The sequence below is a fragment of the Mobula birostris genome, chromosome 6 (genome assembly GCF_030028105.1).
Source record: "Mobula birostris isolate sMobBir1 chromosome 6, sMobBir1.hap1, whole genome shotgun sequence".
NCBI lineage: Eukaryota > Metazoa > Chordata > Chondrichthyes > Myliobatiformes > Myliobatidae > Mobula > Mobula birostris.
Genome location: NC_092375.1, coordinates 19,103,430 through 19,175,518, shown reverse-complemented (window position 1 = coordinate 19,175,518; position 72,089 = coordinate 19,103,430). Strand labels below are relative to the sequence as shown.

The window sequence follows — 72,089 nt, the reverse complement described above, 5'->3', positions numbered from 1 at the left end:
GTATAAAGAAAAAGGAAATTTTATTATCAAAGCAAAACACAGAAAATGCTGGAGCAACTCAGCAGGCCAGGCAGTGTCCATGGAAAATAGCAAACAGTTAACGTTTTGGGCCTCGGCCCTTCATCAGGACTGGAAAGGAAGGGGGTAGGGGAGGAAGAAGTACAAGATGGTAAGTGATAGGTGAAACCAGGAGTGCGGAGGGGTGAGATAAAAAGCTGGGAAATTGATTGAGGGAGAGGTAAAGTGCTAGGGAAGGGGGAATCTGATAGGAGAGGACAGAGGACCATGAAGGAAAGGAAAGGGGGAGAGGAGAGGAGCACCAGAGAGAGGTGATGGCAAGTAAGGAGATACGGTGAAAGAGAGAAATGGAAATGCAGAATGGTGAAGGAGAGAAGTGGGGGCAATTAGTGGAAGTTCGGGAATCAATGTTCATGCTATCAGGTTGAAGGCTACCCAGAAAGAATATAAGGAGATGCCTGACTGTGGCCTCAGTAGAGGAGGCCATGGACTGGCATGTTGGAATGGGAATGGGAAGTAGAATTGAAATGAGTGGCCACCGGAAAACACACAGAAGATGCAGAGGGGGATCACAAAGTCGAGGAAAGAGGACCGGGTCGAGACAACAGAGACTTATGGAAAAGAGGAGTTTGGTGGGTAATAAAATGGACGAGTCCACGGTGCTAGCCAGGCGTCAGAGAACATTTTGGGAGTGCAGTGTTATGTGTTTCACTGGAACGGGGCTGCACAAGGACATACCCGATCAAAACTTTTCCATGGACGGCTTCCAAACCATTCGGGCTGACTGGAAGTGCACTGAGAGTGGTAAGTGTAAAGGAGTTGGGTGCTTACTGTTCTGGTTAACAATGGATGGTGCAATCCAGGTCATATTACGATCGAGGAACGTGTTTGTAGACCGGATAGTGAACTTTTTGCTGTTGGACTCCGGCCATATTCCACCGAGATACAACACTGGACATCACGGGAGGTTGTTCCTGCCTGTGGCCATCAAACTTTGCAGCTCCTCCCGTGGAGGGTCAGACACCCTGAGCCAATAGGCTGGTCCTGGACTTATTTTCCATCTGGCATAGTTTGTATTTTGTTGTTTGATTGTTTGTGGTTTTTGTATTGCTATATTTATGCTCTATTCTTGGTTGGTGCGGCAGTAATGAAATCCAATTTCCCTCGGGATCAATAAAGTATATCTATCTATCTATCTATCATAGGGAAATCCTGCTTTTTGTGGCAGGTGGAGCAGAGGTGCTTGTCTCCCAATCTATGTCAAGTCGATGCGATATACGGGAGGCCACATCAGGAGCACGGGTGCAGTAGGTGACCTCAGCAGACTCACGGGTGAAGTATTACCTTACCTGGAAGGACTGTTTTGGGGCCCTGAATGGTAGTGAGGGTGGCGGTATAGGGGCAGGTGTGGCACTTGTTCCACCTGCAAGGATGAGCCAGGTGGGAGTTCAGTGGGGAGGTTGAGTGGAGAAGGGAGTCGCGTAGGGAGATATCCCTGTGAAAAGCAGAAAGTGGGGGGGGGTGGGGAGAGGGAAAGATGTGCTTGGTGGTGGGATCCTGTTGGAGATGGCAGAAGTTAAGGAGAATTATGTGTCTAATGCAGAGGCTAGTGGGTTGGTAGGTGAGGATATGAGGAACCTTATCCCTGGTGTGGCAGTGGGAGGATGGACTGAGAGCCAATGTGCTCGAAATGGAAGAGATGCGGGTGAGGACAGCATTGGTGGTGGAAGAAGGAGGACATCTCAGTTGTTCTGGAATGAAAATTCTTATCCTGAGAGCAGATGTGTTGTGGACGGAGGAACTGAGAGAAGGGAATGGCATTTTTAAAGAGACAGATTTCCTCTGCCTCCACCACATCTGCTCTCTTCCTCCCCTCACTGCAATTTCTTAGTCTGACTCCTTTCCCATATCTTTCCAGTCCTAAAGAAGGGTCTCGGCCTGAAACGTTGACTGCTCTTTTCCATAGATGCTGCCTGACCATCTGAGTTCCTCCAGAAATTTGTGTGTGTTGTTCTGGATTTCCAGTATCTGCAGATTTTCTCATGTTTGTTTATTTACAAAGTACATATATATCAACACATACAACCCCAAGATCCATTTTCTTGCGGGCATACTCAGCAAACCTATAGAATAGTGACTATAACAGGATCAACCAGAGTGCAGAAGACAACAAACTGTGCAAATGCAAATTTAAATAAATGGCAATAAATAATGAGGTCATGAGTGAGATAATTGGTTGTGAGAATATCTCAGTGGATGGGCATCTGAGTGTAGTTATTCCCTTTTTGTTCAAGAGCCTTATAATTGTGGGATAGTAACTGTTCCTGAACCTGGTGTTGCGAGTCCTGGGGCCCTTGTACCTTCTATCTGATGGCAGCTATGAAAAAACAGCAAGGCTTAGGAGGTGGCGATCTCTAATGTTTGGATGGGCATTTTGACCGGTATTGGCCAGTTGGGCCAAAGTGTATGTTTCTGTGCTGTATGACCGGGACACTAAAAGGTTTTCGGCGGCTGCGCAATTTACAGTTACCACTGAAGGTGCTCAATCACCTCTCAGGAAGTCAGTCAACAGCATATCCCAGTAAAGAATTCTACTGACTCTGTTCCACAACTGGTTTAGAGTGGAAATGTCCTCTCCAAGTTAAGCCATTACAATTGGAAATGGCATCATGCAATAATGATGCCATTAAATAAATGAGTGACGTGGATAACATTACGCTCACTAAATGAAGCTGGCCTGTCTAATTTCACATAGGCTGCAGTTCTGTCCACAAAACAAATGGCCATTACGTGATCCATTTTCTAGGCTCAAAGTTCAAAGTAAATTTATTAACAAAGTATATATATCGTCTACAGCCCTGAGATTCGGTTTCTTACAGGCAGCCACCAAAAAAAAAAAGAAATACAATAGAATCCTTAATAAAAAGATTGAAAAAGAAAGAAAGATAATAGAATGCATGAAAAACACATATAACGAAGATGATCAACATCTAATGTGCAAAAAGAGGAGAAATTGTGCAAAACAAAAGTAATCAAGTAACATTGAGAATATGGGCTGCAGAGTCCCCAAAAATTAGTCCACAGGATGCAGTCAGTTCAGCACTGAGGGAACTGAAGGCAGTTTGTTCATTTAAAGTGTCTCCCATAAATCTCTAGGCAATATTGCCATCTAGTGGCAAAATAGAGAGATTGTTCAATTGCAAACAACAGGAATTCTGCAGATGCTGGAAATTCAAGCAACACACATCAAAGTTGCTGGTGAACGCAGCAGGCCAGGCAGCATCTCTAGGAAGAGGTGCAGTTGACGTTTCAGGCCGAGACCCTTCATCAGGACTAACTGAAGGAAGAGTGAGTAAGGGATTTGAAAGTTGGAGGGGGAGGGGGAGATCCAAAATGATAGGAGAAGACAGGAGGGGGAGGGATGGAGCCAAGAGCTGGACAGGTGATAGGCAAAAGGGGATACGAGAGGATCATGGGACAGGAGGTCTGGGAAGAAAGACGGTGGGGGGGGGACCCAGAGGATGGGCAAGAGGTATATTCAGAGGGACAGAGGGAGAAAAAGGAGAGTGAGAGGAAGAATGTGTGCATAAAAATAAGTAACAGATGGGGTACGAGGGGGAGGTGGGGGCTAGCGGAAGTTAGAGAAGTCGATGTTCATGCCATCAGGTTGGAGGCTACCCAGACGGAATATAAGGTGTTGTTCCTCCAACCTGAATGTGGCTTCATCTTTACAGTAGAGGAGGCCGTGGATAGACATGTCAGAATAGGAATGGGATGTGGAATTAAAATGTGTGACATGTCAGAATGGGAATGGGATGTGGAATTAGACATGTCAGAATGGGAATGGGATGTGGAATTAGACATTTTAATTACACATTTTAATTCCACATCCCATTCCCATTCTGACATGTCTATCCACGGCCTCCTCTACTGTAAAGATGAAGCCACACTCAGGTTGGAGGAACAACACCTTATATTCCGTCTGGGTAGCCTCCAACCTGATGGCATGAACATCGACTTCTCTAACTTCCGCTAGGCCCCACCTCCCCCTCGTACCCCATCTGTTACTTATTTTTATGCACACATTCTTCCTCTCACTCTCCTTTTTCTCCCTCTGTCCCTCTGAATATACCTCTTGCCCATCCTCTGGGTCCCCCCCCCACCGTCTTTCTTCCCAGACCTCCTGTCCCATGATCCTCTCGTATCCCCTTTTGCCTATCACCTGTCCAGCTCTTGGCTCCATCCCTCCCCCTCCTGTCTTCTCCTATCATTTTGGATCTCCCCCTCCCCCTCCAACTTTCAAATCCCTTACTCACTCTTCCTTCAGTTAGTCCTGATGAAGGGTCTCGGCCTGAAACGTCAACTGCACCTCTTCCTAGAGATGCTGCCTGGCCTGCTGCGTTCACCAGCAACTTTGAGAGATTGTTCAATGCTGCCTTGTTAATCACACCAGTTACTGAGCTTCGGAAAGCTAGTTTACAAAACAACGTGCACTGCAATGGTTTTGTTGGGTGCTGACAAAAATAAGTACAAAATTCTACCACTAAACATACCTCCTTGTCCACTTGTCCCTCCCCAGTAATCTCCCTCTTGGCACTTATCTCTGCAACCGGCCTAAATGTTACACCTGCCCATAAACCTCCTCCATTCAGGACCCCAACAGTTCTTCCAGGTGAGGCAATACTTCACCTGCGAATCTGCTGGGGTCACCTATTGTGTCCAATGCTCCCGATTCGGCCTCCTCTACATTGGTGAGGCCCATCGTAAATTGGGAGACTGCTTTGACAAGCTCCTCCGCTCTGTCTGCCACAAGTGGAACTACCCAGTGGGCAAATATTGTAATTCCCTTTCCGATGTGTCAGTCCATGGCCTCTTCCTGTGCCAAGATGAGGCTGCTCTCAGGGTTGGGGAGCAACACCTTGTATTCTGTCTGGGTAGCCTCCAACCTGATGGCATGAATATCGATTTCTCCTTCCAGTTAACAAATTTCACCCCCACCCTCCTCTATTCCCCACTCTGACCTTTTACTTCTTCTCATCTGCTTATTAGCTCCCCCTGGGTCCCCTCCTCCTTCCCTTTCTCCTATGTTCCCGTCTCCTCTCCTATCAGGTTCCTTCTTCTCCAGACCTTTACTTTTTCCACCCACCTGGCTTCACCTTTCACCTTCCAGTCGGCCTCCTCCACCTCCCCTACCTTTTTATCCTGCCATCTTCCCCCTTCCTTCTCAGTCCTGAAGGAGGCTCTCAGCCCGAAACGTTGACTCTTTATTCATTTCCATGGATTCTGTCCGACCTGCCGGGTTCCACCAGCATTTTGCTTTGTATTTCAGGCATCTTGTGTGTATAAGATTTAAGCAAGAAGTTTGAAAATCCCTTGAGATGGAAAATTTCAAAGGAAACTTTATCCTTTGCTATTTCTGTAACATGAAAAGTCAAGTCGGATGAATTAAGTAAAAAATGTAACTGCTGTGAATTGTGAAGAGAAATGAACTGTAGAGAACGGAAGGAAGAGGACAGCGCTGCAGCGATTTAAATAAATATGCATTCATCTGTTGTCTTGTGAGGTGGATGCTATCATTTTTTCCCAGTAAATCAGTATCAAAGGCGTCAGTGTGAAGGCACATCAATTACAAAGGGGAAATAAGGAAATGCAGCTGTGTGGAATTAGAGACTCAGAAAATGAGAGTGAAAGCTAAATCTAAATGATAAAGACATGCAAGTGATTTTTCTTCACCAATCCTGCCTGCAGTTGAGCACCATGCCTTTTAAGATCATAAGACATAGGAGAAGTAGGCCATTCAGCCTAGTGAATCTGCTCCACCATTTCAACATGCCTGATTTATTATCCCTCTCAACCCCATTCTCCTGCCTTCTTCCCATAAACTTTGATACCCCAACTAAGAACCTATCAACCTCTGCTTTAAATGTACTCAATGTATTGGCATCCAAGCTGTCCGTGGCAAAGAATTCCACAAATTCACCACCATCTGGCTATAGAAACTCCTTCTCATCTCTTTTCTAACTGGACATCCCTCTATTCCAAGGCTGGGCCCTTTGGTCCTAGACTCCCATACTATAGGAAACATCCTCTCCATGTACACTCTTTCTAGGCCTTTCAGTATTCGACAGGTTTCAATAAATTCCCCCTCATTCTTCTAAACTCCAGCGAGTACAGGCCAAGAGCCATCAAATGCTCCTCATACTTCAATCCTTTCATTCCTGGAATCATTCTAATAAACCTCATCTGGACCCTCTCCAATGCCAGCACATTTCTTCTTAGATAAGGGGCCCAAAACTGCTCACAATACTTCAAGTACAATCTGGTGATGCCTTATAAAACCACAGCATCACATTCTTGCTCTTTTACTCTAATCTTCTCAAAATGAATGCTAACATTGCATTTGCCTTCCTTACCACCAACACAACCCATAAGTTAACCTTTAGGAAATCGTGAACAAGGACTCCCAAGTCCCTTTGCTTTTGAGTTTTCTTCCCATTTAGAATATAGTATACGCCGTTATTCCTTTTACTAAAGTGCATGACCATACACTTCCCTACATGATATTCCATCTGTCATTGCTTTGCCCATTCTCCCAATCTAGCCAAGTCTTCCTGCAGACTCCCTGCTTCCTCAACACTACCTGCCCCTCCACCCATCTTTGTATAGTCTGCAAACTTGACCACAAAGCCATTAATTTTGTCATCCAAATCATTAACATGTAACGTGAAAAGAAGCAACCCCTGTGGAACACCACTTGTCACTGAAAGCCAACCAGAATAGGCTCCCTTTATTCCCACTCTTACCAATTAGCCAATCTTCTATCCATGTTAGTACCTTTCGTGTAATACCATGGGCTCTTACCTTGCTCAGTAGCCTCATGTGCAGCACCTTGTCAAAGACCTTCTGAAAATCCAAGTAAACAACATCCATTGACTCTCCCTTGTCGATCCTGCCTGTTGTTTCCTTAAAGAAATCCAACAGATTTGTCAGGCGAGATTTCCCTCTAAGGAAATCATGCTGACTTTGGCCTACTTTATCATGTGCCTGCAAGTACCCCAAAACCTCATCCTTAATAATAGATGCCAACATCTTCCCAACCTCTGAAGTCAGGCTGAAGAAATTCCATTCTTCTGCTCCCTCCCTTGTTAAAGAGTGGAGTGATTAATTATAATTTTCCATCCTCTGGAACCATTCCAGGATCCAGTGAATCTTGAAAGATCATTACTAATGCCTCCACAATCTCCTCAGTTACTTCTTTCTGAACCCTGGAGTGCAGTCCGTCTGATCCAAGTGAGTTATCTACCTTCAAACCTTTCAGCTTCCCAAGCACCTTCTACTTAGTAATAGCAACTACACTCACCTCGGCCCCCTAACACTCAATCCTCTAATTTGCTTCTAGTTTTTGCAATATTATATGCTTGCTCTTTTGCTTTTATGCTGCCTTTGACTTCTATTGTCACCCATGGTTGCCTCATCCTCCCTTTAGAATACCTCTTCATCTTTGGAATCTATCTATCTTTTGCCTTCCGAATTGCCCCCAGAACCTCTTGCCATTGCTGTTTTGCCATCATCCCTGCTAGTGACCCTTCTAATCAACTTTGACCAGCTCCTCTCACATGCCTCTGTAATTCCCTTTACTCCACTGTAATATTGATTCATCCGATTTCTCTTCTCCCTGTCAAACTACAGAGTGAATTCTATCACATTATGATGACTGACTCCTAAGAGTTCCTTTATCTTAAGCTCCCAGATCAAATCTGGTTTATTACGCAACACCTAAGCCTGAAATGCCTTTCTCCTGGTGGGCTCAACCACAAGCTATTCTTAAAAAGCCATCTCATCGGCATACTACACATTCCCTCTCTTGGGATCCAGCACCAAACTGATTTTTTCAATCTACTGCATATTGAATTCCATCATGACTATTGTAACATTGCCCTTATTACATGCCTTTTCTATTTCTCATTGAAACTTATCCCATATCCCTGCCACTGTTCAGAGTCCTATATATAATGTCCTCAGGGTATCTTTACCCTTGCAGATTCTTAATTCTACCCACACAGATTCTACATCTTCTGATCCTATACAATTCCTTAACCTTATCCAAGGATACTGCATCTTCCAATCCTATTATCCCTCTCAACCCTTTCATCCATTTTAAGCTTTTTGTTTTGCCCATTATTCAGCATTTTTCCACAACAGAGGTTAATTCCTTCCAGGTTTCTCCCCAGTGCTGTTGTCAAAACAGGATTAATAAAGATACATAGAAGTGTAAGGTTGAACTAATTTCTTTCAGATAAGCACGTTGAATTACAGTAGTGTGAGATTGTTTGCTAATGTCCAGCATATGCATATGAAGGAACAAGAAACAGATGTTTAAGAGCTGATATTGTTATTTACATCTAAATTACTAAGAAATGAAAGATTAAACATGCAAACCCACAAGTTAACTATATGTTGCCAGCTGTTAAGAATACATGATCTTGATTTGTTACATTGCAACAGATGCCTACAGCTCTTTAAAATTGCATGTCAGGGAAATTTTCAGATTTAGGGTTTGAGACTGACCTTGAGTTGCTCTGTGCCATTTCAGATGTTGACACATATGTGCCAGATCCTTCAGATAACCCCTGAGGAAGAAAATAGCATGAGCTGAGATCAGGTAATTAAGGAACCAATTTGGGCTTTGTGCTTTGAGAGAAAAGATGTGGTGGTCTCCAAGGAAATTCTCTGGAATCTGCCTGGGCGGAAACCACAACACTGTGAGCGTAGACTACAATCCCATCATCTTGATGGGCAATAGTGTCAAAAGCTCGCTCCTCCCAACATCTTTTGAAGTGCCATAAGGTTTAGTTTATAGCTTTCAACACCAGGCATTTTTCAAGGCACCTTGTGGATGTTATTCACATTCACTTCTCATTGTATGAAACTTGGATGACTACTTTGGCCTTTGTGACCATGCCAGCTCCTTCCCAATAGGGGTATCTGATTGTTAGGTGTTAAATATATGCTTAAACAAAATGAGGTGATGGTTTCAGCCTTATTTATTAGACCTAAGCATATAACCTATACTAATAATGACCTTCAGCTGTGAAGTTAGTCAAAGGACAGGTGTACATTTTTGGGTGATTATTGGATACACTACTCTTGCTATTATGTACATCTTCAACATTGGATCTACCATCATAACCATGTTCTGAAACAGCTAATGGCAGGATTCATAACAGTGTGGAGGAACAGAGGGATCTTGGAGTTCACATCACTAGATCCATCAATGTTGCTGCACGTTGATAGGACGGTTAAGAAGGTGTATAGTGTGTTATGTGAGGGACTGAGTTCAAGAGCCGTGAGGTAATGCTGCAACTCTGTAAAACCCCAGGTAGACCATACTTGGAATATTGTGCTCGTTTCTGGTTGCCTCATTGTAGTGAGGATGTGGAACTTTAGCGAGGGGCAGAGGAGATTTACCAGGATGCTGCCTGGACTAGAGAGCATGTTTTATGAGGATAGGTTGAGCGAGCTAGGGCTTTTCTCTTTGAAGTGTAGTGGGATGAGAAGTGACTTGATAATGGTGATAAAACGCATGTATCAAGTGGATAGCCAGGGACTTCTGTTCCCAAAGCAGAAATGGCTAAAATGAGGGGACATAATTTTAAGGTGATTGAAGGAAAGCATATGGGGGTGTCAGAGGTAAGCTTTTTACACACAGAGTGGTGGGTGTGTTATTATGTTTCTACATAATAAAGAACTGCAATTCCCAGTGGGCAATGCAGGTGGTTCACCTGGAACGGGGAGTGATGTTGGTGAACCGGTTGCATGCATTGGTGTAGAGCTGGAAGCCATGAATAGAGTGCTCCTAATAAAGATGCACGAGTTTTACCCACACTAAATTTGGTTTGCCTTTTTTCAAGAACAAACACAATATAGTATCAGAAGTTGGCATGAGGTCTAAATATGGAGAATAAGCGAATACCACAAGTGACTAAGAAAGAGATACCAGTTCCAATGGGGGAAAAAAGACTGCGCTAGGAGCAAGTGAGGTCAGCCAGCGTAGTGACATAGCACATCATTCCAGAAGTTCACCAAGAGATGAAGTGAGAGATGCCAAAAATTCTACAATGGATAACCGAAGTCTTCCTGCACCTATACAGATTACCATTAACCTAACAGATAATTATAAATGCTTCAAACAGCCTCAAATGAGACAGCCCTTACATTGGACCCTGGTGACAAAATTTGAGGAGTCCGGAAGACACGGTACATCATTAAAGACCCCTCACACCCTCTCTATGAACTGTTTGTTCTTCTGCCATCAGGCAAACGTTGCAGGAGCATCAAAACTAAAACCACAAGGCTACTAAACAGCTTCCTCCCACAGGCAGTCAGACTGCTAAATAGCTGCTCTACCTGACTCTGCTTTGGACACTGTTAACTTGCACTGGACACTTAAAACTTGACTTTAACTGACATGTGGCTGTTGTGTTTTACTATCTATTGTTATGTTTATTATTTAGTGTTGCATTTGTTATGTTATGATTGCACTGCTCCTGGGAAACGCTGTCTCATTCTGCCCCGCAGAACTGATGTACGGTTAGAATGACAATAAAGTTTTTTCAATCTTGAATCTTGAATTTTGTCCCAAGTAAAAAACGTCATGTTTGAAAGATACAAGTTCTTTTCCTGTGACCAGAAACAAGGTGTTAGCTTTGACCAACACTTAGCTGAGCTTCACACACTGAGTAAGTCTTGTGAGTTAGGAGATTTGAACAAATCACTAGTTAGAGATAAAATAGTTTGCGGAACTTCAAATAATGAGATCAGAGAAAGATTGCTCCGTGATAAAATTGAAACACTAGAAAAGTCTGTGGATGTGTGTAGGGCAACAGACACCACACAATTGCAATCAAAGGAGCTGCAAAGGGCAGAAACGACAGTGCATGCTGTGAAAACAGAGGGGCTGTGGAGGTTGGCACTTTCCAAAGACATCTCCTGCTTATGGAAAGTCCTGCAATAAGTGTGGGAAGAGGAATTATTTTGCAAAGTGCTGCAAAGCTACCAAGAGAAAGATGCACATGGTTGCTGAGGAAATTGAGGAAATTTTTGTAGATTTTCTACAGATTGCTGGTGGTGGTAAAACAGAATGCATTCTTCCAGTGAGTACGAATGAGGCAGTAACTCCATTGAAGCTTGACACTGGAGCCCAGGTGAATCTGCTTTCCATGGATGATTACAAGACTCTCAAAGTAAAGAATAGGATGTATCTACTGAAATTGAAAGTGACAGGCTATACTGGAGAGAATGTTTTGGTAAAAGGGGGCTGTGTAGTGACTTTCAAGCACCAGGGACAGTACCTAAAGGCACAGATACTGACTATAGGAAAGTGAGTACAGACAATATTAGGTCTGATTGCGTGTAAAATACTTTATCTGGTGAAATAAGCTTTTGTAGTGGCTTCACAGACCAAAGGTGACCAGAAAACACTTAAGGAAGTCTGCACAGATGTCTTCGGGGGGCTCAGATGCTTACCTGATGCAACTCAAGAAACTCATAACTGCATCCACGAGAGCTCCAGAGAGGTCATGCCAATGAAACACAAGAACTCCACCTTCCATAGACATCCATACCAGCCATACCAGCATGACAGTCAGGATGCCAGTGCTGAACAGAGTGATCATGATGAAAAAATCGCCAGACTTGCTTCCACATCATGCAGCATTAGTTCGAAATCTGTCTCTCATCGACTTCCAGTAAAGACTGGAAATCAAAAATATCTCCATGATCCTCTTTGAAGTTGAAGAAGAAAAATAAAAAGGAAGATGGACCAAACACGCAGTCAAAACTCAGAACAACAGCACCAGTTCAACACAAACCAACAGGAGGAGTTCCTATCTATGATACACAGCCAACTAAGGGAGCTCTGTGGATTGAGACAGAATCAAATGGAACTTGTGCAAAGACTGACTGATCACATGGATGTAGCCCAGGGCTCCATTATGAGGCACATGGAGTGAATTATGATCATACAGCAAAAATAAGAACGGAGACAAACAGATAGGATCTTGGCAGGAGGATGTGAAAGAAAGGAACATGTTGATTAGAATTCTCAGAAAGATAGTAATATTGACATAGCAAGTGAAGCAATATATCTGTGGAAAGAAACAGCAGACCAAAAAGGATCATCAAACTACCTCAGTGACTGATTGAGAGTTGCTGAGTAAATAAGGGACTGTATTTGCTCAATACAATTGTAGTTCATGTAAATATCTTTGTTGGAAAGCATTATTGTTACTTGCAGGTTTATGAGGACATAGTATTGTATTTGTCTTTATTTAAAGGGGAAGATATGTTATTATGTAAGTGCATAACAAAGAACTGCAGTTCCCAGTGGCCAACTTCACTCGGAATCAGTGGTGATGTTGGTGAACTGGTTGCACATTCTGGTGTAGAGCTGGAAGCCAAGACTAGAGTTTCCTGAATATAGATGCGTTAGCTTTATTCATGCTAAGTTTGTCTTTTATCAAGAACAAACATAAGAGTAGGTGCATGGAACATTAGTGGCATTAGGAGAATGGATAATAGAAAAAATAAGGGCTATTAAGGAGGGAAGAGTTAGATTGATCTTAGAGTAAGTTAAAAGGTCAGCACAACCTTGTGGGCTGAAGGGCTTTACTGTAATATTCACTGTAATCTTTACTCTGCTGTAAAGTTTAGATGGAATACAGTTAGGAAATGTATGATAATGCATTTTGGTAAAAGGAACAATAGTGCAGACTATTCCCTAAATGTGGAGAACATTCAAACATCAGAGGCACAGGGGGACTTTGGAGTCCTCGAGCAAGACCCCTAGAAGGTTACTTTACAGGTTGAGTCTGTGGTAAAGAAGGCAAATGCAATGCTGGCATTTATTCCACGGGGAATAGAATATAAAAGCAAGGAGATAATACTGAGGCTTTATGAGACACTAGGTAGGCTGCACTTGGAGTATTCTCAATAGTTTTTGAACATAGAACATAGAAATCTACAGCACATTACAGGCTCTTCAGCCCACAATGTTGTACCAACCACGTAACCTACTCTAGAAACTGCCTAGAATTTCCCTACCACATAGCCCTCTATTTTTCTAAGCTCCATACACCTATTTAAGAGTCTCTTAAAAAAACCCTATTGTATCCGCCTCCACAACCCACCACTCTCTGTGTGAAAAACTTATCCCTGTCATCTGCTCTGTAGCTACTTCCAAGAACCTTAAAACTATGCCACCTCATGGTAGTCATTTCAGCCCTGGGAAAAAGCGTCTGACTATCCACACAATAGGGCCCCATATCTCAGAAAGGATGCGCTGGCATTGGAGAGAATCCAGAGGAGGTTCACAAGGATGATTCTGGGAATGAAGGGGTTAACATATGAGAAGCGTTTGGCAACTTTGGGCCTGTACTCACTGGCAACTTACAAAAGCATAAAAATCTACAGCACATTACAGGCCTTTTGGCCCATAATGTGGGGCCGACAATGTAACCTGCTCTAGAAACTGCCTTGAATTTCCCTACCGCATAGCCATCTATTCTTCTAAGCTCTATGTCCCTATCTAAGAGTCTCTAAAAGACCCTATTGTATCCGCCTCTACCACCATTGCTGGCAGTGCATTCCACACACCCACCATTCTCTGTGTGAAAAACTTACCTCTGACATCCCCCTTTTACCTACATCCAAGCACCTTAAAACTATGTCCCCTTGTGTTAGTCATTTCAGCCCTGGGAAAAAGCCTCTGGCTATCCACACGATCAATGCCTATCATCATCTTATAGACCTCTATCAGATCACCTCTCATCCTCCGTCGTTCCAGGGAGAAAAGGCCAAGTTCATTCAACCTATTCTCTTGAGGCATACTTTGCAATCCAGGCAACATCTTTGTAAATCTCATCTGCACTCTCTCTATAGTACCCATATCCTTCTTGTAGTGAGGTGACCAGCACTGACCACAATACTCCAAGTGGGGTCTAACTAAGGTCTTAAATAACTGTAACTTTACCTCGTGGCTCTTGAACTCAATCCCATGATTACTTGAGGCCAACACCACCATACGCCTTCCTAATTACACTGACAACCAGTGCAGCAGCTTTGAGTATCCTAAGGATATGGATCCCAAGATCTTGCGGATCCTCCACACTGACAAGAGTCTTACCATTAATATTATGTCTGTATTCAGATTTGACCTTCCAAACTGAACCACTTCACATTTATTTGGGTTGAACTCCGCCCGCCATTTCTCAGCCCAGTTTTCCATCCTATCGATGTCCCGCTGTAACCTCTGACAACCCTCCAGACTATCCACAACATCCCCAACTTTTGTGTCATCAGCAAACTTACTAACCCACCCTTCTACTTCCTCATCCAGGTCATTTATAAAAATCACAAAGAGGACGAGTTGCAGAACAGATCCCTGTGGAACACCACCGGTCACTGATCTCCACGCAGAATATGAACCATCTACAACCACCCTTTACCTTCTGTGGGAGAGCCAACTTTGGATCTACAAAGCAAGATCTCCTTGGATCCCATGCCTCCGTAGTTTCTGAATGAGCCTCACATGCGGAATCTTATTAAATGCCTTACTGAAATTCATATACACTACACTCACTACTCTGCCTTCATCAATGGGTTTTGTTACATCCTCAAAAAAATTCAATCAGGTTCGTAAGGCATGACCTGCCCTTGACAAAGCCATACTGACCATTCCTAATCAGATTATGTCTCTCCAAATGCTCATAGATACTGCCTCTCAGGCCCACCACTGAAGTAAGTCTCACTGGTCTAGAATTTCCTGGGTTATCTCTATTCCCTTTCTTGAAGAAGGGAACAATGTTTGCAACCTTCCAATCCTGTGTTATTTCTCCTGTCCCTCTTGATGATGCAAGGATCATCGCAAGAGGCTCAGCAATCTCCTCCCCTGCTTCCCACAGTAGCCTGGGGAATATCTCGTCCGGTTCTGGTGACTTATCTAACTTAATACCTTTCAAAAGCTCCAGCACATCCTCTTTCTTAATGTCTAAACACTCAAGTGTTTCATGGCGCTGTAAATCATCCCCATACCTGCCAAGGTCTTTTTGCCTGGTGAATACTGTTAAGTACCTCCGCTACCTCCTAAGCTCCATGCACATGTTTCCACTCTCGCTCCTGATTGGTCCTATTCTCACATGGCTCATCCTCTTGGTCTTCACATACTTGTAGAATGCCTTGGGATTTTTCCTTAATCCTGCTCACCAAGGCGTTCTCATGGCCTCTTCTAGCTCTCCTAATTTTATTCCTGGCACCCTTGTAATTTTCTACAGCTCTAACAGTACCTAGTTTCTTGAACCTTTCGTAAGCTTTTCTTTTCTTCTTTACTAGATTTTCTACGTTCTTTGTATATCATGGTTCTTTTACACTACCATCCTTTCCCTGCCTCAAAGGAACATACTTATGCAGAATGCCATACAAATGTTCCCTGAACATTTGCCACATTTCTGCTGTGCATTTTCCTAAGAACATCTGCTCCCAAATTATGCTCTCAAATTCCTGCCTAATAGCATTATATTTCCCCCACCACAATTCAACATTTTCCCAAATTGTCTGCTTCTATCCCTCTCTAGTGCTATGGAAAAGGAGATGGAGTTGTGATCAACACCTCCAAAACGCACTCTCACCGAGAGATCTGACACCCGACCAGGTTCATTTCCCAATACCAGATCAAGTACAGCCTCTCTTCTAGTTGGCTTATCTGCATATTGTGTCAGGAAACCTTCCTGAACACACTTAATAAACTCCACCCCATCTAAACCCCTTGTGGTAAGGAGATGCCAGTCAATATTAGGAAAGTTAAAATCACTCATCACAACAACCCTATCATTATTGCGCCATCCTAGAATCTGCCTCCCTATCTGCTCCTCGATGTCTCTGTTACTATTGGGGGGAGGGTCTATAAAAACACATAGTAGAGATATTTCCCCCTTCCTGTTTCTGACTTCCACCCATAATGACTTAGTAGACAATTCCTCCATGACTTCCTCCTTTTCTGCAGCCATGATACTACCCCTGATTAGCAGTTCCACTTCCCACCTCTTTTGCTTCCCTCCCTCTCCTTTTTGAAACATCTAAAGCCCGGCACAATCAGTAGCCATTCCTGGCATTGAAGTCTCGGTAATGGCCATATCATAGTACTACATATTGATCCACACTCATCCGCCTTGCTTATGATACTCCTTGCATTAAAATAGACACATTTCAAACCATATGGCTGCATGCTTCTTTGCTCTATCATCTGCCTATTCCTCCTCATAAACTCCCTGCAAGCTGTCTCTACTTATGCACCAACTGCCCCATTCTCTGCCTCTTCACTTCCCACCCCCCTGCAAATCAAGTTTAAACCCTCCCCAATAGCATTTGCAAACCTCCCTCCTAGGATATTGGTTCCCCTCCAGTTCAGGGGCAACACGTCCCATTTGTACAAGTCACCCCCTTCCCCAGAAAAGTTTCCACTGACCCAAGAACTTGAAATCCTGCCCCCCTGCACCACCTCCTCAGCCACTCATTCATCTGCACTATCCTCCTGTTCTGACCTCCCCTAGTTCATGGCACTGGGAGTAATCTGGAGATTACCACCTTGGAGCTCCTGCTCTTCAGCCTCCTTCCTAACTCCCTAAGCTTACTGCACATGACCTTTACCCGTCTCCTGCCTATGCCATGGGTACCAACATGTACCACAACCTTCCAGCTGCTCACCCTCCCCTTCAAGAATATTCTGCAACCGCTCAGAGACATCCTGGACCCTAGCACCAGGAGACAACATCTTTTGTTGCCACAGAATCTCCTATCTGTCCCCCTAACTATTGAGTCCCCTATGAGTATTGCTCCGCCTGACTTCACCCTACCCTTCTGAGGCTCAGAGCCAACCACAGTGTGATCGGTCTGGCTGCTGCTGCTTTGCCCAGATAGGTCATCCCCCTCAGCAATGTCCAAAGGGGATAGCTGTTGCTGAGGAGAATGGCCACAGGGGGACCCTGCACTGATTTCTTTCTCCCTTTACCTCTCTCAGTGTTCACCCATCGACTCCTTGAATTCTGGTCTCTGGGTATAACCACCCGCTCAAAAGTTATATCTATCAACTGCTCTGCCTCACAGATGATCCTAAGTTCATCCAGCTCCAGCTCCCTAATGCGGTCTTTCAAGAGCTGGAGTTGGCTGCACTTCCCACAGAAGCCATCAGGGAGAGTATCAGGTTCCATGAATTCCCACATCCTACAGGAGGAGCATTCCACTGCCACGTCTGCCATCACTGTACAATGGGCAACCAAGACCAAATCCTCTAACCTGTCTCTTTTAGCCTCAGCCTCCTCTTGTCGAAGCCTCGAGTCAAAGCCTGACACGTCTACTCTCACTGCCGGCCTACTCCCAACAATAGCCACCCCGTTTGCCCCTTCTGTACTTTTATTTAAGTCAAAGTGCTCTGATCTCAATACTGATTGGACCTCTGAAATGTCCAAATGCCTGTGAAGCTCTCCTTTTACACTCGCTTTGCTGACCTGCAAGTAACCACTTCAAAGTGCTCTGCTCCCTATGCGAAATGGACCTCTGGAATTTAAAAGAATGTAAGGGGATCTCATTGAAAACTACCAAATGTTGAAAGGACTAGATCGGGTGGAGATGATGTTTCCTGAGGTAGGGGTATCCAGAACTAGAGGGTGCTGCCTCAAAATTAAGGGGCCACCTTGTAGAACAGAGATAAGGAGTAGTTTCTTTTAACCAGAGTAGTGAACCTGTAGAATGCTCTGCCACAGACTGCAGTGGAGGCCAAGTCTGGGGGTATATTTTAAGGCGGAAGTTGATAGCTTCCCTACTCTTTACTTCATCCTTGCTCCTTCCAGTTTCACCTATCACCTTGTGTTTCTCTCTTCTCTCCCCTGCCCCACCTTTTAGATCTACTCATTTCTTTTCTCCACTTTTGCTGAAGGGTCTTGGCCCAAAGCGTTGACTGTACTTTTTTCGATAGATGCTGCCTGGCCTGCTGCGTTCTTCCAGCAAATTTGTGTGTGTTGCTTGGATTTCCAGCATCTGCAGATTCTCTCGTTTGTAAGTAGATAGGCCAAATCTGTTGCTTCCTACATCATGAGAAATGAGCAATCTTCTTTGGAACTGAAAAGGAAGCAAGATGTCTTTCACCATAGTAAACTGCCAAATAGAGAGAACATATTCTAAGACATTCTTCCATTAGAATAGGATAACATTGTTCAGAAAATAATACTTAGTTCATCTGGTATCTTGTTTTATTTATTTACCTCAGTTGAAATGTGTTCATGTCCACCATCATCTACTTCATAGATTTTTTTTTTAACTGTTTAAATATCTATGCTCACAATCCCATGAATACTGCCTGGCCTGCTGCATTCTTCCAGCAAATTTGTGTGTGTTGCTTGGAATTCCAGCATCTGCAGATTTCCTTGTGTTTGCCCATTCCGATATGTCTATCCACGGCCTCCCCTACTGTCAACATGAAGCCACACTCAGGTTGGAGGAACACCACCTTATATTCCATCTGGGTAGCCTCCAGCCTGATGGCATGAACATTGACTTGTCAAACTTCCGCTAATGCCCCACCTCTCCCTCGTACCCCATCCCTTAGTTTTTTTCCCCCCCTCTGACTATAACTCCTTGCCCATCCTCTGGGCTCCCCTCCCCCTTTCTTTCTCCCTAGGCCTGCCATCCCATGATCCTCTCCCTTCTCCAGCCTCATATCCCTTTTGCCAATCAACTTTCTAGTTCTTAGCTCCATCCCTCCCCCTCCTGTCTTATCCTACCATTTCGGATCTCCCCCTCCCCCATTTAAATTTCTTACTATCTCTTCTTTCAGTTAGTCCTGACGAACGGTCTTGGCCCGAAACGTCAACTGTACCTCTTCCTATAGATGCTGCCTGGCCTGCTGCGTTCACCAGCATTTTTTGGTGTGTTGCTTGAATTTCCAGCATCTGCAGATTTCCTCGTGTTTGCGCTCTCAAACCTCCGCTGCTTTGCGGCTATGTCCACTCATGGGGAATGCTTCAGGTGAAAACATGAAAGATCTGGAGCTGGAGTCCCCAAGTAAGATACTTGAAACTTGTGAACTTTTGAACGAACTGTTTGGATGTAGTTCAAACTTTCCACATTTTACTTGGCGTTTCAGCTAGGGTGAGTTGATGGGGAAGTAATGAAAGAAAGACTGGGAAATTTGCTATTCAACAAAACTAGTAACACAAATTACTTCAGAAAGAAAGTGTTTATTGGTTCTGTATAATAATAAAAGGAACAAAGTGAAGAATTAGACAGGACTGGTTTCCTCTGGGAAACAATTTTCAAAGAGATCAAAATATATTCTGTAGTTCATGGCAATTTTCATCATTAACATGGTAGCCACAGAAGCTATATGGAGAAAATATTTAACTGCAATCTGTGGATACCTTCACATTGTAAATAAAACTTTTGTGATGAAATTAACATCTTGTTTATATTTTACAGCTTCTATAATTGTATAATTATGATTGAAAATAAGTAAAAGTCCCATATGAAAAGGAACTTATAGGTTCACTGTAATTAAAAAGGGTGATGGAAAACAATTATTTGTAGAACATATATAGTAACAAGTACCTTAATAGATCAACATTTTGTTACTTAAAGATCTATTCTGAATCTACCTAACAAAAGTTAAATTACAAAATAGTAAAATAAAAACAATTTTATTAATCTTTCCTGGGGATTTTCAAAACTATATTATAAAGATCTTAACATTGTAAAACTCCTTAGAACTTTATGTACAAAAATTCAGATGTTAATGTTCATACAAAATTTACATTCCTAAAAAGTTTAAAATATTTGGAATGGGAACCAAATTCAACAATATAAACAGTTTATAGATTATTTTCCCCCCAATGGGAACAAGCCACTATACAGTAGCACATCATAACACAAGGTACTGGATTTTATTCTACATGTATTGTGACTTTAACGTAAGCAGTTCCATTATACAAAGCCCTGCAACAGAATACACTAACCTGAGACTGTAAGAGGAAAAACCATGACGAATTGGAGGTATATTTAACATTAAAAGCATGTGTCACTTTGTTCAGCATTTCAGGTATTTGTCCTTTCAAAATATTAGCTACCTTTTTGCTGAATGATGTTTCATTTGTCAGGATTTCTAATATAGCTCCTGAAACAAAAGGACGTGTGCAGCAAAGCTACTTGGTTCAGCTACATCAACCCAACCATTAACCACTTGCTCTTGCTCAGACTGCACCAGAATATCTGGATTCCAGATCAGCCTCCACAACCACCTGAGAGCCCAGCAGGAGAGCATCATACTTGACTCTAAGTGATCGCACTACCATTAATAACATGTTAGACTTCTGAATCACATTTTAAAAGGCCACCATAGAGGTCCACCTGTAGCTTAATAAAGTGAAAACAAAGAAAATTGGAGGCTAGAAAATAAATGATTTAACTTCAGCAGTGATCCTTTTTATAAATACAATTTATGCAAGGCCCCTTTCTATTTTCCACCTTGACAGGACTTTCTTCTACAAATGTAAGGATTTCATTAGAAAACTATACCTGGGAAAACTTAGAAAATTCATAGTTCAAATACAGAGTTCAACAGAATCTAACTGACTGGAAGAGGCCACAGGTGAGTGAACTGATGCGGAGACTGTTTAGAACCTGAATTTTAATTCCTCAATATAAATGTTCAAGTTTGTTAGTTTCAACATGTTGAAATCAAGATAAGGTGAGATGAGAGGAGTATTCCAGTCTTCAGACTGGCAAAATTTCAAACAGAGAATTCTAACGGGCATAAACAATTGAAAAATAAAACAGATTCAAATTTTCACCTTCTCAAATACATTCAGCTAAACAACCCTGAGCAGCAGACTAGAGTGTGCTCAAGCACACATGCATTGTTGCATGCTTGTCAGGGATGGAAATACATCCAAGATAGTTAAACGTATACAACCAAACCAGTTATATTAGCAGAAGGAAAAAACTTCCTAAACATTAAATGGCCCTTTCAACTGCAAGATTACAGTAAGCACCTTTTGCAAATTTTTTTAAAGTTCCCTTTTTAAAAAAAACTGGTGTTCTACAAGATAAAATGTGCAACTGTTTAAAGATACATTAAAAACTTATCTTAAAAAGTAGTAAACCTATAGCTATATCATTAGTTCATAAATATAAAGCATGAAATTTTCACCAGTTAGTTTGTGTAGACTATTATATAACCACATTTTAAATAGACTGCACATACATCTTTCTGAATATTTACAACAGTAGTTATATCCAGTTATCTACAGAACATTACAGTGTTTTGCACAATTGCCTCATTCTAGCAGTAATGGTTACATCAAATTCTTGACTATAACCACAGATCAACACCAAATATGATTCCTACTCTATCAAGTTACTAGTCACCAACCTCCAGTGCATAGGAAACAGTCATGCATTTGTTTAGAGGGGTTCACAACCTTTTTTTATGCCATGGTCCAATACCATTAAGCAAGGGGGCCGTGGATGTCAGATTGGGAACCCCTGGGACCCACGATGGGACTTCAATAACCACTGTTGTTTTAATGTATACAATAAATCTTAAAGGCACAGTTTTACCCATTCCAAATTAACCGCTATTCAGCCAGAGTACAAGGCTTCCATGAAGGCATCTACACTCCTGGACAGAAAAATAACAGGTAAGATTCAATTTCTGGAACAAAGAACCTCTCAACTTTGACAATATTTAACGGTTGAACAATTTTTATAAAATAATTTGAATGTTTTGAGTGGTATGAAATGTGAATAACATTGGGCTCCATTTTTTGCTCACTGAAGAATAATTTAGCGTATTTATTTAGAGATACCGCGCAGAACAGGCCCTTCCGGCTCAATAAGCCATACCGTCCTGCAACCCACCTATTTAACACTAGCCTAATCTCAGGACAATTTACAATGACCAATTTACTACGTCTTTCGACTGCCGGAGGAAACTGGAGTAGCCGGAGAAAATCCATGCAGTTGATGGGGAGAACGTACAAACTCTTTACAGACAGCATGGGAATTAAGTTGGAGGAGACCCAATTGTTATTAAATGTTCTAATACAAACACTGCAAAAATCAGCCCCTTTTTGCATAATTCCTCTGGTCTTGATATTATCATAAATTTAGATGTATCAAAGCAATTTCTTTCTCCAGCTTGCAACCACTTCAGTTCTTTGGCCCATCCACTCTGCAATTTCTTACCACCTGTAGTAAATGGGGAAAAAATAATAGAAGTGTTAGTGAAATCTATGGACAACAAAGATTTCTAGTTACACTGGCATCTCTGCTTAGCACTAATTGGCCTACCACAGATTTGATGGTCTTCCAATCTAAACTCATTTAAAAAAAAAATACATTTAAAAAAAAAATCTGTTCGAGCTGTGCAGAGATGCACCTAAACTCCTGTCTTCCCCCTTGCTCTGGGAATCTGACATTAAACATACTAGGCTCACTGTGGAGAAGCTGGTTTTGGACATGCTACAGTAGGTATAGCAGCTGCTATATGGCTCTGTAATTAAGTTCCCATCTGTGGCAAATATTCAAAAGTGGGAAAGTTGGCCCCATTAGACAAGGAGCGAGACAAGCTTCCATTACATCTAACAGGAAGTGACAAAAAGATTATAGAATTCAGGCAGTTTGTCAAATATGAAGTCGAGGCCAACTCTCACTGTGCTGGCCACAGTACACCCCTGGAAACAACATCTCACTGCTGATACTCACAGGCAGTATCTGTAGACTAAGCCATGGGCAGATTTAATGTTAAAAAGCTGTCAAGTCCACAGATCAGCAGTACACAGCAAGGGCAGTGTTCACACCAAGCTTCTGGGATATAGTAATGCACAATGTTATTAAAAACACCTTTTACCACCAATTCCTTTAGCGCTCATTCTTGGGAAAACATTCTGTGTGCTGAGAAGTATCAGCATAATTAAAGCATCTATTTAACAAATAATTCTAGAAGACAGATCAAAATTGTCTAACAAAGTTAATAGAACAGGATTGCTTTACTGTGAACCAGCATGATCATCTTTTGTGCTGTACTAAGTAAATAAGCCCACTTTGGACATTGATTCCAATAAAAAGCAATTTTATAAACTCACTAAATTATAGTAAGCATTTATAAAAATTAAAGCTGTAAATAAGGTAAGATTGATAGAAAGCAAACATTCTATTATTTGAGCATTAATCATGATCACCTTGCTTATTTTGAATTAATGGTCTACTGCAAAAAACATTTTATGCATGTTTCATCTCTATGGAGAAGTTAAATTTTTCACACTTCAAATTAAAATTCAGTAACTCGAGATTGAAAGTTTTTTGTTAAAAAAAATAACAGCACTATCAGTAATACTTGGTAAGTGAAAAGGCACTCTTTTGTTCTTCCAAGTCATTATAAATGGAACAGATGAACTTCCATAACAAAATATTTACATAATAAATTATTTATGGTCATTCCTGTTTCATGTCCTCTTTGCATTACTAACATCAGGGAGGAGGTATAGGAGCCTGAAGAACAGAACTTTCTTTTAGGAACAGCTTCTTCCCTCTACCAGATGCTAGCAAATTTCCACAGATCTATTCTGACCAGTTGCATCATCTGGTATGGAGGCTCCAACTCACAGGATTGAAAGAGGTTGCAGAGAGTTGTAGACTCAACCAGATCCACCATGGGCACTAATCTCCCCAACATCAAGGACATCTTCAAAACACAATGCCTCAAGAAGGGGACCATCATTTTGGACCTTCACCACCTGGGACACACCCTCTTCGCATTACTACCATCAGGGAGGTGGTACAGAAGCCCGAAAACTCATACTTAATATTTTAAGAACAGCATCTTCCCCTCTACCATCAGATTTCTGAATATGGTCCATGATTGCATAATCATGATCACACTACTTTCCTTTTGCATTGTTTTACTTTTTTTGTAACTTATAATTTATTATGCCTGCACTGTACTGTGACAAAACAAATTTCACAACTTATGTCTGTGACAATAAACCTGCCTCTTGATTCTGAAATCACCATTGATTCAGCTTCACATTCACTGAATGTACAGATAAATTAACCAGATTCTTTGCAACTGGGCACCATGGTAGCATAATGCTATTATAACGTGGGGCATCAAAGTTCAGAGTTCAGTTCTGAAGTCACCTGTAAAGAGTCTGTATGCCCACCCCATGCAATGCATAGGTTTTCTCCAGGTGCTCCAGTTTCTTCGCACAGATAACAGATACACTGGTTAGTAGGTGCACCTTGCACTTTATGTCAACTTGTTAATCTTCAGGCCATACCACTAAGTGATTTGTGCTATTATTGTGACCATCTGTACTGTGTTCTGCACCTTGACCCAGAGGAACGATGTTTCGTTTAGTTGTATGCATGTGTATGGCTGACTAACAATAAACTTGAACTTGAGATGGAGATAGAAATGCCAAGAGAAAAATTGTGGAGGCTAGATCTTTGAATATTTTAATTGGAGGTAAATTTCTGAAAGCTTGGGGAATTGAGAGCTACAGGGATTTGATACAAAAGGAGTTGAGGTCTGAGTGAACCATATTGAGTAATGGGGCAGATTTGTGGAGTCAAGTGAGTAACTTTTGCTGCTGTGTTCTTATGGAAAGGCAAGGTCAACAATGACAAGTTCTAACTTTCACTTCACTATTGAAGTGGAAAGCTTACAATACTCTGCCATTTTTTTAAATGATGGTGGAAGCATGATAGTAGATGTCTTTAATGTAGGTAGAGAAAAAAAAACTCCTATATACCCATGTAACTTGCAATCAGCCCTTTGCATGACATAGGAACAGTCTAAAGGATAAGTTTTTGCTTAATCTGCATTCTATAGCTTAGTTAAGGAGACAGTAATAAATATTACTTACTTGTACTGAAATGACTTTTCTTTCTTTGATACTGTGACACAGACTTTGCATCTGTACAGCTTCTCACTATGACTGCGAAGGTGAACTTCGGCTTTCTTCTGGCCATAGAAGGTTTTATCACACAACTGAAAAATATTTTTCACAGGTTACTATTTAGAAACTATGGACAAAACAAATGTTTGCAATAAATGAAAGTCTAAAGAAAGTTGTCTTTAAATGGATTTTCATAATTAGTGTAACATTAATGCTATCAATATTAGCATGAGCAAAAAGGTTACAATTTTTAGAAAATGATTACCTTCTTCAATTTTACTTATTTCCCCAAAGTAAACTGTCACATGCACTCCTAAAAAGCTTCCAAAGACTGCTTTTCCAAAAATGTTTCCAGGTTTATTGTTTTGAAGTTGAAATGTCAACATTTCCATTGAGTTTACTTTTTCTTTAGTGATCTTGGATGTTAAGGGCATCTCTGCAGAACTTACTGAGGAATTATGGAAACAGCCATCATGAAATGTAGGCATTATAGACCTGTTCAAATGCATCAAATTACCCTACCAGACTGGTATAGCCAGATTGTTTAGTACAGGAAAATCAAGGCTTTGATAATGACAATAGCATGGCCCAAGTCTCAGGTTTTATAGACATACTTAAGTACAGTATAGCCCAGTGAAAGTAAAAGATGGCAACAAACTCAAATCTGCCCATACCTTTAAGCATACAAAAAGTTTACTAAGAAAGTAGTCATTGGAATAATTTTTTGCCACTCTGGGTAATTTCCTTTGAAGAGATATCAACTGTACAAAAGTACAGATAAGTAATAGTACTTACAAGACACAACCAGCGCTTTCCCCTAATGTGGCTCATTCTGTGTAGGAACAGAGAGTCACAATTTGTGAACGTCGCACAGCATTCGTGGCAAGTGTGGGCTCTTGAAACTTTGGTCTTTTTCATGCTTTCTTCGGCTATGTGTTTGCTTCTTGGAGTTAATTTTAATGATCCCTTAAGTTTTGGCTGCAACTTCTTCAGTACTTGTGCAGCTCCCCGCAAATTCTGAAAATATATTTCTAATCGTTACACATGTAATTGCAAGATCCTAGTTTTATCATGAATAAAACACATGCCATTTAAACCATACAAGTGCTTACAAATTTAGCATTTCACTGAATGACCAGCAACTCTCACAAAGGACACACACACGCACGCGTATTATTTTCTGCTTATTTCCTGTTACTTCCCCATATTTAACCCAAGGAGCTTCTGGTAGCTCTGAGCCTGTACTCATTGGAGTTCAGAAGAGTTAGCAGGGGATCTCATAGAAACCAATTCAATATTGAAGGACCTAGATAGTGTGGATGTACAAAGGATGTTTCCTGAAGTGGGAAAGTCTTGAACTACAGGGCACAGCCTCAGATTGAGGACATCCTTTCAGAACAGGGATGAGGAGACATTTCTTTAGCTAGAGGGCCATGAATCAATGGAATTCATTGCCACAGATGGCTTTGGAAGCCAAATCATTTAAAGCAGAGGTTCTTGATTAGTAACGGCATCTAAGCCTATGGGAAGACGGCAGGACAGAGTTGAGAGGGTTAATAAATCAGTTATGGTGGAATGCTGCAGCAGATTCAATGGACTGATTGCCCTAATTCTATTCCTATCTCTTATGGACCCATTTTTACCAAGTAGTCTCAGTACCATTCTCTGGAACCCTTGGAGTACACATGTAAAAACAAAGGTTTTACTTCTTGCCTTGTTACATCATCTTGTTAGGTTAATATTACTAAAATCATATTAAACACCTATACTTAAACACTTAATTTTAATCACATTCTCTTGCAGCCCTGTAAAAATATCAAAGTTGTATTTTTTTCCAAAATGCAAAGAGCAGATCCATGCAATATGTATATGCGCACAAGGTGATGCCCAGGTGAAAAGTGTAATGAAAGTCAACTGTTCAAACACAATTTCCAGTGCGCATTCAATGTTAAATATTGGTCCAAATGGACTGCAACTTGAAGGATCAATTCTTAGTTGCAGATTACCTGCATGTTGGCAACTCGGGTAAAACTTGTCACAATACATTTATATTACCCTTATTTTTACCTGAAAGGAATAGAATTCTGACATCAAGCCACATCAAGTATACACTGCTTCACATATCAAAATGATCCAGTCAACCAGAATTAACATATCCAACATATTAAGCAGCATCCAACACTACAGGTTTCATATTTTTAAAGGTAGCCACACATACACACAGGAACAGAACACATCTCTTTCTTTCTAGAGAAATTATTTTAGAAAAGCAGAACACTCTTTCTCATCCATTTTGGTTCTCATTAAACCAAAATATCAATTGCTCTACATAGTCAAAGTTACTGAACAGCATTTCTTATTACTGATAAATGATATAACTAACATTTTCATGTGTATATCATGCCACAGGAACATTAACGGGCTTCAGAAATTTTGACATTTAATATCAGTACATATCCAGTACACAAACCAAAATCTGCCCTCTTTACAGACGTCCACGAAACAAAGAAACTCCGTAGAACATTAGAAACATAAAAGCTCTGCCTCCTCAGAAAAAGGGCACAGAGCTCAGAAAAAGCGATATAATAGACTTTTAACATCTTAAACCAGCATTTTTTTACATCTCCCCGTTCACTGGTGAAAAACGGAGACACCTTTTTCTCCCTTATTAGGGAGACATTAAATTGGACCTTTGAACCTCACACAAGCAGCAAAATGTATTGATACCTCCGTGCATCCCCACCGCGCCAGCAAAAACACCGGCCTCCACACCCCCTCCTCACAATACAAACCACAGAAGCGAAGAGTCCATTGATCCAGATTCCACTTTTGAATAAACCATTTAATACACCAGCCCACTGCAAGTACGTTCCATAATTCAATCAGATCATGACAGAGTTGCACTTGTATACATTTGAACTTTTATACTTGTCTAGATTCCCTCAAAGTGCATTGTTATTATAAACCCTTTCAAATTTTAATCAAATAAAATCAAATACTTAAATGCAATCAGAATGCAAGACAAGTGTCTCATATCTGCACTCCAGTGTGAATGCAAGTATACCTTACACAACTACAAGTTACTAGTATAACAGCTTTACTAGACCAATAATTTATTCTGCATTTATACTTGACCTTCAATTTAGGCATCCATTAGTCTCATGAGACCATTTATGACAGATATAATCTGTTAAATATAAAAATCACAGGAATTACAAAATGGGAATCTATTGTGGCCAATGTTTGAATAATTCCCAAAGATTTGCAATTTTCTTCCAATTACCTCTTTACCCATTTTCCCTTTAAAGGTTATTGCTGAATCAGCTTTTACCACATTTTCATGCAAAATATGACATATTATAGATCAGTGCTTTAAAAAAAATCTCGCCTTTGATTGTGATTCAATGTAATTAGAAAACATTTTTTAACCAGCTACCAACTCAAGACACTGGAAACAATTAACAGAATCCAAATCATTTCTGGGTTTGGGATAGCTCCTGAATTTCCCTTTAAACTTTATTTTTATTTTTTCTTGGCTCCCCATGAACCTCAAGTTCTTCAAGTTGGTAACCTTTCAGTACACTTCTGTACTGACCCCAAGACTCTAAGAATAGTGTGGAAGCATAGAAAAATGGAAATCCTACAGCACACAGGCCCTTCGGCCCACACAGCTGTGCCAAACATGTCCCTACCTTAGAACTACCGAGGCTTTACCCATAGCCCTCTACTTTTCTAAGCTCCATGTAGCCATCCAGGAGTCTCTTAAAAGACCCTATCATTTCTGCCTCCACCACCGGCAGCCCATTCCACGCACTCACCTCTCTGCGTAAAAAATTTACTCCTGACATCTCCTCCATACCTACTTCCAAGCACCTTAAAACTATGCCCTCTCGTGCTAGCCATTTCAGCCCTGGGGAAAAGCCTCTGACTATCCACATGATCAAGGCCTCTCATTATCTGGTACATCTCTATCAAGTCACCTTTAACATTTTTTAAAAAAATACTTTCAAGATTTAGCTCAACTCTATCACATTTATATTCTCTGCTTCTGTGAAGAGAACCATGAGTTAATTATGATCCCAGCTCTGATATTAAGTGACAAATCTATTCAACTTTCACTATTGATTTAATTGCGTAATCTAATGCTCAAGATGAGTAACCTTATCTTTAGTAGTAAGAAAGGGTACATACCTTTGGTAGGCTCTTGGAATTTGTAATTCTTGAACTAGCACTTGCTATTTGTTGCAACTTTACTGCCTTCTGTGAGGTAGACAGTTGTGTAACTTTCTTCATAATATTTGCTTTTGCGTTAGGTTTTGACCGTTTATTACCCAGTGTATTCTTAATGTTCAAATTTAATAGCTTCTTTCCATACAAAACAACAGGTTTCATTCTCTTTACTTTTGCTGCCACATTTTCTTTCCTCCTTTTTGAAACTTCTGAATGTTTCAACTTTCTCTGAGTTGTATTACAATTCTGTCTTCTATTAGTGGCTGCTCGTTCATTAGAAGTGGTTATTTTAGAATATGCCTTTACACGTATCTTTGTTTCAGCTGCTTGGTTGTTCCTCATGTGACTTGGAGACAAACCGAACTGTTTGCATTTGGTTTGAACAGGTAGCTTATTAATTTTATCAGTTTTTTGAGATGATACAAGAAATCCTAAGGAAAGACCAGCTTCAATAATCTTCTGTGTAGGTATGCGTTTCCTTTTACCCAGTGCTGGAGCTTTTATGCTATGCAAATAACTCTGTTTTTCAGCATCCAAAGATCGGCACCCTGTCCTTTCTACTTTCCTTTTAAATTGTTGTGTTTCACTGGACCTGATAAGGATCTGCTTTTCCAGCTTCTTGGAAACAGCTTTTAATTGTTCTTGTTTCATCTTCTCTTGTTTACATCTCAATTGTGATGAATTTGTCCGCTGTCTTCTCCTATCCAGTAGGGCTGCTGCCTTCTCTTCTTTCCCTTCTTCAGAAGTACTTTGGCAAACATTTGGAACTAAGCTTTTGCCATCACATTTTTCCTTAAGCTTTCCAACATCACTTTCTGCTTTTGCAGGCACTTGGTTAAACAGATCCACATTCAGAACTTGCCTTCCTTTTCTTTTTGATGGCACTGTCACACAGATATCATCACAAACCAGCTTTCGATTTTCATGAAAATTACACTCTTCTGATGATAGCTTATTTTTCAGTAGTTTATTCTTCAGGAGTGTTCTTTCTGATATATTTTTCTGAGCAGCGTTTTGAGAACGACTTGGCACGGAGTCCAAGTTGTTAAATTTACACTTTCTACAGTTTATTATGGCCTTGTATAACTGTCTAGTTCTTCTGCCACTTTGACCGTGATGTATCAAACATGGAGATGTTTTAGCAGCAGTGCTTCCTCGTGAGGAAGAACATTTTACCGGCGTAGTATACGAGGTACAACTTCTGGTTCGCCTGGTCAATGCACTCCCTTCTATACCACTGTGGCCATGAGGAGCTTTTGATGACACTGCTATTTCCTCCACAGAGATTACTGACGATTTATCCTTCTTGCCTGGTTTAGAAATACTGGAATTTGTTTGGCATTGTGACTTTTTGGTTAATGGAAAACTTCCACTGCTACATTTCTTTCTTTGCTGGATTTTCTTCTCAAGTAAACAGCCTTCTGTCTCAGGTTTAGGGTTCTTTACCTGTATTTTACTTGGGCTACAAACTATTTCCTTTCCAGTACAACCCTGAGAGAAATTAAGTTTACAATTTAAAGGTTCAGTTTTCTCTAGTGCAAACAATGCTTTGTTTAATTGTTGATTGTCTCCATTTTGTTTCTGTATTGATGGTAGGATCTTTTCAATGACAACAAAGCAATTGGCAAGTCCTTTTGCTTTCATCTGGTCTGGTTGTAATTGGCTTTTTGCACAATTTATTCTTCTTTTCTTCATTCCAGTAAGCAAGGAATAATTTCTAACTTTAGGTTGTCGAAGTCTCCTTTTTTGTTTCCAGCTAGCCTGTTCTTCACCATCAGTAACAGACGTTTTCCTCTGTAACCCCAATACACTGAGTAATTTATATTTCTCATTCACATTAGGAGAGTAAAGTTCTTCTTCAGTGGCTACTTGTTTGACAGGTGACCGGAGAAGTGTGTTTACTCCTTTACAACCAGAGTTGTCCTGAGGGCCTGCAACGCTATAATCCAGGTGCTTCGACACTCTTGTCTGTGATTTGGACTTTGTGGGTGTTTTCTCAAAGTTGCATTTTCTTTGATTATAAAGATCTCTTGACTTATCTGCAAATTTCAGTTCTAAAGAGGTAGGAATATTAGTCACTTTATTTGCAGATGAACACTTCTGTGATGAAGATTTAACCGTTTGTGTTTTCGGTGGAGTTTTGTCAGAATAGCCTAATAATTTAAATCGTCTACTGGGATTTTCCAGTGTCTCCACCTCCAGGTTACCAACAGAGGTTTCAGAATGTGCTGGTGCCACTTTATCTTTGGAAAGTCCTGACTGCATTTCTTGAAGCTTAAAAGTAAAATCTGGCACTTTTGTTTCTCCCTGAATCACTGTTGAATGTGATCCTGGAGAAAACACACTTCTACCGAAATTATCAAGTTTCGGTTGTGCTGAATCATCTTCCAGCTGATCAAACGGATAGTAAATAGGAGGCACGTGTTGTCTAGGTCCAATTAAAGACTGATCAATACAAACTTCATATGAAGAAAATTCTTTTTTCTCCTCTTTGCTGGATTCCTCTTTATGTGCTTTGCTGTTCCCAGTTCCATGCAACTTGCAAAGTGCTGCACACATTTCAACCACTTCCCAAATCCTTAGATGCCTGGCTAAAGCACATATTTCAGCAAAATAATCCGGTTTCACAGATAGTGAAGACGTGTAGGAAAATTCCAAAAGTGGGAGAAAACTCTTGCTGCTGAATCCTGGAAAGAAAAAAAAAAGTAATTTGAGAGTAGAACTGATCAATCCACCAATGGTGAATTTCCAAATGATCCATTTGTCAAAGTCTGTTTCTACAAGCAATTGTTAAATTAAGTTAGTTTTCTTTAAAAATTAAAGTTCTATTTTTTCTTTAATGAGATGCAAAATCCATCTTTCCCATTTTTGTTTTAGTTTTTAAATGTAAAACTACATGCAGCATGAAGTTTTTGATGGGTAATGGTCACAAGGGAATTCATCAGAACATTTTATGAGCACTAACAAATTTGTATCTGAATACTTCAATTATCTTTCCTGCTGATACTGATTTCTGTCATTGAGCAATTTCCCCCAAGTTTTAGGTCTTAACCATCCAAGTTTCCGTTTCACCTTACACTTTCTGTAGAACCAAAAGCAAAGTTATTCCACTTAGTTTTGTATATCACAATTAATATTTTCTTGTGAGAAGGTACATTATTCTATCAAAACTGATTTTCACCCTGTGCTCTATCTGAATCATCAGGCTAAAGTGAAGGAAATGTTACTAATATTAAATGAAAAAGCAAAAAAGTGTTTAATAAAAGCAGTAAGATTAATAAGTATATTGCTACTTAATAGTACCCTAGTCATAAATCAATTATTCTATCACTGAAATTAAGATAATGGAAATCAATTCCCACATAATGATCAAGAATGCTAAATGCTTTGTTAATGTGAGATTAAAGAAAAATTGTAGGTTAATATTATTAACAATCCATGCAGGTCAGTAGACCTGATTTACAAGACAAATAGGAATGTCACTATAGCAAATGCTGGAAACATCAGGCAGCTCTGTGGAAAAAGACAGATTGAAGGCCCTTTGACACTTGTGATGAAGGGACTTCAGGCTAAGATATTAATTCTGTACCTGCATGTCCCCGCATGTCCCAATAAATACTTCCAGCATTTGCTGCTGTTTTTTTTTTCTGTTGAGTGTTTTAAGTGACTTGTGTTATTTTTAATTCTCAATGCTTAAACACCTTTTACCAAACTCAACAGGCCCTTAACAGTTCAACCAAATCAATCGAAGCACAAATTGGTGTCCCCCGCTTTATGCAAGTTCACTTTACACCACTTCGCTTTTACGAAAGACCTACATTAGTACCTGTTTTCGCCAACCGAAAGAGGATTTTCGCTTTTACGAGAAAAAAGACGCCCGCTTTAAACTTGTGTTTACCCCGAGAAAGACTACCATGACCGCGAAGCCTTGCGCGGGCAGGTGTGTGCGCATGTGTATACTTGCGCATGCACATAAGTGCTCATTTTTTTCTACAAATCGGTTTTGGCTAAATCTTCCCGATTCTGTTAAGTGAAACTACACTGTACATACATTATTTCTAGTTTATATAGGCTGTGTATTTATCATATCATTCCTGCTTTTGCTATATGCTAGCGTTATTTTAGGTTTTATGTGCTATTTGGTATTATTTTGGTAGGTTATTTTTTGGATCTGGGAACGCTCAAAAATTTTTCCTATATAAATTAATGGTAATTGCTTCTTCGCTTTACGCCATTTCGGCTTACGAACGGTTTCACAGGAACGCTCTACCTTCGGATAGCGGGAGATATGTAGCATTTGCAGTACAAAAAGAAGTCAGTTGTCCTCAACAGCCAATGCTACACAAAACTAAGTGACTGTGTGGCATTGACTGCCACACATACCTCATTAATTTTAATTCACGTCAGTAAATCAATTCATCCCTCATTACCACTGTTTACTTATCATTTTTTTTAAATGCACCCATGCCATTCATCTAAACCACATTTGGAGAGTAAGTTTCACTTTTCACTCTTCTCTGAAAACAGTTGACTCATACATTCCCTATTAAATTTCTTAAATTAATTGCCACATATTAAGTTGTGCTTGCTGGAGTTTAAGTATCTGATTGCAAGGATTTGTAGTTGACAGTTGGCCCATAAAATAGGTCAGATGTTTTTGTCACATAAGATACTATCAGAACAAAAAAAAACTTAAGATATGTTTCTGAATGTTGGTGAATCAATTGAATCTAGATGTTAAAAATAACTATTCTACTGCCTATCCATCTTTACACAAAGGCAATTACATTTAAATAAAATATTGAAACATTTTGCAACCCTTGCACAATAATGGAAGCAATACAGCATTTGTTTACTTTTTTTGTTGCTTAGTGCTTCATAGACCAATAATTGATTATTTTCTGAACACTGGTCACTATTTTATAGGTTGAATCTACAGCCAAAAAGCCCATTTCATAGTCCAAAAAGCAAAATTGAAGAAATGATAGGTTAACCAATCTTCTTTTGAATATTAACTGAAGGATAAATGTAGGGAAAAAAAAGGGAGGGTTCCCTTCTTTTCCTAATAAAATGTAATTTGTTAATTAGCTAGAGACTTAATTCAGCATCTCATTCAAAAGCATGTAGGGGTGGACATTACAATACATATTCCATACCAAAAAGTCTGCCCAGAATGTGTGTTCAACTCTTTAGTGCAGATTTGAACTCATAAATAATTCATTCATTTTATCATTGAGCTTCCATTTGGAACTTATAGTACATTAGGGGCGACATGGTAACATACTGGTTAGAGTAATGCTATTATAGTACCAGTGGCCAGGGTTCAATTTCCGTCCCTCTGTAAGGAGTTTGTATGTTTTCCCTGCCACCAGGTGGGTTTCCTCTAGGTACTCTCATTTCCTCCCACATTCCAAAGATATACAGACTAGTAAGCATAAGTTATCGTCATGCTATGGTGGCACTGGAAGCATAGCAACATTTGTGGACAAATTTCAGCACATATCTGGATGTGTTGGTTATTGATGCAAATGACACATTTCATGATGTTTCATTGTTTTACATGTGACAAATAAAGCTAATTGCTTGGAAATAACAATCTGAAAACAGTGAGCTTAAACAGAATAGCTTAAAATTCCTTTACCTTTCAAATCCACAACTTTATTAGACGTGGATCCTTTCTCTGAAAACAGATCCTGGAAATATTCACTAACAGCAGCCAAAACAGCACGGTGAGCTGGATAGGATGTTTTCTCCACAATCAAAGTCACATCACAAAAAAGTCCTTTAGATCGTTGACTGTTCAATCTCTCAAGCACTTTAGTGCAATGTGTCGTCAATTTACCAGTTATGTACTTTTCTTCCGAAATCTGTCAAAAAGAAAAACAAATGTTTATAACATTTCTTTCCATTTTGAGTAATTTCTGTAATAAACGGCTCCCGTAACATTCCCCCCCTACAGTACTGCTTATACCCCTTAATCTGATGCATGCATTAGTGCTTTTGACTGATACTCCCTTTGTAAGCAACCTTCTTAAAAACCTCAAACACTACCGCTAATTCACAAACTATCTGATCTTCCTTCAGCTAACCAATACCCTAAGTGAATTAGACAGTCAACACAATGTAACCTAAAACACACACAACCAATTTGATGTAATTCAGGCTATGCTATTATGCTACTATTTTGTGACTATTTGCTGAATCACAATTATATGTGCTGGGTGTGATTATAAGTACTGTGTTTTGCTCTTTGACCCCAAAAGAATGTTTTGTTTAGCTGCATACATGTGTATGGTTGAATGACAATAAACATGAATTTGAATTTGTGACTATCATGCTCCAAGTTTCAATATAGAATTTAAAAATATTTACCAGGTAAGGCAAAACAATTAATTCAAAGAATATAAATCACCAATTATATAGCCCTCTCCCTGGTGCCATTCTTCTCCATTGAAATAACAGCAACTCTGAATCTGAGCCAGCTTTAAACTGGCGCTGTCAAACATTCAATATGCATAACCATTAGTATTTGAATGCAAATACAGCCACCAGAATTAAACTGGATGTATTCAAGAATACCAATGCAAAAGAACTTTAAGTATAATGTGTAATATAGTCTTAGGATAACAACAATTCAATTGCAAATATAAAAGCTAGATAAACCTGCAATATTGCAAAAGTTATGGTTTAAAATGTACACCTATTTGTTGTGTTTGGTGAACAAAACATGAAGAATTAACAATAATAGATTGTGGTTCCTGTGCTTTCCATTCAACATTCTCTCCAGCTGTTTTTTTAAAAAAAACCGCTGCGGGGATCAACCATTGCTCTGAGCAGGAAATTTTTACATGGCCTGAAAACTGCTCAGCACCAAGTATTTTTGTCATATGCATACTATGAATATGTAGAGTGAAAACTGAAAAATCACATACTTTTGATTTTATTAATTGAAGGGTATCACAAAATATAGTACAAGAAAATCAAGTTTTGTTAGCTTTTTCTTGTCTGAAAGCATTGGCATTCAGTGGTTTATTAACAATGAGCTACTGACTTATTACAATTTTATAACAGTGTTGTAACTTGAAACATTGACAACGTAAAGATGTTGAAGCTTTAAAATGTTTTAACAGTTGTGGTACATTTCTTTAGAGAATTTATGGATTAATTCATTAACCCAATTAGAGGGCACTTCACAATCAGGATAATTTCAAAATTATATTACATAATTTTAAAAATTCCAGCGGCATTGCATCAAATGCAATGTGTGCAGCAGCATTTCAGTCATTGCACAACTGCACACCCATGCAGCCTAGAGGGAACAGTGTTTCCGTTGTCACAATCTCAAATTTTGGGATTTTATTCCATCTGCTTTCATTAAACCCACCTCCATGGCTATGAACAAACATTTCATGTGGCTCAGTAACACTCTCAAGAAGCATTTTCACCATGTAAATGGCAATTATTAGAATTGCATAGTAACTTACAGCAGAAATTATGGTACAAATCCAAACAAAATGGAAAAAGGATTTTAAAATACAAGGAAAAGGTACAGATGGGATGAAAGCTCAAATTAAAGATCCACAATTACCGCATTGAAAGTCTCAAAATTGCACTTTAAAATTATGATTTAATAAGCACACAAACTTACTGATGTTATAAGATCACTGCAATATAGCATTTCCTACTAATCAACAACCATTGTTATGATGGTCAAATTAAAATGCATTTACTTTCATTCGATCTCTTACCAGAAGATTATCTTTCCTGTCTTTACAGTGATTGCATCCTTGTACATAATCTCTGATGTCTGGAAACATCCCTTAAAAGCAATGAAAAATGAGAGTGTTAATTTATAAAAAATTACTGGCAGTCTTGGATTAAGTGCACAATTGTTATCATACTATTTATTTCCAAGGAAATAAGATTAGGTCTTGGAGATGCAAGAGTCTGCAGATACTGCAATCTGGAACAACAATCTGGTGGAAGAGCTTAGGGGGTTATGCAGCATCTGTGGGAGGAAAGATATTTCGGGTTGAATCTCTGCATTGGGACTGAGAGTGGAGTGGTAAAATCACCGGTGTCAAGAAAGGATTCTGAAGTCATTAATAGATTGAGGAGGGGTGCAAGAAGACAGGTGGCAGGTACAGACATCCCACCCTGCAAAAACTCATTTCAGGGAGGTAGCACCATCAATTTGCAGGAGACTCCCGGAACTGCCGGGAGAGGTGGGATGTCTGCATAGACTAGCTCCTTAGCAGCTAGCCAGCTAGTTTAAATAACGTCAGCTATGCTAATGAATGAATGACACCTGTTAAACTCACCTCAACATGTCTTTTACAGTCTTAACCCACCATGGGCAATAGAACAGTCACTGTTGCAAACAATGCAGCGAGCAACACTGTCATTATTTTTGACCCCTATTAGGCAGGGGTACACTTTATGGTAGTCTGGGGTGACATACATTTTATATTTTCTTGTTTTGGAACACTCTGCCATGGCTGCTCTCTCTCACTCTCTTGTGCGCGCTCTCTCTCTCTTGCTCTCGCACTCTCTCTTGCTTTTTCTCACTCGCTCTCAAAAAATTGATTTCCATGATATTGCATATAATTTGCGGGCATCAGGGAGCCACTATTAATATGTGGGAGACTCCTGGAACTTCCGGGAGAGGTGGGATGTCCGTAGGTAGAGGAGGTTTAGCAGGGGTGAAGTTGGAAGACTGGGGCAGGTGAATTACAGATGGAGACAGACAGAAAGAGGAAAAAAAACACAAATGCAACAAGCTCTGGGAAGTGGAGTGTAAAGGTAGGAGACAGTTGCCTGGGAGATGACTAGGAACACAAAGCACTACCAGAACAAGATTTGGGTAAATGGTCTTAAGGTTTAAGTACTGAAGGAGAGAATGGGAGGGGGCTGACTGGTGAAGATGTGTGTGTGAAGTGGGTGAATGGAGCAAGGAAGGGGTAGAGAAGGAAGATAGCTGAAGGAGGGTTGGGGTGGGGGTAGATGGGAAAGGACGCAAAATTGGGAGGACCAGTGGAAACCAGAGTAGGTCTTGCCAAACATGCAGCTGGGGGTGGGACCAGGGGAGAAAGGTCACCTATTGAGATAGGCTGGCTGGTTAAGTGGTGTCACAAACACATTCAATATCAGCAAGATCAAGGAACTGTTTGTGGACTTCAGGAAGGGAAAAGTCAACCTCCCAGCATCCAACTCACAGCCCACACTACCAACCATCTGTTTCACCAGCAAATGTAACTATATTTGCTTTTGATCCTCTCACCCAAACCACGTGTCTATAAATTTATGGTGTAATGGCAATCTATATTTTCGCACTTGAATTTATTAACATGACCTCAGTCACTTAAGTTGCCCAAATAAAATAGCACCTGCCATCAGTTCACCTAAACAAACCTGGATTTGGTTATGCCTGTATTCACCAACTTCATGCTGTTGCTAATTAATGTCTCCCTTCGATTGCAAATATTTTCCTAAAGTTATGCAATAACTTTTGCAAGTTAACTGCTGCAGCCAAATTTTTGTACAAGGATATTAGTGAGACACCTCAATGGACAACCAAAGAAAACTGAATCATTGAAAAATTCGAAGTCTTGCTGCATGATAAAATTTAGAAATTAACATCATTTCCCTTCCTGAATCCCACTGCGTTGTTTTCCTTTGATCTAACAGATGCTTGGTAATATCACAGCCACAGGAGCAGGAAAGGCCATTCAGCACATTGAGTCTGCTCCACCAGTCATGGCTGCTTTATTATTCTTCTCAACCCCATTCTCCTGCCTTTTCCCCATAACCTGTGACGCCATTACTAATCAAGAACCCATCAGCCACCACAAACTCAATTATAATTTATTAGTGAATTTAAGACTACAGTAGAGCGCGCTGTTTTAAGTGGAAGTGTTTACAACTTCCTGAAGGGTCTCGGCCCAAACATTGACTGTATTCCTTTCCATAGATGCTGCCTGACCTGCTGAGTTTCTTCAGCATTTTGCCTTTTGCAGTGGTTATAGAAAATGGCTGAAGCCATGACAAACTTTATTTCCTACTAGTACACCGTATATTTCTCAATTCCTTAATGAGATTCAAAAAAATTGCAGCCTGCACAAATTTTGAGTATTCTGATTCAACATTGTTCAGTTTGAGAAGCAGTGCTCAATCATTAAACTGCAATATTGCGTTTTGCCACTAGAGGCTCACAACGAGCTAGCCAAGCTTCAGAGGTCATTATTGATGAAAAATGCTGAACTAGGTGTTCTAACAATGGACTTTCAAACATTTTGTGAGTACGCTTTTCACCAACGTTACCAGCTGCATAAAAAGTATTAACAAAATTTCCATCAAGTATTTTTCTGGAATTCAGATTTAAATGCAAGAATTTTATGAACTGGTTCAGTTGATTCAAGAACGTCAAACACATAATAAAAATCCAACTTTAGTGTAGCTAATTAGTTATTTGACCTGGATAAGGATAGCATCTCCAAACATCTATGCCAAGCGACGGTGTCTACAGGAACATCGCTCATCACAACTCGTCAAATTTCATCAATTACAGTGCCACTTTCACGCCCTCTCACCCCCCCCCCCAGTCAAAGTAACATGCCCCATCTTCCCCGAAAACCAATCCAAAATTCTCAAATCGGGCGAGGCCTATATACACTAGTTACTCAGATACAAGTTTTGATATGGTGAGAAGCCTCTAATCAACTTACTCCAGTATTCACCTGAAGTTACTTCACCAACAACCATGCAGGAATACAAGTTATCTTGCTAGTTCGATTAAACTAAATATTTACATGTTCACTCACGTCCCTGGGTGGAAATGAAGCTAGAAAAGAGCGAGAGGGGACATAGGAAATGAAGATATCGGGACGTCCCCAACACCAACAAACACAATCTCAATGCAGTAAACAGTTAATTAGCAAGTTACTAAAGTTGGGTACAAACCCGATGGGTCTTAAGGCTCTTAAAGCCAATAGAGCAATCACATGACAACTTCAACTCCAGTGAGGAAAGCAAGTTCATGTTCCACTGAAGAGCTTGAGCTCCTCACAGCCAAATACATTCCATCACATTGGCTAGGAAAGCGAATAGTTTACGTTTTTTTAAAAGCGAGACAAATCTAGAATATTCAAAGCTAACACTTTACAAGGTACGCCACCCCCTAACCCTTATCAAGGGAAAAACTTTTAAGGCAGTCCACTAACCCACCTTCCCACCAATAGTTCTCAGAAACATTCTTGTACGTCTCTTCCATGGTGCAGTGACGCTGGCCGGCCGCCGGCTGCTGGTGGAACGAGGCGATGACAGCGCGTCGCTGCTCGGCGGCGGCGCCCACCAGCACCTCGGTGTAGCTGGTCGCCCCCCTCTCCAGCCTCTTACGGTACAAGATCCCGTTTATCACTTCGTAAGCCGAGGCGGCCTTGGAGCCGTGGCCCGCCGAGGAGGCAGCGGCGCCTCCGTCCCCGCCGAGATTTTTCTCCTCTTCCTCCTCCTCCTCCTCATCGCCGGCCTTCGCCGCTGAACCGCCGCCGAGCGTCGAGCGCGGCTCGTCGGCGTCCTTTAAATACCGGCTGACCACCTCGGACGTGCCGCTGTCGCCGGCCATTTTACAGGCCCCTGTTTTCTTCATTAAATAAATTAGTTTCTTTTTTCCCCTTCCCTTACTCTTTGGTACGTTTCTTTAAATATATTTTTCTCCTTCCTCCTTTCTGCTTATCAACGGTGCCCGCCACTCCCTGCCCCCCTTACTTTCTCTCTCTTTTTTTAAATATATATAATTAATTTACTCAATATCTCCCTCACTGGCCGAAAGCGGCGGAGACAACTCCACAGCAGCCGGCGGCTCTTGACTCTTCCACCGCCGTCGCCGTCCCACCCGCTCTTTATATAACCTCGGTTGCAACCTAGCTTGATGGGAGAAGTATAATCGTCCTTTCTCCATCGGGCTAATGGTCCGCCGAGGGGTGGTTGCACTTTGTGATTGGATGAAAGCGGGGGAAAGGGCGGGGCAAGGCGCCCTGAGGGGGATGGCGAGAAATCAATGATGAGTGTCACTTGGCCAACAAGGTAGGTTGTTCAGACACTTACCCCGGACTGGCTGGTAGAGAAAAGACATCGTGCTCCTGCTAGGCGTCAAGTAGACTTGTCTTCAATGTATTGTTGGTGCTGCAACCCGAAAGGTGGTTTTCTCTCTTAAATGACCCCTTCTGCTTCCACCAACACTCCCAAAATATGCATTTTGGCTGCTCTGTAAAGCAAGCAAAAAAAAGTTTTGCATTGATGAGATTGCGAAATAAGCAGATCGTAAGCTATTTGCTGTTTCCTTATTGCAGCGGGAGGTAGCCTAAAGCTGGGTGCAGGGTGAACCGTTAACCTTTGAAAGGTTTGCCAGAGAACTTGTTAAACGGTGGAAGAAAGTATTTTGGAGGGGTAGAGAAAATTAAGGCAGGTGAGTGTTAATATTGAACACTTACATTGCCAAACTAAAATGACAGTTCACCCCCTGAAGAAATACTCAAAAACTTCAACTAATTTTAAATCAGAGGATATTAGTCAGGCAATAAGACAAAAATTACTGACAATTACACGATAGATCAGTCAGCAGCAAGGGAAATACGATCTCTCTTCAGGAAGACAGGCAAAGCCCAGAGCAAAGGGAAGGACTTTTTGGTTTGCTGTCCTTTAAGGATTTGAAGGAGGAATGATTTTTATAACCCTCTTGGGGTATATATGTCACAAATCAATTAAGTGTTTTTGATGTAGCAACCAAAGGTCACTCAGCTCCCACAGAGTAATACTATTATGAGCAGATGACCTGTTTACCCAGAACAAAACAAGAAACAGTGGCATCACTTAGATTGGACAGCAAATGTAGAGAAAGGAACAGTTAACGCTTCAAGTCCATGACTTCAATAGGTTTCAATAGGTACATCTAATGTCAGAGAAATGTATACAGTATACATCCTAAAATTCTTTTTCTTCACAAACATCCACAAAAACAAATGAGTGCCCCAAAGAATGAATGACAGTTAAATGTTAGAACCCCAAAGCCCCCCCAACTCCTTCCTCCCACGCATAAGCAGCAGCAAAGCAACGAACCCCCACCAGTAAAAAAAGCATCGGCACCCCCCACTGAGCACTCAAATGTGCAGCAAAGCATCAATAAAGACACAGACTTGCAGTACCCCAAACACTACTCATTCACCCAGTATTCAACATACCACAGGCTCTCTCTCCCTAATAAGAAAAAAGAGGTGTCCCCATCTCACAGCGAGAGGGGAGACATAACAAAAACAACTCACTGATTTATTGTATTAAAATTCTGTGGCGATGCTTTTTCCAAGCTCTGTGCCTAAAGTTCTCGGGTACCTGGGCACACAGCCAGCAGCCAGCTCACTGCTTCTGATCTTTCCTGTACTTCCACAACACATCAGGTGGTAGCACCGGCCTCGAATCTGCCCATCTCCAGAGAACTTAAAGATAATTTTACCATATATTAATGAAAAGTCAACAACTTAAAACATCATCTTCCCACAGGTTCTGTTCGATCTGCTGATTTTCAGAAGTTTCTACTGTTTCAGAATTCTAGCATCAACAGTAATCTGCCTTTGATTCAACAATGCCTTGATGAGAACACCAGAGATAAATCTCGTGTTTTTTTGAGCACATTGCTAAGCATTTTTCATATTTAGCTGAAAGAGTAAATCAAAGTTCAAAGTAAATTTATTATCAAAATACTTTTATGTCGCTGTATACTAGCATGAGTTTCATTTTTTACAGGCATTCACTGTAGAACAAAGAAATACAGTAGAATAGATGGGGCATCAGTTAAACATCAAGCTGCAATGTCACACTAGATTAAGGTGCTTGGTTCTTTACAGTGGTATTTCAGTTATGCTAATGGTCGGAGACAATGGTCAAGCTTCCCTCCTCTAAGGGAAAAAAGCGTATCACCCAGTGTGAATGATAATCAAAAATGGGAAATCTGAGTTAAACAGAGAATATGTCAAAAACATTCAGGCTGAGTCCATGGAATGTGAAGCCATTTCATCAACATTGAAACTGAGAAAAAGCAAATTAGTTTTAATTTGCAGAGATAGATGCATAGAACAAGGCAAATGTATTGGATAGGACGCTAAAAATGTAATTTATAGAGATTATCTAATTGATGACGTACACTGCTTCAACAGGTGGACTAAACCAGGTGAGGGTAGCTGGTGGGCCTTGTACCCTGATGAGATAGGGGAATGGCAATCTTATGTGAAGACGGCTCTGGCGAACTGGGTGAATGAGATAAACAATCCGATCAAATGGCCAAGAAGGAGGTTCTACAACATTTCATGGAGGGTGAAGGGCATGACAAAGCACAGAAGAATTCCTGGTCATCCACTGCAAACAAGGATGACCCTAATTTGACACAATTACTCAAGCTGCTGGATCCAGACTTCTGAGGTTCGAAAGAGAGCAGAAATGCCCCAGTGCATCAGCTTTTCCACTTTAAAATCTCTCTCACACAAGCCTTCTGTCATTGATAGTAATGAGTGGCAGTTAGAGGGAGAAATAATGGGGGAAAAAGACATGGCATTAGCATAGTTAAAGAGTGAGAATACAGACATTTAAAAAGGTGCAAAATGCAGGGATGAAATGAACACAAAAGGTTAGACTGTGACAAAGGAGAGAGAGGTATTCAGCCAATTCAGCAGAAATGGCCAGAAGTTGAATTTTCTATAGTTATAGAACTCAGTATCATTTATCGAGGAAGTTGTAATGTGCTGAAGTGGATGATGAAGTGGCATTTCTCAAACTCACAATGGGTGTCACTATAACAGTGCACAAAACTACAGGCATATATCAGAGTTAGAATTAATCAGAATCAGGTTTAATATCACTGGCATATGTTTTGAAATACTAACAAGGGAAAATCTACAGATGCTGGAAATGCAAGCAACACACACAAAATGCTGGAGGAAATCAGGCAGCAGCTATGGAAAAGAGTTTCGGGCCAAGGTTCATCCTTCAGCATTTTGTGTGTGTTAAGAGGGAGAGAAGTTGGAGTGGATATAAGGAACAGAATTTCAAGTTACCAGAATGGAAAGAGAGAGGAAGACGCTTTTGACACTAGTGAAAATTGTGTACTCACATTCTGTTGGATATTCTAACAGGAACTTGCATTCAACTGACTACTTCTCCCAGCGAGTTCTACATGCCATGCTGAGTCCTGCCGAAGGGTTTTGGCCGAAATGTCATCTGTAATTTTTTCATAGATGCTGCTGAGTTCCTCAAGCATTTTGTGTGTGTTGCTCGAATTTCCAGCATCTGCAGATTTTCTCTTGATTTTGTAAAGGCTGGTGGGAATGAGGGTACGAGAATTTTATCCATTTATATATTTGTTTATACAACGTGGAACAGACCCTTCTGACCCTTCAAGCTGTGCCATCCAGCAAAACTCAATTTAACCCTAGCCTAATCGTGAGACAATTTTCACTGAATAATTAACTGACCAACTTAGAGCATCTTTGGACTGTGGTAGGAAACTGGAGCACCCAGAGGAAATCCACATGGTCACAGAGAGAATGCATAAACTCCCTACAGACAGCAGTGGGATTCTGAAAGTGAACAAAGAAATCCTGCCAGGGAGTGTAAGGGAAGTTCAAAGCCGGTTTTCTGGGTTGGTTTCTTGGTTCTTGATCCTCCAAAATATTCCGCATAGAATTTAAACTGGAGGTGGTGGAGGGTGGGCTTCAGAAGGAGATTTTTGAAGAAGAAAAGCTGCCTTAAATTAAATTGAGTTTGGTTGTGTGACTATGGTAGGATAAAGATTATTCCATGCTTTAATTGTGTGGGGGGGAAATGAATTGCTGTACACATCTGACTTGGTAGTTAGTATTTCAAATTGAATTGAGTGCCCTCGTCTGCTCCTAATAGGTTCGGGTTTGATGTGGGATTGGTAGTCTATGTCGAGCTGACCGTTTAACATTTTGTGAAAACAAGTCAGGCAGTGTGTTTCACATCTATCTTGGAGAGAGTTCAACTTTAATGAATTTAAAAGTTGAGTAACACTCGCTTCTCTCTCATAGGTATTTGTGACAAATCGGGCTGCCTGTCTTTGGACTCGCTCGATGGAAGTAGTGTTTCTGTTTGTGTATGGGTCCCATGCAGCAACTGCATATTCCAAATGTGGCCTAACAAGGGTGAGGTACAACTTCTCCTTGACTGAAGTTGAACGATGATGAAAATTGCATCACAAAAACTTTAGGACTCCTGTTGCATTCACTGTTGCATGATGCGTCTGACTATTCCAGCGTACATCATTCTGGATTTTGATACCAAGATACTTGATCTGTTTGGTTTCTTCAAGGGTGACACCCAGGATTTTATATGATGCTTTACCTGGTTTTCTCTTCCTGGTGACATGCATGGTTTCACATTTGGGAGGATTGAACTGCATGCCCCATTTTTGTGACCACTCAACCATACTATCAAGCTCTTTTTGGCGAGCATCTTCATCATCAGCTGACTTAATTGGACGGTATATCAAACAATCATCAGCAAAAAGTCTGGTGGTACTTGTGACTTTTTCGTGGATGTCATTAATGTAAAGTAAAAACAAATGTGGGCCCAGCACTGTACCCTGGGGTGTACCACTTAACACTGGACGCCATTCAGAACTTTTTCCATTCACGCACACATACTGAAGACGTTTTGTCAAGAAACTGGAAATCCATTTTTTAGTATTGGAGCAAACAGCGTAGAAGTCGAGCTTCCTAAGTAACCTTTGGTGGGGAATAACATCAAATGCTTTGGAGAAGTCGAGCACTACTAAATCATTGAAGACATTGTTATCAAAATTCTTGGCCAGGTCATTTATTGTCAGGATAAGCTGAAACTCGCATGATCCATGCTTCCTAAAAGCATGCTGGTTGTCAGCAAGAATATTGTGTCTGCTAAGGTACCTCATCAAATTGCTGTCAATCATATGCTCCAAGGGTTTTGCAGCAAGTGCTTGTTAAAGAAATAGGACAATAATTTGCTGAGTTGGTGGTTGGACCCTTCTTAAAGAGAGGAGTGAGGTTTGCCTTTCTCCAATCCAGGGGAAGATCACCTGAGTCATGTGACTGCTGGGAGATAAAATGCAGAAAAGGAGCTAGTTTTCCCCAACAGGGAAATGGAAATTAATTTGAAAGTACATAAGAATTAAGGACTGAGCTTTCTCTGGAAACTTTCAACTTAAAGGAACTCACTTTTGCTGAGAGTTGCTTCAGAACTATCAAAACTGGTCACTTCTGCTCTAAGCCATCTGTCTGGGATATTGACCAAACATCCATCACTCCATTAAAGCAGTCCTGTTTGCTTGTTATGCGCAGCCACCCTGCATTTTGCAGCTGTTAGATGCTCCTTTGCTTGCATTCTCACTGTCTAACTGCCCTCATCTCCTAGTTTTTGTTCCATTATGTTCCTCTTCAACTTTCCCCATTAACTAAACAATCTGCAAATTGTCCCCATGGCAACCCTAATCTCACTATCAGAGACAGCCTTGAACTCCAGGCCGGGTCTTCACATGCTGCTATTGTGACTCCGGTCTCCCCTTCACCCACCACCACTCTACAACCCCGTCTCCCTCAGATCCCATCATCAGCTTCTGTGCCCTCAGAGGCTCCATCTTCCTCTCACCCCAACCCTCCCCTCTCCACTGACACTACCAGCCTCCCTCCCCCTCCCCCCTCCGATCCCAGCTCTCATCCGTGCCGGGTCTTTACCAGCCCCTCCGACCTTCAACTGTCTGAGGCAGAGCGCTCTGTCCTTTGTCCCCTTTTGCCTACACCACAGCGAGTTCCACGTGTGCCATGACGCTGAACTCTTCTTCCACCAGCTCCATCTTTGAGCCTACTTCTTTGGCAAGGATTCTCCCACCCCCATGATGACCCCTTCTCCCGTCTTCAACCCTCCTCCTCTTCATGGACACCCTGCTCTGGTCTTCTGCCTGCTCTGCATCTCTTTATTGCTAACTGCCGACGGGACATCAACTGTCTCGACTTCACCACACCTTGTTCCAATTCCAACCTCACTCCCTCCGATCGCTCTGCTCTCCACTCCCTCCGCACTAATCCTAACCTTACTATCAAACCCACCGATAAGGGGGGGGGGGGGCGCTGTTGTTGTCTGGCGTACTGACCTCTACCTTGCTGAGGTACAGCAACAACTCGCTGATACCTCCTCTTATTTACCCGTCGACCATGACGCCACTAAGGAGCACCAGGCCATTGTCTCCCACACCATCACCGACCTTATCAGCTCTGGGGATCTCCCATCCACTGCCACCAACCTCATAGTTCCCACACCCCGCACTTCCCGTTTCTACCTCCTACCCAAGATCCACAAACCTGCATGTCCAGGTAGACCTATTGTCTCAGCTTGCTCCTGCCCCACCAAACTCATTTCTGCATACCTCACCACTGTTTTGTCCCCCCTTGTTCAATCCCTTCCCAGCTATGTTTGTGACACTTCTCATGCTCTGGATATTTTTAATGACTTTAAGTTCTCTGGCCCCCACTGTCTTATTTTCATCATGGATGTCCAGTCCCTATATACCTCCATCCCCCACCAGGAAGGTCTCAAAGCTCTCCACTTCTTTTTGGATTCTAGACCTAACCAGTTCCCCTCTACCACCACTCTGCTCCGTCTAGCGGAATTGGTCCTTACTCTTAATAATTTCTCCTTTGGCTCCTCCCACTTCCTCCAAACTAAAGGTGTAGCTATGGGCACCCATATGGGTCATAGCTATGCCTGCCTTTTTGTTGGGTTTGTGGAACAATCTATGTTCCGTACCTATTCTGGTATCTGTCCCCCACTTTTCCTTTGCTACATCGATGACTGCATTGGCGCTGCTTCCTGCACGCATGCTGAGCTCGTTGACTTTATTAACTTTGCCTCCAACTTTCACCCTGCCCTCAAATTTACCTGGTCCATATCCGACAGCTCCCTCCCCTTTCTTGATCTTTTTGTCTCTATCTCTGGGTACAGCTTATCTACTGATGTCTACTATAAGCCGACTGACTCTCACAGCTATCTGGACTATTCCTCTTCCCACCCTGTCTCCTGCAAAAATGCCATCCCCTTCCCGCAATTCCTCCATCTCTGCCACATCTGCTCTCAGGATGAGGCTTTTCATTCCAGGACGAAGGAGATGTCTTCCTTTTTTAAAGAAAGGGGCTTCCCTTCCTCCACCATCAACTCTGCTCTCAAATGCATCTCTCCCATTTCACGCAAATCTGCTCTCACCCCATCCTCCTAACACCCCACTAGGGATAGGGTTCCCCTTGTCCTCACCTACCACCCAACCAGCCTCCGGGTCCAACATAAAATCCTCCATGACTTCCGCCACCTCCAACGGGATCTCACCACCAAGCACATCTTTCCCTCCCCCCACTTTCTGCTTTCCACAGGGATCGCCCCCTACGTGACTCCCTTGTCCATTTGTTCCCCCATCCCTTCCCACCGATCTCCCTCCCGGCACTTATCCTTGTAAGCGGAACGAGTGCTACACATGCCCTTACACTTCCTCCCTTACCACCATTCAGGGCCCCAGACAGTCCTTCTAGGTGAGGCGACACTTCACCTGTGAGTCGGCTGGGGTGACATACTGCATCCGGTGCAGCCTTTTATATATTGGTGAGACCTGACGCAGACTAGGATACCGTTTCGCTGAACACCTACGCTCTGTCCGCCAGAGAAAGCAGGATCTCCCAATGGCCACACATTTTAATTCCATGTCCTATTCCCATTCTGATATGTCTATCCACGGCCTCCTCTACTGTAAAGATGAAGCCATACTCAGGTTGGAGGAACAACATCTTATATTTCGTCTGGGTAGCCTCCAACCTGATGGCATGAACATTGACTTCTCTAACTTCCGTTAATGCCCCTCCTCCCCTTCTTACCCCAACCCTTATTTATCTATCTATTTATCTATTTATTTATTTATATTTCCCCCCCTTTTTTTCTCTCTCTCTCTTTTTTCTCTCTCTGTCCCTCTCACAATAACTCCTTGCCTGCTCTCCATCTTCCTCTGGTGCTCCCTTCCCCCTTTCTTTCTCCCTAGGCCTCCCATCCCATGATCCTCTCCCTTTTTAAACACAAAACGATCTGCAGATGCTGGGGTCAAAGCAACACTCACAACACCCTGGAGGAACTCAGCAGATCTGGCAGCATCCGTGGAAAGGATGGGTCGACGTTTCGGGCCAGGTCCTGACGAAGGTTTCCGGCCTGAAACGTCAACTGATCTTTTCCATGGATGCTGCCCGACCTGCTGAGTTCCTCCAGCGTGTTGTGAGTATTGCCGTTCTCTCCCTTCTCCAGCCTTGTATCCCTTTTGCGTCGACCGTGCTTCTTCCTATTGATACTGCCTGGCCTGCTGCATTCCACCAGCATTTTGTGTGTGTTGCTTGAATTTCCAGCATCTGCAGATTTCCTCGTGTTTGCATTTTTAATCCCTTTGTTTTATCTGTTCCTCTCCTAATTTCTCTGAAATTTAATGCCGTACTAACGACCTCTTTCGCAGGTCTATTCTCACAATTTTCTACAGATGTACTGTGAAGAGCATTCTAACTGGCTGCATCACCATTTGGTATGTGGGTGGGGTTTGCTACTGCACAGGATCAAAGTAAACAGCAGAGAGTTGTAAAATTAGCCATCTCCATCATGGACACTAGCCTCCATAGCAGCCGGGTCTTTTCATGGAGCGGTGCCCCAGAAAGGTGGCGTCCATTATTAAGGATCTCCACCACCCAGGACCTCCTCTCATTGCTTCCATCAGGAAGGAGCTACAGAAGCCTGAAGACACACACACAGCAAATCAGGAAGAGCTTCTTCTCCTCTACCATCTGATTCCTGAATGACCATCAAACCCATGAACACTACCTCACTCATTTTTGTTTAATTTCCTATTTTTTGCACTAGTTATTTATTTTAACTATTATGTATATATACTTACGTACATACACATACACACACACACACTGTTCCTTTTTCTCTCTACTATCATGTATTGCATTGCACTGTTGCTGCTAAGTTAACAAATTTCACAACAAATGCCAGTGATATTAAACCTGATTCTGTTTCTGAAGGGTTTTCAATCTTGAAATATTAACTCTGTTGTCTTTTCATAGTTGCTGCCTGGCCTAATGAATGTTTCCAGCATTTTCTGGTTTTGTGTCACCAACATAGTCAGTCGATATTTCAAAAATATTCGATATCCATTCAAAATAGTCACCTCAGGAGCATTTAGATCCAAATAGATGTAAATGTAATTCCAATTAAAGTGTTTTTACTCTTGTCTTATGAGGTCAGGTTGGGTGAGCAAGGGCTTTTCTCTTTGGAGTGAAGGGGAATGAGAGGCCACTTGATAGAGGTGGACAAAATGATAACAGGCATAGATAGAATGGACAGCCAGAGACTTCTCTCCAGGACAGAAAGAGAGCGTCATTTTAAGGTGATTGGAGGAAAGTATGCTGGATGCCAGAGGTAGTTTTTTTAACTCAGGAAGTGGTCGGTACATGGAACCTGCTGCCAGGGTAAAGGTAGAGGCAGATGAGGGACTTTTAAGAAACTCTTAGGTAGGCACAGATATGAAAGTGAAATGGAGGATAATGTGGGAGGGGAGGGTCAGATTGATCTTGGAATAGGATTAAAGGTCAGCACAACATTGTAGGTCAAAGGTCATGTACTATTCTATGTTCAGCATTTCACTTTATTAAACGCCTCTTATTATATTAGGTTCTAACATTCCAAGTGGTTAAGGCATTGGACTAGCGACCTGAAGGTCGTGAGCTCGAGCCCCAGCCGAGGGAACGTGTTGTGTCCTTGAGCAAGGCAGTTAATCACACATTGCTCTGCGACGATACTGGTGCTAAGCTGTATGGGTCCTAATGCCCTTCCCTTGGACACGTTGGTGTCATGGAGAGGGGAGACTTGCAGCATGGGCAACTGCTGGTCTTCCATACAACCTTGTCCAGGTCTATGCCCTGGAGAGTGAAGACTTTCCAGGTGCAGATCCATGGTCTCGCAAGACTAACGGATGCCTTTACTCTTTTTTTAACATTCCAATGAATTGTCCACATTATATTCCTATATTAAACCAAAGGTTACACTTCCACACTTGTAGACCCCAGTCAGTTTGGATTGACAACAATATCTCTTCCACAATCTCCATCTGCACAAGTGCACCACAAGGCTGTGAGCTTAACCTCCTACTTTATAGCTATGACTTTTTGGCTAAACACAGCTCCAATACCATATTCAAATTTGTTGATAAAGTCGAAGCGTAGTCATAGAAACATAGAAAACCAACAGCACAATGCAGGCCCTTTGGCCCACAAACCTGTGCTGAACCTGCCCTTACCTTAGAAATTACCGAGGGTTACCCATAGCCCTCTGTTTTTCTGAGCTCCGTGTACTTATCAGGGAGTCTCTTAAAAGACCCTATCATATCCGCCTCCACCACTGTCGCCTGCAGCCCATTCCACTTGCTCACCACTCTCTGCATAAAAAATTTACCCCTGACATCTCCTCTGCACCTACTTTCAAGCACCTTAAAACTGTGCCCTCTCATGCTAGCCATTTCAGCCCTCGGAAAAAGCCTCTGACTATTCACACGATCAATGCCTCTCATCATCTTATACACCTCTACCAGGTCACCTCTCATCCTCCGTCGCTCCAAGGAGAAAAGGCCGAGTTCACTCAACCTAATCTCATAAGGCATGCTCCCCAATCCAGGCAACATCCTTATAAGTCTCCTCAGCACCCTTTCTATGGTTTCCACATCCTTCCTGTAGTGAGGCGACCAGAACTGAGCACAGTACTCCAAGTGGGGTCTGACCAGGATCCTATATAGCTGCAACATTACCTCTCGGCTGCTAAACTCAATCCCACAATTGATGAAGGCCAATGCTCTGTATGGTTTCTTAACCAGAGAGTCAATCTGCACAGCAGCTTTGAGTGTCCTATGGACTCGGACCCCAAGATCCCTCTGATCCTCCACACTGCCAAGAATCTTACCATTAATACTATATTTTGTCATCATATTTGACCTACCAAAATGAACCACCTCACACTTACCTGGCACTTCTCACTGCAGTTTTGCATCCTATCAATGTCCCGCTGTAACCTCTAACAGCCCTCCACATTATCCACAACACCTCCAACCTTTGTGTCATCAGGAAATCTACTAACCCATCCCTCCACTTCTTCATCTAGGTCATTTATAAAAATCACGAAGAATAGGGGTCCTAGAACAGATCCCTGAGACACACCATTGGTCACCGACCTCCATGCAGAATATGACCCATCTACAACTACTCTTTGCCCTCTGTGGGCAAGCCAATTCTAGGTCCACAAAGCAATGTCCCCTTGGATCCCATGCCTCCTTACTTTCTCAATAAGCCTTGCATGGAGTACCCTATCAAATGCCTTGCTGAAATCCATATACAGTACATCTACTGCTCTACCTTCATCAATGTGTTTAACCACATCCTCAAAAAATTCAATCAGGCTCGTAAGGCACGACCTGCCTTTGACAAAACCATGCTGACTATTCCTAATCATATTATGCCTCTCCAAATGTTCATAAATCCTGCCTGTCTGGATCCTCTCCATCAGCTTACCAACCACTTCTGTTGTGGACCGAATCAAAAGTGGTGATGGATCAGCATACAGGAGGGAGATTGAAAATCTGACTGAGTGGAGTCATAACGACAACCTCTCACTTAATGTCAGCAAGACCAAGGAACTGATGGTAGACATCAGGAGAGGGAAATCAAAGGTTCATGAGCCTGTCCTCATCAGAGGATCAGAGGTGGAGGGGGTTAACAAATTTAAATTCCTGGGTGTTACTATTTCAGAGGACCTGTCTGGAACCCAGCACGTAAGTGCAATTGCAAAGAAAGCACAGCAGCACCTCTAATTCCTCAGAAGTCTGCAGAGATTCAGCATGACATCTAAAACTTTGACAGATTTTTATAGATGTACAGTGGAGATTGTGTTGAGTGGCAGCATCACAGCCTGGTATGGAAACACCAATGCCTTTGAACGGAAAATCCTGCAAAAGGTAGTGGATTCGACCCAGTACATCACAGTTAAAGTCCTCCCAAACATTGATCACATCTATATGAAATACGCTTGTAGGAAAGAAGCGTCCATCGTCAGAGATCCTCATCACTCAGGCCACGCTCTTTCCTCACTGCTGCCATCAGGTACAAGAGCATCAGTGCTTGCTCTACCAGGTTCAAGAACAGTTATTACCCCACAGCTATGAGACTTCTGAACAATGAGGATAACTACATTCACTTGCCCACCCGTTAAGATGTTCCCATAAACAATGATCTCACTTTAAGGACTTTTAATCTTATTATTTCATGTTCTCATTATTTATTGCTATTTATTTTTATGTGTATTTGCATGGTTTGTTGGTTTCTGCACTCCAGTTGTTCTTTCATTGATCTTCTTTTAGTTGCTATTCTATAGATTTGCTGAGTATGCCCACAGGAAATAAATCTCAGGGTTGTGTGTGTACAGTGACATATATGTACTTTGATAATAGAATTGACCTTGAAGTTTGAACTTTGAAATTATTTAAACTTGGAGCATCCCAAGATCATGAAAGTTGCAAGTACATTTGATCACTTTCTCAATGCTTCCAGTTATAAGATTCTGAAATTAAACATGAGTTGTTACATTTAAATTTGAAATCACCTTTGTTATAAATTTTAAATTGCTGTATTAAGAAAAATAATAATTGAATACTGCCATAAACACAAGAGATTTTGCTAGAAATCTTGAACAGACACAAAATGCTGAAAGAACTCAGCAAGTCAGACAGCATTTATGAAGAGGAGTAAACAGCTGATGTTCAGGCCAAGACCCTCCATTAAGTCCTGAAGAAGGGTCTTGGCTCAACCTGTTATTGGAGACTACCTCTGAGCTTAACAGTGTAATGGAATATTAGCCGTAGCCAAGTAAGAAATTGTAGGACTGATGAAACAGATGACATTAAATGCATACTGCTTTGAATCAAACTGAGATTACATGGTGTGACTCATTTAATGATCTCAGGTTGCCTCTAAATGGCATCATCAATCTCTGCTTAAAAATAAAATCAATGCTGAAAACAGCAGATAGTAGAACAATTTGTAAGTAAAGATGCAATTATTTTGTTACACTTTTGAGCTTGTAGCATACTTGAAGCATATTTTTCTCCAATTATTTAATTTTCTTTGTTTGACATTACTTGTTGTCACTTCATTGATTAGTCAATCCAGTGCTTTTGATTCCCGAAGAAGGGACTTAGCCCAAAACATCAACTGTTTATTCATTTCCATAGATCCTGCCTGACCTGCTGAGTTCCTCCAGCTTTTTGCCCTTTTTTCCCCAGTCTATTTTATGTAGACTAGACTTGAGCAAGTATGCTTAAAGCATCTGAAATATGTCAAAAATTGATTAGGCTAGGGTTAAATTGGGGGACTGCTGGGTGGCATGGCTCGAAGGGCGGGAAGGCTCTGTTCTACGCAGTGTCTCAATAAATAAATAAATGATAAATAAGCTTTATCCATGGTTTGTAATCATTCACACAATTTGCTCTCATGAAATTTTGTGTGAACTTGACGTAACACAAATGTGCTGTCCTTTTGTTTAAATTCCTTTAAGATACATTATGTGAAGAACCAGAATATGTCTGTTTCAGATACAAGCATTACAATTCTCCACTGTATTCTTTTCTATATATTAATGATGGATTCTGAAAAGCAGATCAATAGCCTGCCTTTAAATAACTTTTAATGAAAATTAGTATATCCCTGTAATACTATACATCTTATCGCAAGTAAGAATTTTTAAATGGTGGGAAGCCCAAAGGAAGAAACTGAAACCAATTCAATGAGTCAAAATAGAATCAAATTCTTGTATACTTAATGCTCTACACAGAAGCAAACATCAATGACTTATGAAAGAGATGAGAAATGCTTAAGGAGGAAGTGAAAGCAACTTTGTGATAGTAGGTGGTAGTAGATAAAAGGTTATGAGAGAATAAAAAGCAGCATTGATCAGATACATACCTATCCTGAAGAAGTTTAAATCTTCTCTTCGCTGACATCTTCCCCCTTCCTTTCCAATCTTCATGAAGGGTCTCAGCCTGAAACTTTGACTGTTTATTCTTTTCCATAGATGCTGCCTGATCTGCTGAGTTCCTCCAACATTTGTTGTGTGGTGCTCAGGAATTAAAGCATCTGCAGAATCTCTTGTGTTAAAGATTTGCTGCTCCACTGTGAAGTCTCTTTGATGTATGCCCACCCTAAAGAAGATTAAATCTTCTCTTCGCTGGCATCTTCCTCCTTCCTCCCCAGTCCTGAAGAAGGGTCTCGACCTGAAACATCGACCGTTGGTTCATTTCCTTGATGCTGCCAGACCTGCTGAGTTCTTCCAGCATTTGGTGTGTATTGATCTGATAGTTATTTAGAAAATTAGATGGAATTCAGAATGCAGAAACAGACTGTGATACAACAGGTGTTTATTTCCATGCACAAATTTCCTTCTTATTCTATTTCATCTCATCTTTTCATGTCTCTCTCTTGCAAAAATCCATCTGTCCCTCAAAGGTGATTCAATATCTCCATGTTCACAGCAGTTGTGTAAAGAAATCACTGTTTAATTTCTTATTGAATGAACTGCCTCACATTTACTCTCCTAATTTTTCCACCACAGTTGGCAAATATTTATCCTGCTGAACCCTTTCATTATTTAAATACTTCAGTAAATACCTCAGTCAAAAAGGAAAAAAGAAAAGACAAAATCAAATGGGTAGACAGGAAATTCTGAACTTCAATGAGTATTGGTCTCCACTTTTGAACTCAAGGGCCGGGACTGAACAATGACTTAGAGTGAGACAAATGGATTGGAAGATATCCCAGTTATATTTTAAATGGGGCCTTCGAAAGAGTTGAAAATGGGGAAAATAATCTTAACCCAATTTACCTTGGAAAGGACACTTGAGAGGTTGTTGAGGTCAGAGTACAGAGTTCAGCATTAGGGCTGTACTGTAGAAATCAGCATTTGACAATTTATCCTATATTTTTTTAAAACTTTAATAAAATATACACTACAATATACTTCAGTCTGAGTGGCTATCTGAATATTGATAAAATAAATATTTTATCCTGCTGCTTTGTACATTGCAATCATATTTTTCATTTTCACATTTTTCTTAAAGTATGGTATGTAAATACATTAACATGCCAAGGGAAAAAAAAATAATTGCACAGACTTCTTGAAAACATCAGCTACTTTCTGGTGCACCCACGTACATCAGCAATATAGTTGTAACTCTGCTTATTGTTCAAAATATTTAGAAATAACAGATATTATTATGAGGCCATTTAGAATAAGATGGAAAGCACTGTTTAACTTCAATACCAATGTAATCACTTCACTGTGCATTTAGGATTCACCTTATAACTTTGCTCTTGTTGGATTGTCCATGAAATATTACTTAGGACATTCTTGTTTTATTCATGTAATTCTCACTATTTTCCTCCTCTCAATCATACACGAGTGTTATTTTGCACATATTATTTATTTAAGTTTATCAACTCATGCTTGTCCTCGTCTTGTAATGTACTGGGCTGTTGCAAAAACAAACAGTAATTTTTCATAGCATTTATGCCACGTCCATGACAACAATAAGCTTAAAACTATTTAAGTTGTCATCGATGAAACTCGGTTGTCACTTTTTTTGCAATCATCATGTCCTTCCTAGAGCTCACTGCCTTCATTCTGCTGGTTTTGATCATATTTCTTTTTCCTTTAGAATCGATGACCTTCACTTCAAGTTTGTTGTAATTATTATCCCTCATTTTTCTTTCCTCAATCCTTACAATCTACTTTAAGGACTTCAAGAAAACTCACAATCATTTACTAACTTCCTAATTCCTATTGAGACCTAGAAAATTTTGTCACCTCCCAAGTCTTTACACTAAATTAATCTTTGAGTCTTTCCATTCAGGTTTTGGCCTTGGCACAACCATGAGCCAGTCCTTTTTAAAGCCATAAGTTCTTTCCATTAACTTGTCTTTGGTCTGTAGCTGAGATGGACTAAGTTCACTCACATCCAGTCTTCTTAAAGACAATAAGACCATATCTGCAGTGGCAGCAATAGAACCTAAGTTTCTCTTCTCACAATTACACGGTCATCTTTGGATTCACCATCAGAATATAACAAATTTGCAACCCAGGAGATGGCCATTGTTTTTGTATTCCAGCTCTGTAGCATTGCAGATCACAGCTCTTCAATGTGATTCTGAACCATTTTAATAAACTAGTGATTTTAAAATCTTTTGAAGGACTCCATGGACTTAATTCTCAAGCATGTAGGTGCGGCACTTTTAAGCAGACAACGGTACATCACCAAGGCAGGAAGAGAAGGAGGAGGGAAGGACTCCAAGCCAGGCTGGACTGCACTGCTTATTTGGAGAAGGCAAAAGGTGGGGATTTGTGTTTCATGATAAACTCTTTGTGATGCTTGGACATAGCTACTTGTCACATTCTGTTCCCCCAATCTGGAACACTTAATGATTAAATGTCAACCATTCAACTTACCAAAAGATTTCTCCTCCATGATGCTGACCACAATTTACTGTACATACCACCAAAAGTTGATATTATTCAGGCACTCTAGATATTGAGTGCTGCCATCACCAAACAATGAAAAAAAGCTCATTTCAAATCATAGTTGGGGACTTCAATAAGGCTTGTTTGAAGAAATCTCTGCCCAATTATCATTAGCATGCAAACTGAAGCACCAGGGGTTCCAACATACCTGAACACTGTTATACTATGATAAGGAATGTCTACCATTCCATGCCTAGACTGCATTTCTGGAAATCTGATCACTTAGCTGTCCCACCTTTACTTGCGTACAGGCAAAGGCTAAAGAGCAAGGCTCCAGAGATAAGGTTTTATTTATTTATTTATTTATTGCTTGATTGATTGAGATACAGTGTGGAGTAGGCCCTTCGAGCTGTGCCACCTGGCAACACCTAATTTAACCCTAGCCTAATGACGTACTGACCGATACGTCTTTGGCCCGTGGGAGGATACTGAAGCACCCAAAGAGAACCCATACATTCCACGGGGAGGACATACAGACTCCTTACACGTGACACCAGAACTGAATCCTGATCTCTGATGCCCAAGCTGTTATAGTGTCGTGCTAGCCGCTGCTCTGCCATGGCATCCAATGGTATTGATACCTTTCCTGTAGATAAGTGAATTGCCCTGCATACAATGCTCCAAATTACTTTACTCACCAACATCTTAGAGAACATCAACATAACATCCCAACTCCTGTACTCAACATTTTCATTTATAAAAGGCAATGTGCCGAAAGCTCTCTTCACGACCCTTTCTACCTGTAACAGCATTTTCAAGGAATTATGGATCTTTATTTCCAGATCCCTCTGTACTAACACATTCCTCAATGTTCTACTCTTCACCATGTAAGTCCAACCCTGGTTTGTCCTCCCAAAGTGCAATGCCTCACATTTGCCTCCATTAAATTCCATCTGCCACTTCTCAGCCCGTTTTTCCAGATGGTCCAGATCCTGCTTTAAGCCGTCTTCAGGAGATTTAGGCTTTCTGTGTTGGGAAATACAAGTGCTCAAGCCCTTACTGTGGGGGTAAGTTCTGGGCTAATATTTAAACAGCAGTATTCTTCAGTGCTCAGGCCTCATAGCTTTAAAGACCTCAAACGTGTCCTCTTCCCCTGTCATTCCTGCAGCTCTGTTGCCACCTGCTCAGATTCAGCAACACTGGTGCCATTTGTTTCACCTGAATCTAAATTCCCCAGTGTGCACGCTGCCGGGCTGTTGCTTTGTGTGCTGCGCTGGTGGATTCCACATTCTCCACGCAGCTCCTTAGGGAGACCAGTGGAAACAAAGTGTTCTGCTAAGCAGTCGACCCAATATGAGTTCAGTTTTCCCAATGTAGAGATCATAATATTGTGAGAGTTGAACGGAAGACACTAAGTCCAAAGTAGTTCAGGTGAACTGCTGTTTCACTGTTTGATTCTTGGTGGGAGGGAAGATTATCTCTTTCATTAAGACATGTTGAATCTGCAGAACTTAATATTGAATTCTCCAATTATAGAGAACTCTTGGTTTGTATCAGGATTCTTCATTTTTGGCTATCCTTGATGATTCTCCAAACCTCATGAAGAGTCTCAGCCCAAAATTGTTGTTCCTTTTTGTGCCTTGTGACACAGCGGGCAGCATTTTTTTTTGCCATTTCCTTAGCATTTGTCGGTTTTTTTACAAGGCCAGGTTGCTAGCTCAGCACTCAACGCAGCAGGAATAGACAGTGTGCAGGGAGCCAGCCAGATTCGCAGCCAGGACCATTGGCCTCGAAGCCCGGTGCTGGTGCCACTCCACCACCAGCCCGCATCTGTTCATTCCTCTCCATAGATGCTGCCTGACCTGCTGAGCTCCTCCAGCATTTTGTGTATATTGCTCTCGTTTCCTCATTTTGTGTAGAGTAGCCTATGGTCTATACGTTAGAAACACATTACACAGACCAAGAAGCGTAATCTGATTTTAAACAGCCATTTTATTTAATCCTTTCTCCTTCCACCCATTCTCTCCCTCGCCTTCTCTGCTGCCTATACGCACTGTAATGTGGAGACAGATTCAAGGATCCAGTGAATGAAACAGAAGACACAGATTGCAAGTAAGCACATTAACTATTTATTTATAAATGAACAGTGAAACATTAAAGCAGGCATCTAGCTAAACAAGTGCTCATCTAAGCTATCCTAAACTACACAAAACTACAATACTAAACATTCAGTAACCCTTTAAACTTAACAGGCAACCCATTAACTCTCAAGCAACACACATAAAAAATGCTGGTGAATGCAGCAGGCCAGGCAGCATCTATCACACTCAACACATAAAGTAATGCTACTACAAATAAATTAAAATAACAAGGTGCATTTATGACACAACTGAATTACAGAGAAAGGTTGAATAGGTTAGGACTTTATTCCCTGCAGTGTAGAAGAATGAGGGGAGATTTGATAGAGGTATGTAAAATTATGATGGGTATAGATAGAGTGAATGCAAGCAGGCTTTTTCTACTGAGGCTGGGGGAGAAAAAAACAGAGGACATGGGTTAAGGGTGAAGGGTGAAAAGTTTAAAGGGAACATTAGAGGGGGCTTCTACACACAGGGAGTGGTGGGAGTGTGGAATGTGCTGCCAGATGAAGTGGTAAATGCGGGCTCACTTTTAACATTTAAGAAAAACTTGGATAGGTACATGGATGAGAGGTGTAGAGAAGGATACGGTCCAGGTGCAGGTCAGTGGGACAAGGCAGAAAATGGTTCGGCACGGCCAAGAAGGGCCAAAAGGCCTATTTCTGTGCTGTAATGTTCTATGGTTCTATAGGAAGAGGTACATTCGATCTTCCGGACCGAGACCCTTCATCAGGACTAACTGAAGTAGTCCTAACGAAGGGTCTCAGCCCGAAGCGTCGACTGTATCTCTTCCTATAGATGCTGCCTGGCCTGCTGCATTCACCAGCATTTTTTATGTGTGTTGCTTGAAATTCCAGCATCTGCAGATTTCCTCGTGTTTGCCCACTAACTCTCACCAGGTTATAAAGTTGCAGATTTAAGCATGCTACAAACAAATACTTAACTAAAAAAACATGGAGGCCCGTCTATGTCTACAATGCTCTTTCCCAATGGTCCTTCAGTGCTGGTCGCAAATTCAACCTGAAGGGAGCCTTGGAGACAAGTAAAAAGAGACCAAGTCTTGTGCACATACCAGTCTTGTGCCTCATGGCTACCCAGAACTGGAAACCGGTGCCGTGGTATGCAAGGAAACCAATGGAAAAGAGCTGCCGCATCCTCTGAATGGGCCAATCAATGACCTATATAGCGGAAGCAGCTTTTGACTGGTAAATAAGCCAACCTCTCACATGACATTAACATGTTTCTCTTTTTCTCATTTCAGATGAAAAGTCCCAGACCTGAAAGATTGAATGTTCCTCTTCCCACAGATGCAGGCTGACCTGCAGATCTTTTCCACTATTTTGTTTTTATTCCAGATTACAAACTTTTGACTTTCAAATTAAAAGCCATCATCAAGGGAATCCAGTAACCTGTTCATCCTTTTCTACTATTACATCTGCCTCTAACACTCTTCCTCAAAGAAAAATAAAATCATCCTAATACAAGTCTGTTTAAAGCAACAATCCATTTTCAGTTTTGTCACATTGCAATGCTTAAGACTTAACACTGAATTTAACAATTTCACATAAACAGCATCTTTATTTTGTTTTCAGGTAACTAGTGTTTTCTACATCTTAGGTGATTTTTTTCCCTCTTGTCTGATCATATTCATCTTCCTCTGTTAAGACTCCTTCAGATAGATCAGCAATAATTCTCCATAACTTCTGCCATCTCCAACAGAATCCCACCACCAAGCACATCTTTCCCTTTTCTCCCACTTTTCACTTTCCTACATAACTCCCTTGTCCATTCATCCCTTCCCACTGATCTCCCTCCTGGTACTTATCCTTGCAAGTGGAACAAGTGTTACACCTGCCCCTACACCTCATCTCTCACTATCATTCAGGCCCCAGACAATCCTTCCAGGTGAGACGACACTTCACCTGCAAATCTGTAGGGGTCATCTACTGTATCTGGACCTCCCAGTGTGGCCTCCTGTTTATCAGTGATACCTGATGTAGATTGGGATACAGCTTCGTTGAGCACCTTTGCTCCGTCCACCAGAAAGAGTAGGATCTCCTGGTGGCCACTCATTTTAATTCTACTTCACATTCCCATTCCAACATGTCAGTCCATGGCCTCCTCTACTGCATGTTGAGGCCACAGTCAGATTAGAGGAACAGTACATTATATCCCGAATGGGTAGCCTCCAACCTGAAGAATGAACATCGCTTTCTTGAACTTCCAATAACTGCCCACCTCCTCCATCTCTTTCATCATTCCCCTTTCCCATTTCATTCTTTCAAATTATCTTCTTACCTGCCCATCACCTCCCTTGGTGCTCCTCCCCCTTTTCTTTCTTCCATGGCCTTCTGTCCTCTCCTATCAGACTCCCCCTTCTCCAGCCCTTTATCTCTTTCACCAATCAACTTCCCAGATCTTTACTTCAACCCTCCCCTTTCCCAGTTTCACCTATTACCTACAACCTTGTACTTCCTCCTCTCCTTCCCTCCACTTTCTTACTCTGAGTTCTCATTGTTCTTTTCCAGTCCTGATGAAGGGTCTCGGCCTGAAATATCAACTGTTGACTCTTTTCCATAGATGCTGCCAGGCCTGCTGAGTTCCTCCACTACTTTGCGTGTGTTGCTTTAATTTCCAGCATCGGCAGATTTTCTCTTGTTTATGATTGAGAACTATTCATTTCCATCCTTTAGATGACACCAACTTTAATTAGAGTCATAATCAAAGAGTTGTTCACACAGAAAGAGCCCTTTGTCCGATCGCATGCATGCTGACCTACTTTTTGCTCATCTACCCTAATCCCTTTTAGGAAATTAGTTTTGAATCTTTTTGTACGATTTCAAAATTATTCTCTCATTGCAAGTATTCCCTTTGTTCTTGTCATTCGCCCCATTCTCAGCAACATCAAACGCTCATTTTCTCACTTTTCCAGTTTTGAGGACAGGTCCTCAAGCTGAACATAGAACAGTACAACACCAGCACAGGTTGTTCAGCCCACATTGTCATTATTGACCATGATGCCAACATAAATTACACATCTACCTGTAGTTGATCTATACCCTCCATGCCTGACCTACAGTATATCAAAATGACTCAAACATTGCTGTTGTATCTACTCCTACAACCTCCCCTGGCAGCATTTTCTAGGCCCCATCATCTTCATCGTCATTATGTGCCATGTTGCATGATGTGGGCAATCATGATCCTTTCCATGACCATGATTGTTCTTGGCAATTTTTTCCTGCAGAAGTGGTCTGCCACTGCCTTCTTCAGTGTGGTGTCTTTACAAGACGGGTGACCCCAGTCATTATCAATGCCCTTCAGAGATTGTCCGCCTGGCATCGGTAGTTGCATATTCTTCTCCAACTCCATTTGCTTCCTTTGATCACAAGAGAATTGGAGCAAGAATAGGTCACCTGACCCCTCAGGTCTGCCTCACCATTCATGGCTGATCTACACTGTCCTCAAGTACTACTCTTCTGTTTCATTTCACATAATCCTCAATTCCTCAGTCTTTCAAAGATTTATCTACCTCTGTCTTAAATACTTCTAATGAACTAGCGTCCACAATCGTGTTATGGAGTCAGAGTGCTGTAGTGCACAAACACAGGCCCTTCACCTGAACTCATCCCTGCCAACTACACTGCCCAACTAAGCCTGTCCCATTTGCATTTGGCTCACTGTTCTCTAACTTTTCCTATCTATGTAACTGTCCAAATGCCTTTTAAGTGTCATTATTGTACTAACCTGTAGACTTCCTCCAGCAAGTCATTCCATTTTGTCACCACCTGGCGAGGTAAAAGTTGGCCCTCCCATCTTAAATTTAAGTCCCTTAGTTTTGAATCTACCACTGAAGAGGAAAGGAATTGGCTAGTCACCCTAATCATGCCCCTCATAATTTTATAAACCTCTATAAGGTCACCCCTTGTCCTCTAACAATCCTGGGAAAAAAAAACCCAGCCTATCCTGTCTCTACTTTAAACCCAAGCCACAGTAACATCTTCAAAACCTTTTTTTTAGACACTCTCTCAGGTTTAAGATTGCTGCATCCTTTGCTCAGTTCCACTATGTACCCAACAGTTTGTTCCTGTTGAACTCTAGTGTACCTACAAGTTGTTGTTTGGTATCCAAGACTGCATAACCAATCTCTTGTTAGTCCCATTCAGACATCAACAGCCAATTGATCCTTTCCAATGAAAATAGCTTTACGTTTCTTCTTCAGGTATTTTTCCAAAAGGTAGTTTCCAATAAATATCATGACTGCCTCGTTTCTATCCTTTGGCAGTGTAACTATTTTCTGCTCCTCCTTTGATTCCTCTCCAGCTTCCAATAGCTCAGCATTATCTTCTATCACCACATCAACATTTGGTTTCAAAGTTCAAAAGTAAATTTTATTATCGAAGTACATATATGTCAACATTTACAACCCTGAGATAATTTTTGTGTGGGCATACTCAACAATGAAACTGGGGCATTCAACCACAGTGCTGAAGAGAACAAACTGTGCAAATACAAAAAGGAGAAACAATGATAATAATAAATAAGCAATAAATATTGAGAACATGAGATGAGGAGTCCTTGAAAATGAGTTCATTGGTTGTGAGAACATTTCTATAATGGAGCAAGTGAAGTTACCCCTTTGGTTCAAGACTTTAGCCGTGATAGGCTGGGCCAGATCCACTACTTTCTGAAGGATTTCCATTGAAGGGCTTTGGTGTTTCCATACCAGGCTGTGATACAGCCAGTCAATATACTCTCCACTACTCGTTCTAGAGAGGTTCGTCAAAGTTTTAGATGTCATGCCAAATCTCCGCAAACTCCTAAGGAAGTAGAGGAGCTGCCGTGGTTTCTTTGCAATTGCACTTATGTGCTAGGCCTGGGACAGGTCCTCTGAAATATTAACACCAAGAAATTTAAAGTTCCCCAGTAGTAGTGTCACATCAATTGCTTCTTCCTTGTGCTCTATTGAAAAGTCACAAGATTAGGACCTAATTGCATCCACTAGGTTCACTATCCATGAGTTTGTCCCAATCTGAATGTACTACATGAAGACTGAATGGAGTTTAGAACTGTCACCCTCTCTCTCTCTACCCAGTAACAAATTTACATGCAAACTAGTATCAGTTTTGACAGGGTTATAAGAGGTAGATCAGCATCAGTCTGGTTTCTGAGTTCAATGCACAGTCAGAGATTACATTCACAAAATGCTGGAGGAACTCAACAGGTCAGGCAGCACCATGGAGAGGAACAAATATTGAGATTACAGGTAGGATAGACAAAGGGGATGAAGTGGATGTTGTATATTTGGACTTTCAGAAGGCCTTTGACAAGGTGCCACACACGAGGCTGCTTACCAAGTTAAGAGCCCATGGTATTACAGGAAAGTTACTAACATGGTTAGAGCATTGGCTGTTTGGTAGGAGGCAGCAAATGGGAACAAAAGGATCCTTTTCTGGTTGGCTGCCAGTGAATTGTGGTGTTCCGCAGGGGTCGGTGTTGGGACCACTTCTTTTTATGCTGTATATAAATGATTTAGATGATAGAATAGATGGCTTTGTTGCCAAGTTTGCAGCTGATACGAAGATTGGTGGAGGGGCAGGTAGTGTTCAGGAAAACAGGTAGGATACAGAAGGATTTAGACAGATTAAGAGAGTGGGCATAAAGTGGCAAATGAAGTACAATGTTGGAAAATGCATGGTCATGCACTTTGGTAGTAGAAATAAATGTGCAGACTATTTTCTAAATGGGGAGAAAATCCAAAAATCTACAAAGGGACTTGGGAATCCTTGTGCAGAACACCCTAAAGGTTAACTTCCATGTTGAGTAGGTGGTGAGGAAGGCAAATGCCATGTTAGCATTTATTTCAACAGGTCTGGAATACAAGAGCAAGGATGTGATGCTGAGGCTTTATAAGGCACTGGTGAGGCCTCATCTTGACTATTGTGAACAGTTTTGGGCTCCTCATCTTAGAAGAGATGTGCTGGCATTGGAGAGGGTCCAGAGGAGGTTCACAAGGATGATTCCAGGAATGAAAGGGTTATCATACGAGGAACATTTGATACCTTTGAGTTTGTACTCGCTGGAATTCAGAAGGATGAGGGAGGATCTCATTGAAACCTTTCGAATGTTGAAAGGCCTAGACAGAGTAGATATGGAAAGGATGTTTCCCATGGAGGGAGAGTCTAGGACAAAAGGGCACAGCCTCAGGATAGAGGGGCACCCTTCAAAACAGAGATGCGGAGAAATTTCTTTAGCCAAAGGCTGGTGAATTTGTGGAATTTGTTGCCACTTGCAGCTGTAGAGGCCAGGTTGTTGGGTGCACTTAAGGCAAAGTTTGATAGGTTCTTGATTAGATATGGCATCAAAGGTTACAGGGAAAAGGCCAGGGACTGGGGTTGAGGAGGAGAAAAAAAAAGGGATCAGCCATGATCGAATGGTGGAGCAAACTCAATGGGCCAGATGGCCTAATTCTGCTCCTATCGCTTATGGTCTTATTGTCTTATGGACATTTTGGTCCTTGACCCTTCATCAAGCCCAAAACATCAACTATTTATACCTCTCCATAGGTGCTGTTCTACCTTTTGAGTTCCTCCAGCATCTTGTGTGTGTTACTCTGGCTTTCCAGCATCTGCAGAATATCTTGTGTTCGGAGATTACATTACCTGTAACAGAATTCTCAGTGGAGGGAGTTATTTTTGAGGTTCATTTGTCAAACAGGAGTCACTCAACAACTAAAACTGAATCAATAATGTTCAGTATAATTTGACATTACCCTCTGTAGCTCATATTTTTAATTATTAATAAGTCTGACTGAATATTTTGCAATAGCAGGTAACAGTACAATGTAATGATTGTGTTGGAAACATCTGTTTTGTCGGATAACGTAATTGGTGGAAATATACATAATTCACAACCACTGGCATAGAGTTGGGGTTCACTTTTAAGAGGCTGACCTGATGTGCTGATGTACTCACGTAAAGGACTTTACTGCATTTTGTGTTCAGTTCTTTGGAGTTCAATAAACAAGTTGTTACAGTTTTTCTGAAACATAAAACGCCTCGCTTTGTTTTATTTGTGCAAACCTACAGTCTCATTGCACAATAAAAATCATTAAATATAGCAGTACTCTAACTAACAAAAGTTCCCCGAAGTTTCTTTAGAAGCTGGAAGATGTTATGCATAAATATGTGCTGCTGTGAGATTGTTTATGAAAAACAAAGTTATTCCCAAATGTGTAAGACTCAAGAAGCAGTGTGTAGAAAGATGAATGAAGCAACACCATTGCATTACATTTAAAGTAGCCACGTTCAATCAGAACTACAGATGATGCCCCTAATTTTAGACTTTGGGGGTCAACCAGATCAACTGGTCTCTCAATTTTATATCTTTAAAATAAAGTACATCTCAATACTTCAATTCCAAAACAATTAGCACCATTGCAATAAACAGAAACAGAAACACTGGAAGAACTCAATTAGGCAGCATCTGTAAAAAGAGACACTAATCGATGTTTCTGGTCAAAGACCCTTCATCAGAACTAACATAAAGAAAGCAAGTTTGTCCAAGTGTCTGAGAAGTTGGGAGAGGATAACAAGTGGAGCAAAGCGAGTGTCTGTAATAGGTTGAGATGATGTAACAGAGTTAACTTCTCAGGTTGAAAATTTATTCGAATGAGGTAACTCCAATCTAAAATATTAACTTTGTTTATTTTCACAAATGCAGCCTGACCAGAGTTCCTTTTCTAATATACATTTTTCATCGATCTTTAGCCTATTCAGTATTTTTCCGCCATCTTCTTTTGCTAAGAATTCAGCAGTCTTTTTTTTAGTGAAGAATGACATAAAATCAATATTTCACAAGAAATATGAAAGGTTTTTCTTTGATGAAAATCTGACCTAAAACATTTCCTTATCACTGATTCTGCTCTCCACTCCATTGGTGGCCTAACTGGAAGTGAGATGTCGAATTGTGTCAGAAAAGAAGAGTGCTGGGGCACCGACAGGTTTACAACACAATTTTTCACTGCTATTACATCTGTTGTGGACTCTTTGGTTGTCCTTGTAGCTCCTTATGTTCAGCAAATTTGTATCCTTTTCACACATTGCATGATCCATGTTATTGGCAATGACTGTAAACAGCTAAAGCCCATGAATCAATTCTAATGGCCTCTCAGTCGTTGAAGTCTTCAACAGAAAAGGATTTTATCCAGTCCACAAAACTTTAAATTATTTCAGTTTTTCTCCATGTAACATTCTCCACATTAGATCCCCAAGGGACAGAAACAAGTCTGCATGTACAGATTAGGAGCTTATATCTCACTGGAAAGTATGAGGGGTGATTGATAAGTTCGTGGCCTAAGGTAGAAGGAGTCAATTTTAGAAAACCTAGCTCAGTTATTTTTCCTACGTTTACACACTTAGTCCAGCAGTCGTGGAGCATACGGATCCCTTCTTTGTAGAAGTCGGTGTCTTGGACCTCCAGAAGTGGTCCACTTCAGGGGTGATTGATAAGTTTGTGACCTAAGGTAGAAAGAGATGAGTTATTATCTTCAAACTTTCTGCATTTTCATGTGCATGTAACGACAGCTGTATAACTCATCTCCTTCTACCTTAGGTCATGAACTTATCAATCACCCCTGCTATGGACCACCTGGAGGTCCAAGACGCTCTCATTACATGCACATGCAGTTCAACTCTTTGAGTGATAATGGAGAAAGTTTGAACTTAATAACTTATCTCCTTCTACCTTAGGCCACAAACTTATCAATCACCCCTGCTGTGGACCACTTCTACAAAGAAGGGATCCGTATGCTCCATGACCGCTGGACTAAGTGTGTACATGTAGGAGGGGACTATGTTGAAAAATAAATGTGCTAGGTTTTCTAAAATTGACTCCTTCTACCTTAGGCCACAAAATTATCGATCACCCCTCGTAGAATGTGAAGTTGTGTCCAGATAAACTATAAGGATGATGGAAGTGGAATGTGCAAAGAGATCCTTGTCTGGAAGTCCCTCCAGATAGGATGGAATGAAATGGAGGAGGCTTCAGGTTGATGTGAAGTACCGTATTAGTAAAGGCTAGTTTAAAAGAAATTACTTCAGAGCTTGAGGTATCTGAATCTTTCCAATGGAGTTGGCATCGCAATGGTTTGTCTGTGAGCCAGATGTGGCGTCAGGTCAACCTATCTGTGCAAGTTTAGAAACTTACCAGAAGCAAATCAAAACTTCTGTTTCCAATAACATAGCAGACATGATAGTTGTAATTGCTGCAAAACGTCAAAACAGCTTAAACGATTCAATCTGTTTTCTTTTTCCCATTTTTTTTTACCAAGAGACTCATGAAGTATTTGGAAGTGAGTATTTTTATATTGGATATCTTCCTATCATTGTCTGTTGTAATCATGTTGATGCCTCACAGCTAGCTCTCACTGAAATGTCCAAGACATTAACTGGAGAATTTGACACAGTTGCAAATGGTACGAACACATGTGACCAAAAATCTTGTACAATCAGTAGACTTCAAACTGAGGGGAAGAGAGAACTAAGGAAAGTTATGGAAAGAATTAAGTACAAAATTCAGGAAGACGTGTTGCAGCTGTTTTAAAACATTGGTTAGGATGTGTTTGGAGTATTGCCTTGCAATTCTGGCAGCCCCTTTGCAGGAATAATGTGTTGGCTTTAGAGAGGCTGCAGAGGAGGTTCCCAGGACCTGCCTGGACTGGAGAATAATTGCTCTAAGGTTGAATAAACTTGAACTGTCTTTTTGAGACCATCAAAGGCTGAGGGGAGATTTGACAGAGGTTTATAAAATCATGAGGCATAGATAGGGTAGATAGTCAGCATTTGCTTTCCCTCCTCCCCCACTCCGAGTAAAATATCCAGTACCAGAGGATACACATTTAAGGTGGGGTGGTGGGGGTTCAAAGTTCAAAGTAAATTATATTATCAGAGTACATACATGTCACCACATACAACCCTGAGATTCTTTTTCCTGTGGGCATACTCAACAGATCTATAGAACAGTAACTGTAAACAGGATCAATAAACAACAAACTGTGAAATGCAGGTATAAATAAGCAGCAAAAAATGACCGGAGCGTGAAATAACAAGATGAAGAGTCATTAAAGTGAGACCATCGGTTGGCTGAGTATAGTTATCCTCTTTTATTCAAAGGCCTGATGGTTGAGGTGTAGTAACTGTTCTTGAACCTGATGACGTGAGCTCTGAGGCTCTTGTACCTCCTGTCTGATGGCAGCAGTGAGAAAACAGCACAGCCTTTGTGGTGAGGGTCATTGATGATGGATGCCGCTTTCCTACGGCAATGTTTCACGGACGTGTGCCGAATGGTTGGGAGAGTTTTACCTGTGATGTACTGGGCTGAATCCACTACCCTGTGTAGGATTTTCCACTCAAAGATATTGGCATTCCCACACCAGGCCGTAATGTAGCCAGTCAGCACACTTTCCACCACACATCTATAGAAGTTTGCCATGGTTTTTGATGTCATGCCAAATCTTCGCAGACTCCTGAGGAAGTAGAGGCGCTGTCATGCTTTCTTTGAAATTATATTAGTATGATGGGTCCCGGAAAGGTCTTCTGAGATAGTGACACCCAGGAATTTAAAGGTACTGACCCTCTCTCCCTCTGATCCTCCACTGAGGACTGGCTCATGGACCTCTGGTTTCCTCACCAGAAGTCGGCAATCAGCTCCTTGGACTTGCTGACATTGAGATAGAGACTGCTGTTATGACTCCACTCAGCCAAATTTTCTATCTCCCTCCTGTACACTGATTCATCGTCACCTTTGATATGGCCCACAACAGTGGTGTTATCAGCAAACTTGAATATGGTGTTTGAGCTGTGCTTAACCACACAGTCATAGGTGTAAAGCGAGTAGAGCAGGGGGCTAAGTACACATCCCTGCAGTGCTCGTGTGCTGATGGAGATTGTAGAGGAGCACAGCTTTGGGGCCTGAAGGGCCTGTTTTGTGCTGTAGGTTTTCTATATTTCTATGAGATGCTTTTACCAATCTGAACTGACTATGGTCTGCAGGTGAGAAAATTGAGACTCCATTTGCACAAGCGAGTAGTTTAAGAGAAATGTGAAGGGCAAATTCCTTCTTTAAAAACACAGTGTAAGTGCCTGGAATAATCTGCCATGGTGATAGACACGATAGACAAGGAGTAGAACACAATAGTGGTCTATGTGCCCCATTTAGCAAGCACATGAATAGGGAATGTGGGATTAAGGATCCTGTGCAGGCAGATAGGTTTAATTTGGCAGTGTGGCCAGTATGAGATGTATGGGGTGTCCAGCGAGGGGTAGCATATCTGTGAAGGGGCTTATTGTATCCATTCCAGGGCAGCTCACTCACCTTTGGTCCCCACCGGACACCCAGCTCTCACCTGTGGCCCCAAGTAGCTGCTTGCATACAACAGCAGCCACACCCTGGTACACCACTTCAACAGGCAGGATAAAGTATGTGAGAGTAGCCGGCAGCCTCATGCCCCAGTAAGACAGGGACATGCCTGTCCTAGAGTGCAAAGACAGCTCTGGCAGACTGGGTGGAAGAGATCTACAGTGAGATCCAAGAGCTAGGAAGGAGGTACTGCAATGCTCTGTGGAGAGAAAAGGGCATGACAGGATACAGAAGAAGTCATGGTTATCCACTGCAATCAAGGACGACCCAAATTTGTGGTGCTTGTTCGTGCCACTGGACCCCGATTTCTGATTTCGAGAGAGTGGTTCTGGTCCAGTGCAATGGCTTTTCCACTTTAAATCTCGCCTGCACAGGTTTCCTGTCATCGTCGGACATGATGGACAACCAACATATGGTCAGTCCAGATACCATAAACCGAAGAGCTTCCTCCTGTGCTCTGTTGTTCTACGCTCTATAATTCCAGGGCTAAACACACAAGAAGATCTATGTAGTGGAGAAAGTTGGAGAAATAAAAATCAGATCTACAAATGGCAGATTTGGGGAGATTTTCCAATTATTGGGCTGAGGGAGATGACAGAAATGGGGAGGATTAGGTCCA

The 72,089-nt window shown here is 41.3% G+C and overlaps 1 protein-coding gene and 1 long non-coding RNA gene across 3 annotated transcripts; one reads left to right on the top strand and one right to left on the bottom strand.

Annotated features, from left to right (window-relative positions):
* Positions 1-19,284: 19,284 nt before the first annotated feature.
* On the bottom strand, positions 19,285-41,130 carry LOC140198835 (uncharacterized). Of its 2 annotated transcripts, none has more exons than XM_072259947.1 (7): positions 40,473-41,130; positions 36,998-37,068; positions 34,891-35,116; positions 29,211-31,936; positions 25,815-26,036; positions 24,987-25,111; positions 19,285-22,308 (listed from the first exon to the last, which is right to left on the bottom strand). In XM_072259947.1, the coding sequence occupies exons 1-7, from the start codon at positions 40,891-40,893 to the stop codon at positions 22,302-22,304; spliced, it is 3,798 nt and encodes a 1,265-aa protein (XP_072116048.1). In that variant the 5' UTR covers positions 40,894-41,130; the 3' UTR covers positions 19,285-22,301. The 2 variants fall into 2 exon arrangements, 1 of the variants encoding a protein (XP_072116048.1); XR_011886270.1 differs by lacking the exon at positions 19,285-22,308 and adding an exon at positions 25,285-25,467 and having other exon boundaries at positions 25,027-25,111.
* A 155-nt stretch (positions 41,131-41,285) lies between these two features.
* Positions 41,286-61,383, top strand: LOC140199729 (uncharacterized). The gene is made up of 4 exons (XR_011886477.1): positions 41,286-41,330; positions 57,647-57,787; positions 59,985-60,026; positions 61,314-61,383. It is a non-coding gene; the product is annotated as an uncharacterized lncRNA (long non-coding RNA).
* The last annotated feature ends 10,706 nt before the right edge of the window (positions 61,384-72,089 follow it).

Coding starts and splice junctions, on each gene's coding strand:
- LOC140198835 (XM_072259947.1), bottom strand. CDS start 40,893: ATGAAGAAAACAGGGGCCTGTAAAATGGCCGGCGACAGCGGCACGTCC. Junction 37,069..40,472: donor TGAGAACTATTGGTGGGAAG/GTGGGTTAGTGG, acceptor ATTGCTTTTAAG/GGATGTTTCCAGACATCAGA. Junction 25,112..25,814: donor GAAAGCGCTGGTTGTGTCTT/GTAAGTACTATT, acceptor AATATTTTTCAG/TTGTGTGATAAAACCTTCTA.